The sequence below is a fragment of the Carassius carassius genome, chromosome 16 (genome assembly GCF_963082965.1).
Source record: "Carassius carassius chromosome 16, fCarCar2.1, whole genome shotgun sequence".
Taxonomy (NCBI): Eukaryota; Metazoa; Chordata; class Actinopteri; order Cypriniformes; family Cyprinidae; genus Carassius; species Carassius carassius.
Window position 1 is genome coordinate 25,615,210 of NC_081770.1, and position 72,089 is coordinate 25,687,298.

Consider the following 72,089-nt stretch of genomic DNA (forward strand, 5'->3'; position numbering starts at 1 on the left):
AGTTATGAACTCATATACATATCTAGCAGACATCATTTTGACCCCCTCAGAGACTAAATAGACCTTTCATCTCACTTCTCAATATTCCAGCAGCACAAATCATCACTCGCTGCTTCTTTAATATCACAGTCTTGTTTGAACAGGGCGGCCTTTCACCAACCATCCAGAACTCCATTCATCTGGACCATCAGTGCAGCACAGCATTCATCTGTGAATAAAACTGTCTGAAAATCAGCATTTCTGAGCCCACTTGAAAGCAGGTGAATGACACAGATGTGCAGCTTGGTGTACTGGCATGGCAGCAACTTCATGAGCTTTCTCCTTTAACAATGAGTCAATTCAATTCAAGTTTATTTGTATAGCGCTTTTTACAATACAAATCGTTACAAAGTCAGAGGATGAGGTTGAAGCTTTCATTGTTTCTGCCGCAGTGAGGGTGTTACTACACACTTTAATGCTACCTAGCAGTAAGCTGGAATGGATTTTGTTGGGAAACTGAATACTGAACCATTATTTTTCTGTGTATGTTTCATATCTGTAAATTAATTCAATAAGGTCAGGCGATTACATATGCAGATAGTGTCATACTACCCTGAAGCCACAACAAATTAACCTTGAATCGAAAAGAGTTTTCTAACAAAACAACCGTACCCATAGTAAAACACAAATCTATATTGTTTGGCTATTTCTAGAAATATGGTTAGTTTGTGTCTGTTCTGTCACCATAGCAGATTCACAGTCTCTTTGGTCGTCTGATTCCTTGGCTCATGCTGATTCAGCTCGTTTGGTCATTTTTCGTCATTAAAAAAAATCTCCCATTTTGAATTTTCCTTCTTTTTGTTCATCTGATTTTCACCAGAATTGGCACAGATCATCTTCAGACCATGCTGGCAAAAAGTTATGGAATTCAAGTTCATTCGTCCAACCGTTCTTGAATACCACGTTAATGAATTAGATGAATAGCATGCAAAAATGCATATAAGGCTATATATCCTCATGCAAGCCATTCTTATTTTATAACAGACGAGATATTGAAACATGGAAATGAGAACATTTTTGATGAAAATAAATCAATATACCGCTGCCTTAACAGTTATGTACTGCAAGTATTTGTGCATTTTAATTAGACATATTTTGCATTGGTCCATTTGTTAGTGAACATATTCATACTGAATTGTAAATAGCATTGTTTCATTTTATACTGATATAAACTTTATGACCAAATAAAATGTCTAAATGAAATGGCATCTGTCACCGTTTTTTTTTTCTTCACTTTTTACTGAAATATATTACATCTATTTATTTAGTAGACATCTGTATGCAAAGTAACATTTTCTCATAATGTAATTATCTATTTTTATATCCATCTATAATTTATAAACATCTTAATTGAGACTGGAAGACTACTAGTGATTTTTTTTTTTCTTTTGTTTTTACCATCAAGCATCCTTTGTATGTTTTTTGTAGCTGTTAGCTAATTTGTCTTTCATGGACAAATTTAAGCATGAAGGTCTCAGCTGTGAACTCATTTATTATTATTATTATTATTTAAATTTGTTTCATATTGCTGTCTTCAATAATAATGATAATAATTATAAAATTAATGAAAAATATTTTTGTGATTTGTTTGGTGTGTTTTTTATTTATTTACCTCTAAAAGTAACATTGCATGTAAAATATGCTTAATGTTATGTTATATTTAAAATTGATTTTAATTCAATAAAACAAATAATAATAATTAATAATAACAATTATTATTATTAATAATAATAATAATAATAATAATAATAATAATAATAATAATAATAATAATAATAATAAAAGAAAAACCCTTTCAGGAAGTTCCAAAACCTAAAATGTTGGTGACTTTGGTGACATCTGGTGACTCATGATGGTAAAGAAATATTAAAGTGTCAAAAATATCATTAGGCACTATATGGCTGTAGTACTCAATGTGCTGCGTATAGACTGAAATCTATAAACCCTTGTTATAACGAAGTCGAAAAAGAAAACATTTTCGTGGTCAGACTACAAAGATACCAAAATATGCTAACAGAGAAATCTGAACATGCTATGAGGAAAAGGCAAAGTAGGAAATAGAGTAATTATTTATTTAAAAACATATAATTTCAATTACTCAAAAAAGTAAAATGGCATGAAACAGGGAGAATAAACAATAAACCTAGCAAGTATCATGTTCAAGCCATTCTAGTTTGGAATCATCAACAAATCTTGCAGCAGGACTTGATCTGACTGTGAAGTGTGTGTGTGTGTGTGTGTGTGTGTGTGTGTGTGTGTGTGTGTGTGTGTGTGTGTGTGTGTGTGCGTGTGTGTGTTTTGTAGGCTAACCCATTCATCTATGTGTATGCATGATCTGCATTGTGTTGGATTTATTGAATAATATAAAAAAAGAAGAAAAAAAAGAAGGAAAAATCCTTAATTTTAGTTGAATTTAGCCCAGTCTTTTATTGTGGCAAGCCAAGTATTGTACAGCTCTGATTAAGGAAACTATAAATAAATAAATACATTTGCCCAAATTTGTTCTGAAGGATGTTTGAAGGTTAATTAAAAACATGATCTATTTATTTCACACACTCTTGACCAGGAAATCTGCTCTTGTTGATCATCAGTGGTTTCTCACGTGTATGAATTACTCTGTGTTTTTAATGCTGACTTAAACGTGATGTTTTGTTGAGTTGCATTTAAAAATGTCACAGTAAACATTTCTGGATGTAAAAGCCACAAAATGGTTTCTAATTTCTACTTCTGAGATCACAAAATCTTTTATTTTTTTCTTGATTTTGTTCACTGGTGTTTTTAGGACCCATCAGAGTATGTTTTAAGACTGTGAAATCATGTAAAAAAAAAAAAAACATGAATGCAAAACCAGGGTGTGGGTCTTTAGTCTTGGGACATTTTCTCAAGTGTCTTTGAGGGCCCAGTGAGGGACATGGCCTCTAGGGGTCTTAGCATATCTCAGCACCAGAATATCATCTTATTCATATAAAACCAGTATTTTGGTGCTGAGTGTCAGTAAAGTAACATCACTCCTTACAGTAAATATAAAACATCAAATAATGCCACCAGGTTCACCTCTGAAACTGAATCTATATGTTTAAGAACCAGATGAGAACAGACTCCAAAATAAATCTGAACACATAATAGAAAAGCAGACTACAAAAACACATGCAATACAAAAGACTCAGCTCGTGCTCAAAAGGCATTTATTTCTTGTATGAACAATATGTGAAATAATGTCTTTAACATGATCATAATGTGAAAGAACAGATGTCTACAGTAAGATCCTGCTGAAAAGAGCAGATGAGACCAGCAAGGTCTTTTTGGTTATTTTTATACTGGTATGGTCTTGGTTTAGCTGGTGGACTTGACTTAGTTTCTGTCTATTATCTTTCTCATAATTCTGAATGATGAAGGAAATGTTGGTTAATCCAGTTATACACTAGTTAACATATCTGTTTATCATGAATGACCTGCAGAGAGCAGCAGAGGAGTTTTGATACAAACAGAAAAGACTCAAGTGTCCAAAAATATCACTTGAATATAAGCGTCAATAAATAAAAACATTGAAATTAATGAAAGTGAAAGGGATTCATAGTTTGGAATAATTTTATTGATTATACTGCATTTTAAAAAAATGTCTTTATCTCACACATACAACAATTTTGAGGTTTCTTTTAAAACTGTTTTCACTCACAGTAAGAGATGTTTTCTTGCTTGTATCCACCAGTGAGGTCCACGGTAATAAAAGGTGAATATAACTGCAAAATATTAACGCGTCTTTGGTGCTAGAAGGATATTGCATAATGTCATAAACTAAACATAATTATTTGACAGCTGCTTCACGAAATACATTTTAAATGACAGAAATTATCATGGGTGCAATTTCAAATTAATAAATATTGTCTCATTTTGCCATTTTAGGCTTTGCTTGTCAAAATTCACACAACTCGCTGACGTGGTTTTTAAGCTGTAGTCTGTTATCCTGTAACTGTTATCCAAACGTGTTCAAATCAGAGAAATCAGAGAAATCAAATACATTTTGGGACTGCAATATTTATATATATAAAAAAAAAAAAAAATCTGCATATGCTTCCTTGTTTGTGGTCACCGCATAAAAAATATTAATTCAGGGAATCTGAATAATATTTGAGCAGCACTTTAGATTTAAATAAACCATATGATTAAATACTTTTTAGACCGAACAACAACACTGAGACGAGAGACCAGACCCAAGACTATCAGACAGAGCTTTATTAAAAGAACTGAACCCAATAAAGATTAAAAAAGGTCTTTCCTTGTTTCTTACCTTTAAACTTAAATATGTAATATGTTTAATGTAGAACTCTTTTAATTTTTCTAGAATTATAAATTAAAGAAAATATCAAAACATGTAATGGTTATTTCTTCTTCTTCTTCTTCTTCTTCTTCTTCGAAACACAAAATTGCGTACAGCAAAAATATTTTTAAAATTTCCGAAACAGTAAAGTGAAGTAATAAGTATATTGAATGTTGAACATTCTTGGTTACAAAAAAATCATTTTCCGCAAAATAACTTTTTTTCTCTTTATCAAATAGCAACACTTAAATTATAATATTAAGAATTTGCCATTACTATTATAATGTTACAAAACATACACAAATATTTTAAAGGCTAAATGTAAATGAACCAGATCAAAAAAATTACATCAGAATTGTTTACTAACAGTTAATCTGACAATGATGCTTAATGTGTAGTACATATTATCTGTGTAAACTCCTAAACAGTATCTTATCTCTGGCTGCTAATGGTGGAAATATTATATTGTATTCAGATATCCAAAAAAATAAAAAAAGATTACTCTGGAAATTTGTTACAACTAGCCACAGTTTTTTTTGTGATTTTGATTTTGTAAAACTATTTATTCTTCAGGAACATCCACATCATATCCAAGAACATGTTATATAATCATACGCAGATGCCGTTGACAGATACTTTGCAGACTTTTATAATATTTGATATATTTGATGACTATTTTTATAGAAAAGTCCCCCTCGGTGCACTGAAAGAGCGATGAAGAAACAATTAACAATTCAGCTGCACTTCACCGAAATTAATCAGAATTAGTTTGTTTTATTGATAGAAATAAAAACCTTTATAAAGGAATAGTAATGCTTTTCAGTAATGTTTTTACATTTTAAATGGTTTCACATATTTACCTTATTGTACTTCTAATAGTTTTGGGTCTTGAAGCTGATATGTAACTTTTGTCTGTAGATCTGAATTATAAAAATGTTTTTCCATCTGGTCTGTTTTTCTAACAGCAGAAGCTAAGAAACAAACAGAGAATTCAGATTATATATATATATATATATATATATATATATAAACTGTAATGTAGGGGGATTTACAGTAAAAACCCAAGGACCAGATATTTGGCAATGAAGAGGAGGAGTCAGAGATGAGTTCAATTAATAATAATAATTTTACTTGAAGAAAATAGTTTGCAATTTCATCAGCAGAAGTCAGCTTCAATACTCTCGATGGAGTTCGTAGGCCGCCCCCGTACAACTCAAAATCAACCACAGTTATACCCTGACAGAGGATACTAATTGCGTCAATACATAGTCAACAAAATTCTGATTGGTTCCAAAACCTAGATAAACTCTCCAAAGACGTATATCTGATACGCTGGACACTGGCAGTTGATCGTTTGTCCTGGGACTGTCTGAGCTTCTCCCTGTACAGACAGATACTAACACACATACACAGAGAACTTATCCAAAATTCAAGGCTTTCTAGCACTGGCGAGTGTCTTATCATTACGGTTGGATACACACACATAATATGTGGACATTAATCTTGAGGAAAAGAAATACAGGGTAGAAGAGGATTCTTTAATATCTCATAAGCGCACATAAGGTTACACCTTTCACTCTTGCCATAACTTGATTCATAGTCAAACAAGAAATCATGTAATAATATAATTAATATCAGTATGAAGGATATGGCAACTCGGCATCCACTCCTTCAGTAACAATATATGGAGACACAAATATGCTAAACTATAGTCAAAAGACTAAGTTATGAAAAATCTTCATCATATTGATAATTTCACAGACAGCACTGCTAGTGTTTGTTTAATGTGCTAATTTAATTTCAGAAGAATAACTCACCGATCAGCAGAATGAGCAGAAGTCCATTCATCAGAGCAGATGTGATTAAAATAATCTGATATTGTGTTTGATTCTGATCAGTGAACTCCACTCGTGTCTGATTGTGACACTCAGTTAGTTGAGCTGATTCTGTAAGAAAGAGTTCAGTCTGTTACTGTCAGTCTCTTACTGGAGCACAATGACAATGATACAGGTTTGTAAAACTGAATTAATTATTGATAACTTATTTATCTCTGTGTGGACTGAACCATTGAGAGGCATTATGTTTTTTCTATAAATAACAAATAAAAAATGTAAAAAAAAAATAATTAGACTGATTTTAAGAATTTCTTCAGTAAAAATAAATAAAAAAGTAATTGAACTCACCGGTGAAGTATATTCTGGTGCTGATGCTGAGTTTTGGAGGTTTGTATGTGTTCATACAGTAATAAACTCCTAATTCATCAGCAGTCACATTATTAATAACCAGACCATGTTTAAACTGCACTGAATATTTCTTTCTGAATGATTTATTGAAGTAAAAAGGTGATATTGTAGCTGACATTGGTCGTAGAAAAACATTGTCTTGAGAAGGACTGTAGAATGACTGTTCGAGGATCTGCTGTTTTCAGTAAAATCCAATAAACATCTTTTCCATCAAGATCACAGTTTATGATCACATTTGATCCCAGATCAGTTAATAGATCTGACACTGCATACGGACAACAGATTATTACCACTGTGTGAAGAATGAAAAAAAAAACATTTTATAAAAGTCTGCAAAGAATATATGGTAAAAATATGAATATTATGTAAACTCACAGAGCTGAAGCTGAATGATCTTCATGATGTTTCTTGATCACGTCAGTATAAATTCTGGTTTCCTTCACAAAGTGTGATGAAATCAATGCAGGAGAAGACGACAAAGAAATACACATGAACAAGAGGAAGTCAAGTCTGACAGCATTGTACACTTTTCAACACACAACGATGCATGACCTCAATAATGAAGGGCCTAAATAGAACAACTTTTGTAACCTGTATCATGTTGTCTCCCTCTCATTGTCTGTAGTTTATTTACCCCTACAGAAATTGTTGAATAAAGTCATTATCTTTGTTTTCCTTTGACACAAGAAGTATATTGTAGCTTAAGGGAAAGTTACTTCATTTGTAATGCATTACAATAATGCATTACTCCGCAAAAATAAACTAATTGTGTAACTTAGTTACTTTATATGGAAAGTTATGCATTATGCTACTTTATGTTAGTTTTTGTCACTTCAGCTGGGCTTGCTTATTTCTTTTTAATAACAGAAAACCCAAACGTTGAATTTTTGGAGACTGCAAAGGCCCTTTTCACACCAAGAGTGAAATGAATAAGCCTCAGTCTGAAGAAAATGCCTCTTCCTCTGCACTTACTACCAATATTTCTCAACACAGAGATAGGAAAGATGTCAGTGAATAAATGAGAAAATAACGTAACTTGTGTTACTTATTTGAAAAAAGAAACTCAGATATTTTCTTGTTGCTTACTGTCACAGTCATGGACTTTTAGTTGTGTTCTTCCCTGTTTCAGTACTAGACAATGTTTTGTGCTGTTATATTCTTATTTGCATTTTCTTCTTTATACCAATATTAAATCTATTTAGTGTTCTGTATGTGTCATTTCATATTTGTGCTAAATTTAGAACCTTTACCAGGTCAAATACATTAATGTATTTAAGGTTGATATCTGCTATGTGTCATGATCATGGACTCCATGTTAATTGTTTCATTCCTAGCACCTGTGTTGTCCCAGTCATCCTGCCTTCATAAGCCGTGTCCTTTCAATTCAGTGTTGTTGGGTCTACCAGTTCCATACGTGTGTCTTCCTCCTATTCTCCTGATTGGATTTACTCCTGTGTTTGATTAATGAAGACTATTTTGATTATCCTCAGCTCTGTGTTCATTCCGGCAGCGCAGTGTGACAGAAGACCGAACCAAAATACAGTAAATTGTGTGGCTCTCCTCCCTTTTGTTTCCACACTTATCCTCAGTCCCTTTTCTCTCTGTTGTGTTTATGGATCCCCTCCTTCGCCCTGAGTACCTCCTCCTCCTGCTGGAGCAGGGGGAGAATTCGCTCGGGGCACATACCAGACTATTCTGGATCATGGCAAGCCTCACCAACTACCCGGACAATGTGCTCTGTGTGTAATACAACGTCAGTTTGAACACTGCTTACAGAGCGCCGTCGTCCAAGGACGGTCCCTGAGTGAATTTTGCTGCCCTTCGTGGAGTGGACACACCCGACCCAGAGCCCAGCCCACCATTTCCCTGCAGTACGGAGCATAAGCCCGAGCCCACTGATAATGGAGAGCCAGAGCCCAACTCTGGGAAGTCGTGGCCTAATGGTTAGAGAGTCGGACTCCCAATCGAAAGGTTGTGAGTTCGAGTCCCGGGCCGGCAGGAATTGTGGGTGGGGGGAGTGCATGTACAGTTCTCTCTCCACCTTCAATACCATGACTTAGGTGCCCTTGAGCAAGGCATCGAACCTCCAACTGCTCCCTGGGGCGCCGCAGCATAAACGGCTGCCCACTGCTCCGGGTGTGTGTTCACTGCTCTGTGTGTGTGCATTTCGGATGGGTTAAATGCAGAGCATGAATTCTGAGTATGGGTCACCATACTTGGCTGATTGTCACTCCACTTTCACACTTTCACTTTTTTTTTTTTTTTTTTTCAACCCGTCAGATCAGGTGCGAGAGCTGGCTACAGTGCCCACCATAAGGGAGAGAGCCGTGGACAGTGTGAGCATGGAGTGTAGCTCCACCCCCTGCATCGTGGCTGAGGATGAGCAGAGTGTTTTCCAGTGCCCACTCTTAGAAAATGGTCAGAGTCTCCCTCACCTCCGCCTCTTCACCCCAGACTCCGCCTTGGCCTGTAATCCCAGCGGCTCCAATTCAGCTCCTAGCTCCCTTGCCTCCACCTTCAACCATCAATCCATCAGCTCCACCAGGCTCCCTCTTCCCTCTGGCTCCGCCTTGGTTGGGCGTTGAGCCACCATCGCCTCTGGACTCCTCTTCACTGGCTGCACCTAGCCGCTCCGTCCCACCAGCTCCATCGGGCTCCTTCCTCTCGCCAGCTCCACCTTGGTCCTCAGTCACTCTGGCTCCACCGCAGATCTCTGGATCTCCGCCTTGGTCGCCAGTCCCCTCGGCTCATTAGCTCTCCATCTCCGTCTCCACCTCAGGCTCCTCCTCCACCTGCTCCACCGCTGTCGGTCAGCCCCCTGGAGTTGGCGGCCATTCCTTCTCCATGGCTCCTCCCACCATTGGCTCCACCTTGGGCCACTGTTATGGCTGTGGCCTGGGTCTGGCTGGGCTCCTCCTGCTCCAGGCTCCTACTGTCTATTACAGTCTGATATGGTTGGTTCTACAAGTTTTAATACCCCTGTCCATGCAAAGTAATGTTTGAACTTCATGAAAATATAATATAATCTCAGCAGAAACAGGGGTGGGATGTTTTCACTTGTGTCAATATTTTTTACTACAGCATCCTGGTCCAACAGCGACGCCACTCTTTAATAGTAATATGATAGACAAGGCTTGGACTCCAGAGAACGATCAGAGTTTATTTAGTCACAGAAAACTGTGAAAAACACAATGTGAAACACAATGTGAAAATTTTCAGGGACAGGAAAAGAGTGATTAGGATTCTTGAGATTAGGAAAATCAATTTTCAATCCAACCCAAGGCTGGCAAACATATGAGATTATTTCTACACAGGCTCTAACCTGGTCACCATGATACTGCAGTGAGTGCGAGATAAACCTGATGAATAACGGGGTGATTCTCAATACACAAACTGATGCTTCCTCGTTTGCTCGCTCCTCTGTACTTCAGCCCATGGGCCAGAAAGTGATCAAAGTTTTCCATCTGAAACACATTTCAATTCCATAACTGCACCATGAGAAAAAAAGAATGAGAAAGCTTCTAGAGGAGCTATGACCAAGGATACACAGGTGTACATAGGTGGTGTAGTAGTGACTAATGAAGTGGCCATACTGTGGCCCTGTCCCAAATCGTACCCTAAATCCTTCTGAATCCACACTTTGGTGATGTAATGCAGCTTTGACTGTCGGTTAACAGCATGCTGCAGAGCTCTCAAGCTTGCTTCTAAAGATAAAATGGTCTCTTTATGGATATGTGCACACAATGGTCATTGTAAGTCCACAAAGATCACAAGTTCACATGAAGTGTGTCATTTAGGAAAATGCCTGTGAATTTACCAATGTTCCACCCACGTACAGTACATGTGCACTTTCATACCAGTTTTAAAGTTAAATTGGCATATATATAATTTGAAAGTATAGCAATTAAATGTCTATGGAACACCAGCCAATGAAGCGTTTTATTGGAACTAAAATACTGTTGAAATCATGTTATCATGTCATGTCATTATTTTATTTTATTTTTTCAAATTAAAGTGAGCTTTAATATGGTATTTGGTCTACCTTTGGTGCTTGAGATTTTATTGGTGTTTATGTGTTTCTATGAAAAAACAAAAACGACAGTAATGAAGTTCGAGGTTAGCAATATGCAAAAAGTTAAAATGTTATTTAGGGGTGACCATTATTTTAGGTGGTATAACTTTATTATTTCCAGGGCAATGCATCATACATGACACACAGCCACAATATTATTTTTTTTTAGGCAGGTCTTGCAAAAGTTTTTAATTACAGAAATTGAATAAAGTAATCAAATGTAAAACTGCATTGCATTTTGCACTGTATAAATTAAAGATAGTTTTTTATTAAAGTTCTAAAAGCTTTTTAATCAAGAGCAGTGCGTGATTTCTTTGTTGTTGCTGTTCGATTACAGTTTTTACAGACGCTAGGACACATTTCTCAATACTTAGGTCACTTTTGCAAAACTCTTCACACAGTGAGCACAACAGAAGTCTTATCTGGGCTAAACTGAGGATCAATTATCATTGCTTTGGCACAAAATGCATTCAACGACTAGATCTCTCAAATTTCATGAATTCTTTTCTCACTCATGTCACGGTTCACGAATTCACTGTCTCACCTTTTCTGTGCATGCGGTTGTGTTGGAGGCGTGGTTACTGATTACCTTTCACTCTGATCACCGCCACCTGCTGCACTCATCACCGGGGCTATATTTACCTGTCTCTAACCCAGCCGTGTTGTCAGTTCATTGCAGTGTGTTTGGGGTTCTGGATGTTCATGTGCTTCCTGGCCTACTCTCTCCGTTTCGTATTCCTGGATCCTGCTGGTCCGGTTCGCCCATTGCTTCCATGCGTCACGATCCTGGGCGGTGGTATCCTGAGCCTGCTTTCCTGCCTGCCTGCCTGCCTCAGAGCCCGTCTTCACTCGTCTTTGATTCATCCAGCGACACTGACATTTAAATTTCACGAGTGCCTGAGTATAATAAATCTGTCATTAACCCGCTATTGGATTCTCTGCCTTTCTTTCCACACCCAGATGTAACAGAATGAACTGACCACTGATGGGTCCAGCGAGAATGGCAGAGCTTCAGGAATACCTCACGACCAGCAATCAACATATGGACCATCAGTAGGAACAGGTCTCCGCCACTGATCAGGCAGTACAAGCTCTGGTGATGCAGGTGTCCGAGCTCACTACCCAGATTCAACCGCTATGATTGCCCACTGCACCCACCCCACCGCCTGTTTCCCCCAACCCCATTAGTTTTTTACAGATGCTAGGACACATTTTTCAATACTTCGGTCACTTTTGCAAAACTTCACACAGTTCTCCTAACCAACTTTCAGCTTGGAAAAGCAGTTCATTTCACATTCAAAATGCACTATAACTACCATAACACTTTATTCAGGTCTCAAATCAACTCATTCTTCCAGAACACTAGCAAAGGTTGACAGCCAACAAACACTTTGTCAACCACAAAACAATGACCTAAAAACACCAACAACATGTAGCATTATACAATGTTTTCTTTTGTAAAACAAGGACACCTCTCTGTTTATAATTCACTGCAATATATGTTACTGGAATGAATCAGACATGATGCAGAATTCGTCCATATTTTATGTCGTTTATTTATTTTAATTTTTTTTTGCACTGAGTAATTCCAAAATACAAGAATTTGTATACACACCATCCACTGATACAGATACAATAGTAATGCTAATCTACTCTGTCTTCTCCATTTGGCCACAGGTTCTCATCCACATCACATCTTATGTCATCTAGGGCAATACACCTAGGAAAGAATCTTCTGGCATGCCTGATCCATCCCTGGCAATCTTCTGCTGATATGTCCAGGCATCCAGCATTCATTGCATCCAGGAGTGACATTTGATCATGTGGATGGTGCTCCTAAACCTTCCACCTCCATGAGGAAAAGAATTCCTCTATGGGGTTGAGGAATGGAGAGTAAGGTGGGAGGAAAAGTGACTCCATTCTGGGATGGGCCACAAACCACTCGGTGACTGCACGGGAGTTGTGAAATGCCACATTGTCCCATACAATTATAAATGTTGGCTGATTCCTTCTTTCTGCATCCCTTTCCTCATCTAGCACAACCCTTCCATAGAGATCATGCAGGAACGCAAGGAGACGTTCAGTGTTGTATGGACCAATTAGTGGTCTGTGTAACAGCACTCCATCAGTGGATATTGCTGGGCACATTGTGATGTTGGCACCCCTCTGGCCCGGGACAATCACTGTGGCTCTCTTCCCCATCACATTCCTCCCTCGTCGCCGTGTTTTGGCCAAGTTGAAACCCGCCTCATCCACAAAGATGAAAATGTGGGGTGTTTGCCTGCCTTCAATCTCCATGACTCTCTTTAAAATAAATCCACAAGGCAACATAAGCTGTTACGGTAGTAAATTTGTAAAAAATTGTCTTTGGGTGTGTTTGGTTCAAAAACAGTTCTGTATTTTACTGTATTGTGATCTTACCTGGACATATTGGTTCCTGAGTTGCTTGACATGTTCAGAGTTCCTCTCAAAAGGCACAGTGTACAACTGTTTCATCCTGACCTGATGTTTTTTCAGGACTCTAGAAATTGTTGTTATGCTTACAGTACACTGTGAATATTTGCAAAAGTAACGTTGTCTGCCAAGACTCTGTCTCGAATCTCAGTGAGTTTTATCCCATTGTTTCGGATGACCATATCAACAATGGCAGTTTCCTGCACATCAGTGAGCATCCTTCCTCTCCCACCTGTGTGAGGTAACCATTGAGTCCTAAGCAGAAATGCAAAAACAACTACACACAAGTTTACAGTATTTACTTCTGTAATGTGCAACTCCGTCAAATGCCCTTGCAGAATACAAGTTACCTGTTGGTTTGCCGGAAAACTCGAACAATAGATGCCACTGTAGAGTGTTGCAGATTTGGCTGCACTCTCTGACCAGCCTCTCTCATTGAGATACCATGATTTACTACATGATCAATTACAGTAGCTCTGATCTCATCTGAGACTACAGCTCTTGATCTTCCTCTTATTCTTCTTCCACCACGCATAGGTATTCCTTGCCCCCTCCCAGCCACTCTTCTTCCTCTTTCAGCCACTTCTCTATTTCTGGCTGGGTCCATGTTTACATCACAATACAAAACTATTCAGCAGTTGTCTCCTTTTGTAATGAAATTGAAAGAGTAACACCTGTGTAGATGTTCATCTACAATGAGAATCAGCTGTGGCTGGTCCAATTGTCCAATTGTTTTATAGCATTTAATCTTAAGATTTAAAATATATTTCATTAAAATATTACTGTAGAAATGTAGCAAATTGCTGTCTTATTCAGTTCTGTATTATGTTATTGTTTTGAACATAAGTTTAACAGTTTTGAAAAAAGTATGTAAGCATGTGCAAATTGGCCTGTACGTACAAAGAGTTTTGGCAGTTGTTGTGTCTTAGTGAGAAAAGAATTCATGAAATTTGAGATATGTAGTCATTAAATGCATTTTGTGCCAAAGCAATGATAATTGATCCTCAGTTTAGCCCACATAGACTTCTGTTGTGCTCACTGTGTGAAGAGTTTTGCAAAAGTGACCTAAGTATTGGGAAATGTGTCCTAGCGTCTGTAAAAAAAACTGTAACATCACCAGCATCATGGCAGAGAGATACGTGGGTGAGCCAGAGCTGTGTCAAGCTTTTCTGACTAGATGCTCATTACTTTTCCCTTTAACCTTTTCCACTGAGAGATCCAGAGTGGCATTGGTGTTAAACCTGCTGTCTGGGCGTGCGGCTCTTTGGGGAACGGCGGTGAGGGAGAATAACGATCCTTGTTGTTCCTCGTTCCAGGCACTCCAGGAGGAAATGAGACTGGTGTTCGATCATGTGGTGTCATGCTGTGAGGCGGCCCACAGACACTCTGATCTTCACCAAGGCAAGCTTTCAGTTTCTGACTACATGATACAATCCAACTCAACTGCTGTCTTCCAAGCACTAGTCAATGACGTGTTGAGAGACATGGTAGATCAGTTCATTTATGTCTACCTGGATGACATACTGATATTTTCTTCTCTCCAGGAACATGTTCAGCAAGTCAGACTAGTGCTCCAGAGGCTGCGAGCAAATGGGCTTTTTGTCAAGGCGTTTTTCACGCACAGTACGTTCGATTTTTGGGGTACATTGTGTCGTCCGAGGGAGTGCGCATGGACACCGACAAGGTTAAGCCTGTGGTGGATTGGCCAAGCCCAGATTCCCGCAAGGCCCTGCAGAGGTTTCTGGGGTTCGCCAATTTTTACAGACATTTCATTCGTGATTTCAGCCAACTAGCTGCGCCTCTGACAGCGTTAACCTCCCCCAGGATGACGTTAAGGTGGTCTGGTGTAGCCGAAGAGATCGAATTGAAGGTCATGACAGCCTTAGAAGGGGTAACGCCTCCACCCGTCGGTCCACCGGGTTGATTATTTGTGCCTGAGGGAGTTCGGTCCAACATTATTAGATGGGGCCGTGGTTCCAATGTAGCTTGTCATCCAGGACTTAATAAAACCAAGTTTTTGGTTAAGCAATGGGTCTGGTGGCCTAGTATGGCTCGCAACATCAGGGAGTTTCATTTCATTCCCTTGCCCAAATTACCTTCTGTCAAGGAGACTGCGGTGGCTGTCGTAGATCACGTCTTTTATTTACATGGCCTTCCGATGGATGTGGTCTCCGACAGGGGGCCCCAATTTGTATCCAATCTGTAACCTTTTCCACTGAGGGATCCAGAGTGGCATTGGTGTTAAACCTGCTGTCTGGGCGTGCGGCTCTTTGGGGAACGGTGAGGGAGAATAACGATCCTTGTTGTTCCTCGTTCCAGGCACTCCAGGAGGAAATGAGACTGGTGTTCGATCATGTGGTGTCATGCTGTGAGGCGGCCCACAGACACTCTGATCTTCACCAAGGCAAGCTTTCAGTTTCTGACTACATGATACAATCCAACTCAACTGCTGTCTTCCAAGCACTAGTCAATGACGTGTTGAGAGACATGGTAGATCAGTTCATTTATGTCTACCTGGATGACATACTGATATTTTATTCTCTCCAGGAACATGTTCAGCAAGTCAGACTAGTGTTCCAGAGGCTGCGAGCAAATGGGCTTTTTGTCAAGGCGTTTTTCACGCACAGTACGTTCGATTTTTGGGGTACATTGTGTCGTCCGAGGGAGTGCGCATGGACACCGACAAGGTTAATGCTGTGGTGGATTGGCCAAGCCCAGATTCCCGCAAGGCCCTGCAGAGGTTTCTGGGGTTCGCCAATTTTTACAGACATTTCATTCGTGATTTCAGCCAACTAGCTGCGCCTCTGACAGCGTTAACCTCCCCCAGGATGACGTTAAGGTGGTCTGGTGTAGCCGAAGAGATCGAATCGAAGGTCATGACAGCCTTAGAAGGGGTAACGCCTCCACCCGTCGGTCCACCGGGTTGATTATTTGTGCCTGAGGGAGTTCGGTCCAACATTATTAGATGGGGCCGTGGTTCCAATGTAGCTTGTCATCCAGGACTTAATAAAACCAAGTTTTTGGTTAAGCAATGGGTCTGGTGGCCTAGTATGGCTCGCAACATCAGGGAGTTTCATTTCATTCCCTTGCCCAAATTACCTTCTGTCAAGGAGACTGCGGTGGCTGTCGTAGATCACGTCTTTTATTTACATGGCCTTCCGATGGATGTGGTCTCCAACAGGGGGCCCCAATTTGTATCCAATCTGTAACCTTTTCCACTGAGGGATCCAGAGTGGCATTGGTGTTAAACCTGCTGTCTGGGCGTGCGGCTCTTTGGGGAACGGTGAGGGAGAATAACGATCCTTGTTGTTCCTCGTTCCAGGCACTCCAGGAGGAAATGAGACTGGTGTTCGATCATGTGGTGTCATGCTGTGAGGCGGCCCACAGACACTCTGATCTTCACCAAGGCAAGCTTTCAGTTTCTGACTACATGATACAATTCCGCACCCTGGCGGCCAAGTGCCACTAAAAAAAAGGAAGGCTCAGTGAGACAGATTCCCGCATGGGCTGACTGTGTCCAACGTGAAATATATGCCTTGGATCTTCCCAAAAGCTTGAACGGATTGATTGAGTTAGCATTAAGGGTCGACTCGAGGTTGGAACAGCACTCTCAAGTAGAGCAGCGCTCCCAAGCCAGAAGACAACTCGAGCATTTGGGTTCCCTCGCTGAAAACACGGTCAGCTCATCCAGCGATCCTGAACCCATGCAGGTGGGTAGAGCTCGGCTTTCCCGGGAGGTGTGGGAGCATCGACGATCTGAGGGACTATGTCTTTACTGCGGTGTGGCAGGGCATTAACTCAATCGCTGTCTGCTAAAAGACCAAGCCCGGCAGTTGGGAAGAGGCTACTGTCGGGTGGAGCAGCATTGGGGAAATCCTCGTCCGTGACTCTCCTTCCGGGAAGATTGCAATGGGAAACCGGGTCACACAACTGCCAAGCCCTGGTGGATTCCGGAGCGGATGGCAATTTTATAGACCTCTCCATGGCCCATCACCTCCGCATCCCCATCACGTCACTCCACAAACCCATTGCAGTTCATGCTCTCAATGGTCAGACATTACCCACCATCACGCACCCCACGGATACCATCACGTTGACGGTAGCGGGTAACCACACAGAAACTCTGGAATTCCTCCTCACTGACACTCCCCTCAGCCCCATTGTTCTTGGGCACCCCTGGCTCATCAAACACAACCCCAGGGTGGACTGGGGCCAAGGCTCCGTTTCCACCTGAAGTAATCAGTGCCATGCCTTTTGTCTTGTGTCTGCTCATTCATCTGTGTCTAGTTCTGTGTTTCAGGAGGAGACAGTGGATTTGTCTAACGTGCCCAAGGAGTACCTCGATCTGAAGGAAGTGTTCAGTAAGGCCTGGGTTGCTTCTCTTCCTCCCCATCGTCCCTATGACTGTCCTATAGACCTTATGCCAGGTACGTCTCCGCCTAAGGGCAAGTTATACTCACTTTCCACTCCCGAGAGGGAGGCCATGGAGATATATATTTCTGATTCGCTGGCTTCCGAGTTCATCCCCCCTTCCTCTTCTCCAGCGGGGACGGGGTTCTTTTTTGTGGTTAAGAAAGATGGATCTCTGCGACCTTGCATGATTACCGAGGGCTGAACAACATCACGGTGAAGAATACCTATCCTTTGCCGTTGATGTCTTCAGCCTTCGAGAGGCTGCAGGGAGCATCAATATGCACAAAACTGGACTTGCGTAATGCTTATCATTTGGTCCGCATAAGGAAGGGGGATGAATGGAAGACAGCATTTAATACCCCCCGGGGCCATCTTGAATATTTGGTCATGCCTTTCAGGCTGTCCAACTCAACTGCTGTCTTCCAAGCACTAGTCAATGACGTGTTGAGAGACATGGTAGATCAGTTCATTTACCTTCTGTCAAGGAGACTGCGGTGGCTGTCGTAGATCACGTCTTTTATTTACATGGCCTTCCGATGGATGTGGTCTCCGACAGGGGGCCCCAATTTGTATCCAAATTTTGGCAAGAATTTTGTAAATTACTGGGGGCTACGGTTAGTCTTTCCTCGGGTTTCCATCCCCAGAGCAATGGCCAAACCGAGCGGGCCAACCAGGATCTTGAGAGAGTGTTGCGATGTTTAGTCTCTAAGAAGCCTTCCTCCTGGAGTCAGCAAATTTATTGGGATGAGTACGCACATAACTTGTTGCCAGTGTTGGCTACGGGCCTATCTCCGTTTAAGTGTAGTCTAGATTACTAGCCACCAATTTTTCCCAGTCTGGAATCCGAGGGCGCAGTCCCCTCCACTCACGCCTTTTGTCCAGAGGTGTCGTCACACATGGAGCAGAGCCCTCGAGACTCTGCTCCAGGTGGGAAGACGAAGTTCACGAGTGCCTGAGTACAATAAATCTCTGTCATTAACTCGCTATTGGATTCTCTGCCTTTCTTTCCGCACCCAGACGTAACAACTCAGACACAACAACTGTAAAAACTCTTTGTACGTACAGGCAAATTTGCACATGCTTACTGTTTTCAAAACTGTTCATCTTATGCTATAAATAATAACATAATACAAAATTGAATAAAACAGCAATTTGCTACATTTCTACAGTAATATTTTAATGAAATATATTTTAAATCTTAAAATTAAATGCTATAATAACAATTGGACAATTAGTAGATTAGCATTACTATTGTATCAGTTGATGGTGTGGATACAAAGTCTTCTATTTTGGAATAACTCCGTGCAAAACAATTAAAATAAATAAACAACATAAAATACTGACGAATTCTGCATCATGTCTGATTCATTTTTCCAGTAACATATATTGCAGTGAATTATAAACCGAGATGTGTCCTTGTTTTACACAAGAAAACATTGTATAATGCTACATGTTGTTAGTGTTTTTTAGGTCATTGTTTTTTGGGTGACAAAGTGTGTTTGTCGGCTGTCTACCTTTTGCTAGTGTTCTGGAAGAATGAGTTGATTTAAGCCCTGAAGAGAGTGTTTTGGTAGTTGTAGAGCATTTTGAATGTGAAATGAACTGCTTTGCCAAGCTGAAAGCTGGTTAGGAGAACTGTGAGTTCTTGCAAGAGTTTCGAGAATTCAAGAGTTTTGCAAGAGTTTCGAGAATTCAAGAGTTTTGCAAAAGTGACCTAAGTATTGAGAAATGTGTCCTAGTGTCTGTAAAAAAACTGTAATATAAAGACTGTTACTTTAAGAGAATGCACTGATCCAGCAGGCCTATGTTCAGCCGGCTATGTCTACTGTAGGATACTTACCAAAATGGGCATTTTTTTCATAATTTTAGTGTGAATTTGTCCATTTAAACACAATACTTCAGAGAGAGCGTTTGCGCGCTTCAGGTGAGCACATGCACAATTCAGGGATTCCAGAATGCGCATCCATCAACAGAAACATATTAGATGAGCCCTGTTTGTTTTACATGCTCTATATATACATGCTCTTTTACATGCTCATTATATATATATATATATATATATATATATATATATATATATATATATATAATTCCTTAATTAATGGAAACACATTTATAATTATTATGTTGATCTATACGCCTACTTTTGTTCAAAATGACATCACACGTTTTATTTCACTTAAAACAGTGGTTCTTAACCTTTTTTTCCAGCGGGCCGCACTATGGTCTATGTACAAGTCTCGCAGGCCGCACGCATATAATTTAGATATTACGTCACCAATACAAACCAACCTGATTTATAATATTATAGCCTAAATATTATATCTAATCTATGACATAAAAATAAAAAAAACTGAGGTTCGTCATCAGTTAGGTGTGCTATTTGATTGCAATCTTTCCTTAGAAAGCCACGTTTCTAGCATTTGTAAAACTGCATTTTTGCATCTCAAAAATATATCTAAATTACGGCTATGCTCTCAATGTCAAATGCAGAAATGATAATCCATGCATTTATGACCTCAAGGTTAGATTATTGTAATGCTTTATTGGGTGGTTGTTCTGCACGCTTAGTAAACAAACTACAGCTAGTCCAAAATGCAGCAGCAAGAGTTCTTACTAGAACCAGGAAGTATGACCATATTAGCCCGGTCCTGTCAACACTGCACTGGCTCCCTATCAAACATCGTATAGATTTTAAAATATTGCTTCTTACTTATAAGCCCTGATGGTTTAGCACCTCAGTATTTGAATGAGCTCCTTTTACATTATAATCCTCTACGTCCGCTACGTTCTCAAAATTCAGGCAATTTGATAATACCTAGAATATCAAAATCAACTGCGGGCGACAGATCCATTTCCTATTTGGCACCTAAACTCTGGAATAACCTACCTAACATTGTTCGGGAGGCAGACACACTCTTGCAGTTTAAATCTAGATTAAACACCCATCTCTTTAACCTGGCTTACACGTAACATACTAATATGCTTTTAATATCCAAATCCGTTAAAGGATTTTTAGGCTGCATTAATTAGGTAAACCGGGAACACTTCCCATAACACCCTATGTACTTGCTACATCATTAGAAGAATGTCATTTACACTAATATTAGTCTGTTTCTCTCTTATTCCGAGGTCACCGTAGCCACCAGATCCAGTCTGTATCCAGATCAGAGGGTCACTGCAGTCACCCGGATCCCGTACGTATCCAGACCAGATGGTGAATCAGCACCTAGAAAGGACCTCTACATCCCTGAAAGACAGCGGAGACCAGGACAACTAGAGCCCCAGATACAGATCCCCTGTAAAGACCTTGTCTCAGAGGAGCACCAGGACAAGACCACAGGAAACAGATGATTCTTCTGCACAATCTGACTTTGCTGCAGACTGGAATTTAACTGCTGGTTTCGTCTGGTCAGAGGAGAACTGGCCCCCCAACTGAGCCTGGTTTCTCCCAAGGTTTTTTTCTCCATTCTGTCACCGATGGAGTTTCGGTTCCTTGCCACCGTTGCCTCTGGCTTGCTTAGTTGGGGTCACTTCATCTACAGCAATATCATTGACTTGATTGCAAATAAATGCACAGACACTATTTAAACTGAACACAGATGACATCACTGAATTCAATGATGAACTGCCTTTAACTGTCATTTTGCATTATTGACACACTGTTTTCCTAATGAATGTTGTTCAGTTGCTTTGCCACGATGTATTTTGTTTAAAGCGCTATATAAATAAAGGTGACTTGACTTGACTTAACATTCATTGAAATAAATAAATAATTTTACTCCCCATAAATAAAACACCTGATGCTGTTGGGAGCTGGCCAATTTTGTGAGATTCAGGTCGAAAGGAGTAACAGCACAATGAAGTTGCGATTGTAAAGCCTGTGTTATACTTTCCGCATGAGCAATCCGGATGCGTACAAGGCCAGCGTGGACGTGGACTTCTTCCATTTATACTTTCCAAAGCTACGCTGATGGTCCGCTCTGCAACGAACATATTAACAAACAATTGCCCAAAATTATTGCACATCTGACTGTCTTTATATTCTTTTATTGACGGATTGCACAGGTTCGAGTAGCAATGATCTTCTTCACACTGCCTGCACATGTGCAGTTGTGCTGTTGAAGCCTACTGACCACGCGCGGTCATTTAAAATGGGAGGCACGCGTTCGTCTTCTCAGAGCCTCTACCCACACTCGCAAGCATGACTTGACGTGCAACATTGCAGAAAATGTGCGTTCACAAATGTAGCCTATGTTGAAATATGGAAAGCACTTTCAAATTTAATAATATGAGGTTCTCTCCAGAGATGTTTTCCCACATTTCTTCAATTAAGGATTGCTACGTAGTATATGGTGTTTCTATTTGCCTGAACTTCTTCAAGTGAGTTGCGGGGCAAACCGAAAATCCAGCACTTCTCCTTCACTACTGATACTGCGAGTATTCTTGTTTGTACGTGTTCATTCGCTGGCATTTTTCACATTTATTTTTTTCTCCCTTAAAGGTGCCATGTGCAAAAATTGAGGTAAAAATATAAAAAAAATGACCTACACGCATCAAAAGTATGAGAAATAAGGGCGATGATGTCATTAAAAAAATGTCAAGTTATAGTCCTGCAGAGATATCAACCTTAATTAGCATTAGCATTACTAGCCCCGGCCCGACAGGTGTCGTAATACCAGTTTCGGCCATGGGAGGCGGTATGCAGGCAACATAACCACCAGCCAACCTGCAATACACGAATAACTCGCACGGCTTGTGGGCGTACCTGAACCTGATGTCAATCGTGTGGAAAGTACAGCCCACTACTTTATTTCAGTTCAGGGAAGAGAGCGGAAGGATGACTTAAGCCCTTGGCAAGAGACCACCACCCGCTACAGGGAAACAACCGCGCCGCGCAAATCAAATCCGATAAGAAAAGGAGCCGAACCAGAGTAAACATCGGCACTGCTTTAAATCGCTGGAGACAACTGATGGACCTGAAAGAAATGAGGTTCGACACCGAACTTGCAACATTTCTTTTGGATTGGTAAGTTAGATGCTGTTAGTATTTCGCTAGAAGTTTGTTTTATATGTTTGTGTATTTTTTTTGGGATGTTATAACATAGAAATGTATCGAAGGCTGTTCTATAAACGTGCTAATGTTAGCGCTGGCTAACCGTAGCTGCGTGTGATAATTAGCTAGCTATAACTTACCAATTTTTTTATATCATAACTAACCTGCTCTGTCTAGTCTGTTGGTCTCCGTGTCCTCTTTGCTTCGTGGTTTTTCTGTACGTGAGAAAATCGATGTGTGGCGTGAAAGCGTGTGAAAAGAGTCAATTGCGTGTGTCTCACGGTGAATGCTTGAGAGTTGGCAGCTCTGGTTACGTTGGTTGGCGCTAGCTTGGTCAACATCAGCTGTCTGATGTTGACAGAATGCTGTCTGTCAAATTAATTTAATTCAAATAATGTGTATATACAACTCAGTGTAATATGAACAAAACGAATATGAACATATTCACTGGTAAAGGTGAAGGGGAGTAGCTTGAAGATGTCATGTTTCAAGTCATGTTTCACTTTGATTGGAACATATAGCTACGTTCGCTTCGAACTGGAATCATGGCTGAATATCCTGTGATGTCCACTTCGCAGGGCACTTATGTTCGAATAGAACAAATGTCTGAAGCGCTAAGAGAAACGTTCAAAATGTGCAGAGCAGGGGGCCGCGAGGACTGCAATTGAGAACCGCTGTCTTACAGGATTCAGCTATACTCTAGGGTTGTTGTGAGGGTAGGGGCGGAGCATAGAGACTATGCCGTTTCTCGTTTGTTACTCTAGAGTAGACCAATTCACTTTATTGAGGCATACTGCCCCCATCTGGTATGGAATGTGGAGTATGACTGGATTTTTTTGCCAGATATGACAGATGGCACCTTTAAAAACTAATTTGTCCATTCTGATGCTCAATTTTACCTTAATTAATGGCTGTAGATGACTACTTGAATTGAATTCTCCCAAAGTGCGCGCTTGTATGTGTTCTTTAATGCGTAACGTTATGTGAGTAGGTCTGCTCATGTCTGACAATAATATATGAAAAACAAAATAATTTCACATAAAAACATTAGGATATAGCTAATATTTCATTAGTAGCCTTGATTTCTTAATGTAAAAAATAAAATTAATTGTAAAACTGAAGGTTTTTTTTTTTTTTTTTTTTTAATTCAGCATATGCTGGGCTGCAATTGAATTCATGATGGGCCGCAGGTTGAGAACCACTGACTTAAAGTATATAGGTCTTAAAGGTACAATTTGTAAGATATTTGCAGTAAAATATCCAAAAACCACTAGGCTAGTGTTATATATTTTGTCCAGCTGATTCCTAACAATATCTCTAATGTCTTCAACTACTTGTATATCATGAGAAAATTCAGATTGTTATTATTTTGGTAGCGCACCCTCTAGTGGCAGGTCCTACAACCTGTACCTTTAAGTTATTCTATTGTTGAAAACTAAAAAAAAAGACAACAAAAAAAAAACTTGTGGTTACAATTTAGGGTGCCCCTTGCTTTCAATCAACTCACCTTGCAGACGGCAGCCTACTCTATCTTCAAAAGGTCTCCTGGGGGTCCCTAATGCTTAACAATCCTGCTCTAATTTAAACTAAAGTATTCAGTCCACAGGGTATGCACGTAAAACCAGGTATCCATGTGCAATCAGTGCTTCGGTCATTATGTGTTGTATTCATAACATGGTGTCTTACTGACAGCTGTCTCGTTAAAAGGTGATAATTTACAATGCAGCTTAATTTCAGCCATGGGTATTGAGAGTGGAAGACAGCGCTGTTCATTAACTCCCTCCCCCACCTACAACTCCTGCCATCACCGAGACTTGAACATGCATCCTTCGGGTTACAATTCAACTCTCTAACCATTAGGCCACAGCCGCCCCATTAATATATAATGTTAATAACAATATGGTAAAAAAAAAAATATAATAATAATAATAAAAAATAAAAAAATAACAATCCACAACAAGACTTCACTTCAAACCTCACATGTAAAATAAAAATGCACCATGTTTATATATCTGCTCTGCAGGTAAGTTAAAGCACATAAAACACATTTATATAATATGCAATGGCACTATGAACTATCATGAATGACCTGCAGAGGGCAGTAGAGGAACTCTGGAGTCTAGAAGTCTAAAAGACTACCAGATGAAATCAAAATATCATGTTAACTGTCATTACAGAAGCTACAAAAGATATCATAAAATCTAATACAAATTAGAGATTTAATTGTTCATCTAATAATTTAATTTATCCATAAACCATAATGAACCATAAACCATAATTTTAACATATCCAGTGTTCATCTAATCCAATAAAAGAACTGCTGTGAGTGTGAGTTAGTGATTATGTGTGGTTAAGGTGTCATTTACAGCTCGGTGGTGTTTCCAGTCAGAAAGAGATGTTTGCTGGGTGACAGCTTAGAGGAAATAAATCTGGGTTACAGAAGGAAGATCATACAGCTTTAAAACTGTGAGTTTCTCACACCAGATTTGAAACAATTTGATTGGTTCAGTCATAAGTTGCATTTTCTTTTATGTCTTAATAAGTGTGTATTCTTTTACATTTTCATGTGATTTCAAGCCACAGGGAGTCCAAAAAACATACTCTTGACTTTTAGGTTGACGAGGTGGTGAACTCACCAGCTTCTCCTGTGTTAATGTTACAGTTTACAGCAGCAGACAGATGTGCTCAATATTCAAAGAGCAACTTTAAACAAATAGCCATTGAACTGTGAGAACAGTCTCTTCTACAGACAACAACGGATGAAGAAGCTTACAGAAAAGTCAGTGGACCCTCAGACACTTCAGACTATTAATTACGCATAATATGAAACTTTTAAATATCATTATATTTATGCTTTGAAAACATTTTGCCGTGAATAAACTAACTTTGTGAAGTGAACCAGGATTTTGTTGGCTGCCATGTGGGGTTATATATATATATATATATATATATATATATATATTATTTGTTCAAAAACTAAAAACACAAAATGACTAATAAACATGTACTGTAATTATACAAACACTATAATCAAAAATCAAATTGAATATTTCCCAACAGGAAACCACTGCATCAGAAAGTAGAATTTCTAAGTCTGAATCGACTGTTTTTAATTGAATATAATTAAAAAAAAAAATGTTTGTGTTCCACCTTTGGAAATTTGTCTTAATAGAACCTTTCAGTCGTTAACGGGTGTTAGTTCAGATCTTCAGATTTACGTTTGAGTATAAAGTGTAGGAGCTTTACATGCATTAACACATTCGGCAAGCATTCAATTTAGACTGAATGTGTAAGTCTAGTAAACAAACAGAGCAGACATAATGCAATGATGTTGTTTCCATTTGAGGTTAGGACAGCTGTGAGAACTGAGATACATAAATGTAAAAAGGTATTGAAAAAACACTGCACTCGGTTCATGGTTAAACCTCCAGTCTAGACAAAGGTGAGCGACCCTGTTTGTCATTGTCTGTCAAGTGCCAAATGCACCAGAACAGGTTTACGGTTTTGGTTTAGTACCTCAGTTAAAATGAAGCCAGCTGTTTAATGCATCATGGCACGTGTGTGTTTGTGTGTGTGTGTGTGTGTATATAAATATATATAATTTATTTACATGCTTAATGTGTATCTGTGTTCATACAATCATAAAATCCTAATTCATCAATAATGATATTATGTAATATGAGGCTGAACAAGATGCTCTTAATTATTCATACATCTCTGACAAACACAAACATGCACAAAAAAAAACACATACAAACAAATTGTATTTATTTATTGAATATAAAGCAGAAACTTTTACGAGACAACAGGCCGAACCCAAATACAAGCAGCATACTGCATCAGATCTTCACTAGTAAGATTAACACATGAAATTTAAATGAAGGGTGGAATTCTTTTCAGCATGAGGATGTTATCATAAAAGACAGACCCTTTTTATACTACAGTATTAATTTATTAAAAACGATTGTTTTGTATTAAAAGCAGTCATATCAATATTATTTTCCTGACCATCAGTTTTAAAGAAAGAGTACATTTACAATACAGACAGAACGCAAAATCCATTTTAAAAACCCAGGCAGATAACATTTCATTTAGCTGATGCTGTTTACTTTTATTATGCATATTATTTGTACAGCGAATATAAAGGTATTTTAAATTTAGTCAATTTTAAGTATTTTTTATTTTAATTTTACTTTTTCTCTGAACTTTGCCACGCTTTTCTTGCCGTTTAAAAACCCCTGGTTAATGAGAATAAAACTACTTTATTATCAGAGCTGCAGAACAGTTCGTGGTTATAGGTTTATTCCAGAACTTCAAGAAACACTGAGCTAAATAAGTAGTTCATTATACTCATGTGTTCATGACTTTGGCAGCTGAAGAGCAGCATATGTGCTGTTGATTTGACTGGAACGAATATTTCTACGCAGCTTGGAAAAATCCACCTCAGCGTACTGAAAGAACAATGGAGAAAATCATATAAACTATACAGCAGCTCTGCATGTACTAAATTTAATGCTTCATCAACCAAACTTATACTGTTGGAGTAAAAGGTCAGCAGGAATTATTATCAACTATATTGAATTTTTACCTGTAATTGGTCCCGATGTTGTTCTGTAACTTGAGTCTGTTGTATATCAGTGTTAAGATGTTGTGTTCGTTCTGGAGACCTTCTGTTCCCAACAACAAAAACCTTTACTAGTCCTAAAAACAGAATAGCAAATTCAGATTCAATGTTTACTAAAGGTTGTATTATTCCTTTTAAATTACGAAGACAATAAAAGTAAACTAAAATGCCAAATTAAAAGTTAAAAGCTTAAATAAAAAAAAAATAATAATAAAAACTTCAGCCTGTATGGAGAAGAGCATGATTTTGATAACTCACCGATTACTACAATGACCAGAAGCCCATTCATCAGAGCCGATATTATGATGATAATCTGCCATTGTTTCTGATTCAGACACTCAGTTATTTGAACTGACTCTGTTAAAATAAAAATGTCAAGTTTGTTACTGTCAATCCTTTAGAGATACTACATTTTAACTACATATTAACTACAATTTAACTACAATTTGAGTTGATGAAAATATATTTGATATTTTTTAACTGTGTGAAGTGAACAATTATTTTTATAGGAGTTCTAAAAACTGAAGTAGTGAATTACAATTGTACATATAAATAAAATGAAATAATTGATATTGGTCATCGTAATGGGTTAGTAAATGAACTCATCGTTGAAGTATATTCTGGTGCTGTTGCTGAGTTTTGGAGGTGTTTCTGTGTTCATACAGTAATAAACTCCTAATTCATCAGCAGTCACATTATTAATAACCAGACCATGTTTAAACTGCACTGAATATTTCTTTCTGAATGTTTTATTATGGTAAAAAGGTGACTTTGTTGGTGTTGAGAATGATCGTAGAATGACTGTTGGAGGATCTGCTGTTTTCAATAAAATCCAATAAACTTCATTTTCATCAAGATCACAGTTTATGATCACATTTGATCCCAGATCAGTTAATAGATCTGATACTGCATACTGACAAAAGATTAATACATCTATAAAATAATAATAATAAAAAAAAGCATCATAAATAAGATTAGCAACTTAAAACCAATATGAACCTTTAACAAAACAATTTATGTCAAAGAATAATTAAATGTATTCATGTACAGTATAAACTCACAGAGCTGAAGCTGAATGATCTTCATGTTCTTGCTTGATGAAACTGTGTGGTTCCTCCACACAACTTAAGACGAATCTACTGCAGATCTGAAGCAAACAGCAGAGGAAGTCAAGTTTGCTCTTGACCACATTGTACAGATGGTTTCCCAACACCTAACACTCCACCATCATCTTCACTTCATTAATCAAGTTAAATATGAGAGTAAATTGTAAGATAATTACAACATTAACAAACACATTTGTCACATAAAACAAACTCTTAAGACAGCTCATAATAGGTTGAACGAGGTGCTAAAATTGTATGAAATTTAAGATTAATACATTTTTATTGAAATCTTTTATAGTTTTTTTTGTTTGTTTTTGTTTTTTGCTTTCTATTAATCATGAATAAGTTTACATTTGAATTTATCCAGTTTTATCTCATCAACTCATACAAAACTTTAATGAATTTTCATGAGACAGTTGCTCTGCTTAGTAACAGTGAAAGAGAGAAGAGTTCAGAAGTTCTGATAAGATTTAGCTGGTGAACATGGTTCTCTGTGCTTCTGTTGGTGGAGGACATAGCGCCACCATTTTGCTGCTTCAAGAGGTGAAGTGTAAACTCTCTGAGCTATAGATCAAACAATGATATACAAAGAAAACATATGACTATAAACATAAGCAAGCACAATACAGTTTTAAAAATATAGAATGATGTACAATGTAAAATGAGATGATTTATAATATAATATATAATTATTTATTATATTTTAAATGTTATATAGATATAGATATTTGAAATCATTACACAAATGTATCAGAAACATCAATCATGCATTTTTATGACAGTACATTAGTAATTAAACATTTTTTTTGCAACATATGAATTTTCATAATAAACATAAGAGAATAAAAATATGTAGACATTATTGGTTATTCATTGTAAGACATGAGATTGTAGATTAAAACTGGCAAAATATATATATATTTTTTTACCTTTGAAGAACAGAATTCTTACAATAGCTGAATATTATTTCTATATTTTTCACTATAACAATAAGATGTCTGATGTCTGTCAGGCTTCTGAACTGAGCTCTGATAACAACTTAGGTTGTCCTTATCCACTTTAGTCCGGATGACATTGCATCCCAGTTTTCCAAAAAGAACTTCAAATTTTGATTTGTCTGACCACAGAACAGTTTTCCACTTTGCCACAGTCCATTTTAAATTAGCCTTGGCCCAGAGAAAACGCCTGCTTTTGGATCATGTTTAAATATGGCTTCTTTTTTTGACCTATAGAGTTTTAGCTGGCAACGGCGAATGGTACGGTGTATTGTGTTCACCGACAATGTTTCCTGGAAGTATTCCTGAGCCCATGTTGTGATTTCCATTACAGTAACATTCCTGTATGTGATGCAGTGCCGTCTAAGGGCCCCGAAGATCATGGGCATCCAATATGGTTTTCCGGCCTTGACCCTTACGCACAGAGATTGTTCCAGATTCTCTGAATCTTTGGATGATATTGTGCACTGTAGATGATGATAACTTCAAACTCTTTGTGCAATTTTTCTCTGAGAAACTCCTTTTTGATATTGCTCCATTATTTTCGCCGCAGCATTTGGGGAATTGGTGATCCTCTGCCCATCTTGACTTCTGAGAGACACTGCCACTCTGAGAGGCTCTTTTTATACCCAATCATGTTACCAATTGACCTAATAAGTTGCAAATTGGTCCTCCAGCTGTTCCTTATATGTACATTTAATTTTTACGGCCTCTTATTACTACCTGTCCCAACTTTTTTGGAATGTTTAGCTCTCATGAAATCCAAAATGAGCCAATATTTGGCATGACATTTCAAAATGTCTCACTTTCAACATTTGATATCTTATCTATATTCTATTGTGAATAAAATTTTATGAGTTTTGTAAATTATTCCATTGATTTTTTACTCACAATTTGTACAGTGTCCCAACTTTTTTGGAATCGATTTTATATTATTGCAAATGCTTTTATCTGTCTACCAACAAAGTAAATGTCAAAACCTACATATAGATGAAGACGATAAACACTTTTGGTACACCTATCCCCGCCTATAAGAGGTAGAGTTATTATACAAATAATTTAATGCTTAATAAATAAAACATTGACATTTACATGTACATATATAGCCTCTTGAGGGCAGCAGAGGACAACTTTAACATTTAAAGAACGTTTTACTTTAACTTGATTTGGTCTCAAATATATATGTGGGATAATTTAAGGTATTCTATTATAAATATAGATATAATTTAATAATTTAAATATAACTAATATTGACACATATTATTAATGTCTTAAAAATATATAGCCTGGGTTGACGGGGTAAAAAAGGTACCAACATGCTCACTGATAATCTAAAAGTCAAATTTAAAGTTTACTTATTTGATAGAGATTTTATTGAAGAGCTTACTATATGTTCTCCACACTTCCAAAGACCAGGCTGTGTCAGGTAGATTCATTGATTCACATTTTAACATATGGCCAATGGTGCAGTAAACAGGGAATTACATATACCAAGTGTTTATATGTGTTAGTGGAAACGTGTTATTCGCCTTTAATGAGCCTATAGGCACAATTGCCTTTACATGTCTCATACAGCTTTCATGAGAACAGCAAAATAAAAAAAATTAAAACAAGTCATCAAACTCCAGAACTTTTGGTTAAATTTATAGCTTGATGGTACATTTAATAAATTACAAAACAAGTGTATATTTGGAAGTCCAATGTTTTGGAAGTTGGGCTAAATGAATAAACACTGTTACTCCATTCCTGAATTTTAGTAAAATTAATACCAGCAAGAAGTAATAGATTAAAAAATAAAATAAATAAAATAAAAATTTCCTTGGCTGAAAGGCCTGGCGCCAGATGCTCTGGCACGTCTGGCCACCGCAGTGCTGGAGGACTTGACAGCGTCTACACGATCAGGGGACTCTCTGTAGAATTAACTCTGTAGAACAGGGAAGTCGTGGGCTTTAGGGAAGTCGTGGCCTAGTGGTTAGAGAGTTTGACTCCTAACCCTAGGGTTGTGGGTTCGAATCTCGGGCCGGCAATACCATGACTTAGGTGCCCTTGAGCAAGGCACTGAACCCCCAACTGCTCCCCAGGCGCTGCAGCATAAATGGCTGGCCACTGCTCCTGCTGTGTGTGTGCACTTTGGATGGGTTAAATGCAGAGCACAAATTCTGAGTATGGGTCACCATACTTGACTGAATGTCATGTCACTTTCACAACTAGGTGTCCAGGACACCACAAGCTGACTCTGAACTGGGCCTCTCAGTGCCACTATCCGTTTGAGGTGAGAACACAGGAGGAAACCAGTTTCACTCAGGCTGTAGAACCTAGCAAACGAGTAGCCCAGCAAAAAGCTTTATGAATATCTGCTGGCAAAACACCACGAGCCAGTGCCCAGGATGAAGCAACACCTATGGTGGAGTGCTTCGTAGACCAAGGTGATAGCATCCACTATCAAGTGGGCCATCCTCTGCTTGGAGTCAGCTTTCCCCTTCTACAAGTCCACTGTAACAGAGCTATTCTGCAGTGTGCGTACAGGACAGAGCAAAACTAGGGCTGGGTCTGCCTCGTCCGGCATCAGCAACTGGTCCCTGAAGTGGGTGGTAGAAACCTTGGGCACATAGCCAAGATCTCAGTGTTGCACTAGAATTAACCGTCCCAAACTCAAGGCACGATTCGTTGACCAAAAATGCCTGCGTGTCCCCCACCCTCTTGGCCGAGTCCAATGCAGTCAGGAGTAGAGATTACAAAAACAGTAACTTCAACTCTACTGACTGCAAAGGCTTGAAGGGGGTAGTATGTAGGGCTCTTATCACCAATATCAAATCCCAAGAGGGCAGGGAGGGAGGCCTAGGAGGATTTAACCCCTCTGGCCCCCCTAAGAAATCTGAAGACCAGATCATACTATCCCACTCCCCTCTATGGGGTAGTGATGGGCCGAAATAGCAGCAACATAACCTTAAGGGTGGAGGGGGATAGCCTATGCTCCAACCCTTGCTGCAAGAAGGAAAGCATTGCTCTGATCCAATGTCTCCGGGGGTCCTCCTGGTGGGAGGAACACCATTCAACTAACATGAATCAGCCAGGTAGGGGCGGTCGCAAGGAGACTGAGTTCTGGGAACCAGGTCCTATTGGGCCAATATGGAACCACTAACAAGACCTGCTCCTTGTCCTCCCTGATATTGCACAGTGTCTGGGCAAGCATGCTCACTGTGGAGACACATATTTGTGCAGGCCCTGGGGCCAGGTGTGTGCCAGTGCATCCGTGCCAAGCATTGTCTCAGTTAAGGAGTAGAAACACTGGCAATGGGTGGCAATGTGGGGACACCAGGTGAACTAAATCTCGTAGCCGAGTCTGATTGTCCGCTTGAGCCACTGAGACAGACTGGGGAGTGCTAACCAGGCTCCGAGAGACAGTTTCCAGAAGAACCAACAGAGACACTAACTGTGCGTTCACACTGCCACCGTCGAGAGCATCAAAGTGGCCGGAAGTCATTCATTTACAATGTGAGCCAGCGTCGAGCAGTGGTGAACAGTGGCGAGCAGCGGCGTGGCGCAGCTTGGCCGTTGAGAGCATCGAGGAGAGTTGAAATCAGGACAACTTTATGGTATGACGCAGTTCGGCGGCAACCAATCGAAACACAGAAGTACACCGCTTGAGAGGATTCCAGAGAATGCAGCTCCGACCACATTAGTTCCCAAGCACAATGGAGGACAGGTTGATTACTGCAGTGGTGGGGGTTGCAATAATCTATGATGTGTCCCTGTTTGCATACAGGGACATAAAAAAACTAAATAAGAATGATATTTGTATCGTAAAAAGCACTATACAAATAAACTTGAATTGAATTGAATTACCCTCATTGTGGTTAGTCTGCACAAGATCAACAAGATTGTTTGCTTTGCTGCCACTTTAAATACAAGATTCAATCTATGTCAGAGCACTCACGAATCCTTCTGCAGCATTGTGAGCAGGGTGGCCAGAGCGATTTTTGATGCTCTAGACGGCGGCGGTGTGAACGCACAGTAACGTACACACGGTGGGGCAGCATGGTGGAACACAGAGACTTGGCCCAATGCCTGAGAGGGCCTGGCCTGTGACGGCAGACGGTGGAGTCTGGGTGTAAAGTGTAAGATCCACTGATTCCTTTGTGTGTGGGTGAAAACACAGGGTCCCTTGACACAAGGCTTAAGACTTGTGACAGTCTGGCATGTGACAACATGAAGCAGGGACTCAAATTCTACAGCCGTTACCTGGTTCCACAAATGGGCAGGAGGGGTGCTCTTGGGCAAACCACTGCTGCCTGCTGGCAAGAGATGAGGAGGGAAATGACCCTGTGAGGCACAGTTCATAACGTTCTTTATCTAGAGACTCATAGACTGAGGAAACCGCTCTTTTATTGTTTAAGTTTTGGGTACCGCTGATTGCTGGGCCAGTGGAGGAACAAAAACAAAATTAAACTAAATATTTTCCACCCAGACTTCCTCCACTGGAGAGAGTGGTGCAGTCACCATCTGCCAATGAGCAGATTTCTCCATCTCCAGGTCGCCTTTCTCAGGGCCTCTTGCACTCGCTTGCAACCAGATTTGCCGGGGGCCTGGACAACTGCCGCATCCCCACAAGCTCTGTAAGAACTACCAGGTTAGCCTGACGAATACCTACAGGCCCGTGATGGGAAACACAGGTCACCCCACAAAGTGGGAATGGCTGTTGGACACAATTTGGGTGAGGTCGAGGGTGGTGAGACTTGTTTCGGGCAGTAAAGGTGCCTTCCATGATCTTGTGAGGTCCTCATGCACTTCAGGGAAAAGTGCTGAATCACGCAGGGGAACTGGCCACCGCACACTCTAAGTAAGGCTGTCTGTATGGAAGATTATCTTTTTTCTCCATGAGACCGCTACCACCGCTGCAATGCCATAACGCCTGCACTCGCTCTTGCAATCACTCGAAGAGGAGAGCAGTAGTGATACACCACCCCTTGGCTCCAAAACAAAAAGATGAAAAAACACGGTTATCAGTGGCAGCTGGATGCAAAAAGCGCATTCTATTATGTGCATTGGCTCGTTTAGTTTACACTCAAAGTGGATTGGTCTCTGTGGCAACATCCCAATTCGTTGGTCATCACTAAAGTGATGTCGAGAGTGACTGACTGAAAAGGAACAAGCAGATGATAAATACACCCAATCACCTATTTATATTTCAAATTGTCATGTATTTATTATGTAAGATTTTGTAAAAATAGTAAAAACTGTACATTCAATAGTTTGGTTTAGTAGTTTGGTGCTAATTTAAGCTTTTTTTATTTGTTCCCCTTATAAGCATAATGGTGTCTTATCATATTTGTTGACCTCTTTTCAGTCAGTTGTCACATCTGATGCATACAGCACACAAAATTGGATACACTTCAGGAGCTTGCAGTCATCACAGGATTGGTGGAAATATACAAGTTTTTTAGGGCGATTCGTGTTTCCCATTCTTTAACATTCTGCTTCGAAACAAAGATGCCGTGATGCCAAACCCTCTCATGAAAGAAGAAAGGCTGTCATGTTTACAACTGTGATAATGAGTGCTTATTAGGATCAACTAAACACTTGATTTTCAAAAGTATGTGAAATATATAAGTATAATAAATATTTCCAAGATATTTACAAACTGTTCTGTTATTTTGGGGACATTTCAACACCCACAAATATGATTCGACACAAAATGAAAAGTGATTGGTTGCTTTACCTGTGTAGTGAATTTGCGTTTGCCCCACTAGGCAGGTGAAATAGTGTAGTGATGGGTACTAACGTCACCAATCACAGTATGATTTTTGGATCATGTGCCACTTAAGGCGAGGTTTAAGTAGATCACATAACAAAGATGGGTGGAATCTTTCAATTGTAGAACCTCTTACTGAATTATCAACACGGAAGACACAAGTGTAATAAATTATATTGTATTAATAAAAGATAGACAAGAGTAATCAACAACTACTAAACGATTACCATGAATAAAAAAGGAAAAAAAGTGCATAAAATGCAAGTGATTATGTTGGATGTTGCTATAGCAGAGTTAAGTTATCTTGTGAAATTATAAACTGAGACTAAGGTGAAAATGAATATTTTTTTTTTTCAACTGATACGAGCTTTATCACATCTAATGTAAATTATAAAATCATATAGTGAAAATATTCAAAAATGCCAAGATCTCTGGAAGAGGTTTGTATAAGTCAAAATCAGCCACAGCTACATATAAAGAGAAGATTGAGGATAATTTTACTTCTAATAACTCAACATGCATGTGACAGGGTATGCATCATATAACCAACTTCAGGGCAACAGAGATCCTCTGACAGCAAGCAGTGTCACACTGGCTGAGGAACTGAATTCTTTGCCTGATTAGTGATAGAGAATCAGACAATGCAGCTTTACCACAGCTGGACTCTGTGGACCAGTCACTCACTTTTCAGACTCATCAGGTTAAGAAAGTCTTGAGATCAATGAATGCCAAGAAGGCGGCTGGATCGGATGAAATCCCAGGCAGGGTCCTCCAGGATTGTGCACATCAGCTTGCAGATGTTTTTACAGATATCTTTAATCTTTCACTGGCACATACTGTTGTACCAGCCTGCATTAAAACTGCCCTATGATTCCAGTGCCACAGATTGTGAGATTGAGTTTGCATACCTCTTTATCTCTGACTCTTAGTACTGGAGCACAATAGAGATGTGTGTTGAGCCCTCTGCTCTACTCCCTCAGCACACATGATTGTACATTATTGTACACTAATACTAATACAATAATTAAGTTTGCAGATGATGCAATAGTTGTAGGGCACATCTCAAATGGCAAGTTTGGTTGAGTGGAGCACAGACAACAATTTGTTTCTTAATATCAATAAGACAAAGGAGCTAGTCAGAGACCTTGAGAGGAACTTCAGTCCTTGGAAATAAAGAGAGGAGGTATAGAGAGAGCTAAGTTTTACCAATCGGACGCGTCTGACAGAAACGGTTCTTGAATCGAGAACGAGTCAATCTTTTGTCCGTTATCTGGCTCGGCTCGGTGTTCATCTTCAGTTCTCTCTTCACATCAGTTCAGTCAGTGTACTGTTTGAGTAAATGAATTACTCCGGGATATTGGTTTGTTTTAACTCAGAGGGAGTGTCAGCCACATTAAAAAAGTTGATAGATTAAGTCATTTGTGGATTAATGCTTATTGGAGACGCGAATCATTTCAAACGATTCAGTTCGATTTAGTGAACTGGTTCAAGAAGATCCAGTTACATCGAATGATTCGTTCGCGAACTGGATATCACAAACTGCTTTGTTTTGAACTCTCTCTCACAACAGACACGGAAGAGAAGACAATGCTGAATAAAGTCGCAGTTTTTGCTATTTTTGGACCAAAATGTATTTTTGATGCTTCCAAATATTCTAACTGACCCTCTGATGTCACATGGACTACTTTGATGATGTTTTTCTTACCTTTCTGGACATGGACAGTAGACCGTACACACAGCTTCAACAGAAGGACTGAGAGCTCTCGGACTAAATCTAAAATATCTTAAACTGTGTCCCGAAGATGAACGGAGGTCTCACGGGTTTGGAACGACATGAGGGTGAGTTATTAATAACAAAATTTAGATTTTTTGATGAACCAACCATTTAAGGCTCTTTATGGCTCCTGGATACCCCAACCATATCACAGCAGCAAAAATTGATAGAGAAATGTATTTGTGCTTTTTTGACTTGTGTCAGAGTTTATCTTCAGTGTCCTGTTGTCGAGTATCACAACAGTAACTCTTTGTAAATATGTGTCTATGTATTTAACAACCAGTCTGATCACTCTGAGAACAGGCTTCAATGCCATTATGCCATTATGTATATATATATAAATATAAATATATATATATATATATATAATTTGTAGAATATACAGGTAATTTTAAAAGTTAATTTTGAACAGTATCTCTAGTGAGTATTTACCCAGTTTAGATGTGGAGCAATTATCATTTACAGCCTCTTGGAGGCAGCAGAGTAAACTGCATTAGAGCCCTGCACGGGCCTCAAATCTAGCCCCAAGCCCGGCCCTGGCCCGAGACGCTCAGGCCCTAGCCCGACCCGTGTCCGACAGCTCATCAGAATTATCAGCCCGAGTAAGACGCGATCCCGTGTTTTTATTTATTTATTTATTTTATTACACAGCAGAAGCCTGCCCTATTTGCAACAATTAAAAAGGGGTCAGTTTTGTGTTATGTTTCTTTTCTTTATCAAGGTAATTTAGAAAAATGTTTGGAGCATTTTTTTTAAAATGAAGATTCACGTTAATCAGCCGAGCCAACAGCGAGTAGCCTAAAACATATTAAGCCTCTCAAATTAACGCTAATACTTTACTTGGCTACAATAAAATCCATAGATATAAAACACTTCAAGCATATCACACAGACAGTTAGTTTAATATATGTTTATTTATGAAAACGAAATGAGAAATAGCCTACAATCTAAACAAATTAAATTAATTATAAACAAACTTGCAGGTTATCTTACCTCAAAAATGCACCACAGAACGAACATATCCATTCTTTTTCCATTATTTTCCAACAGTTAAACGAAAATAAAGTCCAGTCAAATGAAAAGTTAGAACAGTCTCTTACAGAGCATCGTGGAGAAAAAGAATAGCATCCAGAGTGTAAGGTTTTAACCCACTCCTCTCTTCCATCACTCTTCCCGCTGCGCTGAAGACACGTTCGCTGCTGCTGCTGGCGGGACACTAAACACAGAGCGAGCCAGTCTTGACAGTTGCGGTAGCAGGGTCTCGTGCTGTTTCCACCATAGCAGCATATCTCGTCCATCACCTTCCATGTTGTGATTGAGGCACATGTATTGCTGTACTTCATCGTCGTCATCCTCGTACTGCCATGGCTGGACTGGCCATTGGGCATACCGGGCATTTGCCCGGTGGGCCGACGTGCTTTTTGGGCCGATATCTCACTCATAATTTTTATTTTTTTTTAAACGGCCCATAAAATTTGTATATCGGCGGCCCATTCGTTTTGTTTTGTTTTGCTTAATTGGCGGCGCTGGGATTGTGCCGGTGTAATGCATTGGTCAAAGTCAGTGTTAGTTTTTTTTTCTGACAGACCAGCCCATGAAACACGTAGATCAGCGGCCCATTGGCTCTTTTCTTGATTGACACTGGGCTGGCCCAATCACAACTTTAAACGAGTGAGCGAGCGGCAGCAGTGTCAGTGTGTATCTGTAAAAAAAGACGCAAGGAATGTGCAGATAAATAGCGTGAAAAAATAGAACCAGGCCCTTAAAGCAGACACTGTAAACTGTGTCTAAATATATGTTTTCTGACATTCATCAGCTCCTGTGGCAGATGATGATAGTGAGGACGGAGAATCAGGAGAGAGATGAGAAAGTGTTGACACCCTGCGGTAAGCATAACTACTTTCAAAACACTTAGGCCATGTCATGAGTGTAGATTATTTCCACATCTGCATAGTTGACGATTACCGCAATTCACTAGAAATTTAATAAGAGGCGTTTGTAAACCATGTTTTCCGCCAAAATAAAAGCTTGATGCAGTTTGCGTCAAAATAAAAGATCATGTGCTTATCTCTTTCAAGTATAGAAATTGGTACAACTAAATAAGAAAGTTTCCTTTATTTTTTTGTGCATTTGTTGAGACTGTCATGTCAGTATGTCAGTATAATTATAACGGGTTGAATTATCAGATTATGAAAGGTATTAGGTTATGAAATGTCTATGTTTGTTTCCCTATCGTCAACGTCAACTTCTCTTTTTTTTTTTTTTATTAATGTCTAAAAATATAAATAGAAGGATAACCCAAAAAAGGCCCGAGGCCCGGCCCGCATGTGAGCTATAACGTGAAAATTGGCCCAGAGTGACTTCCGGTGGCGCGCACTGGAAGATGGCTGCACAGCACTAGGCTCCTGACTAAAACCTCCTAATTGAACTTGTTTCTTCACGCTGAGGAAAATATCACATGTTATCAGAGCTGTACAAGTTCACCACAGAAATCGGCAGCGGGCTGCAAACGAATCAAAACACTCGAGGACGACGTAGCCTTAATTGTTAACTATGCAATCGAAGCACAACAGGAGGCCATGCGCGAAATGGTTTCCCGCATGTTGACAGAGGCAATACAATCGGCCCTTAAGCCATTCAAGGACTTTATCGACGAAAACAACGCTGCTCTTCATTCGATGAAAGAGGAAATGGATTCCTTGAGTAAAAATGTGGCGTCAATTACAACCAAAGTGGATAATATTCAAGGCAGTTTACGCAGCACTAAAAAGAACGCGAACCTCTGCCTATCTCAGCTTGAACAGATGCAACGAAAATGCAATGACCTCGAAGATCGGTCACCGGATTGAATCACCGGAGAGTGCTGAAAAATATCTCGAGGGTCTTGAAGTCGACGCGTCAGTATCCACTGTTCGTAGATCCTTAAACTTCCCGCTACCGGAGGAAATGGAGGGGTAGACCTGACCATAAGGTGACATTGTTTGAGTTTTTTGCTGAATAACAATACATGGACCAATTCTCTATCGGCTTATTCGGACTTTAGTTCACCAAAGTGAAATGGTAAATTATTTTATTTACAAATATTTGCATTATGTCAAACTATTTTCAGTTTTCAAAACGCATTTTTCAATTTTCAAATTGTGCTGGTTGTAGATAGTTAATTATGAAGGTCTGGTTCTACTCAGAAAATGCGGACTAAATTACAATCCTTAGCTTAGTTAAATCTGGTTGCTGTAATTCTAGTTTATTTTATTTTAACCTCCCCATCTGTCAAACTCATAGGGGGCTAAGAAGGTTAATAGTGTTCAGACATTGCCTCGCGATCGCCACAGACGTTTGCTAAAAAGGGAAGGGAGGAGAGGGAGGGGACGATTAGGCACGTAAAGCACTCGGGACCTTTTCTGTTTTTGGTTTTGCTCATTACGGTTGGAACTTTAATGGTACACTCAATAACTTGCCCTAACCATTACATGCTAATTTGTGAATGTCTGGTTACTACAGACCATGGTTAAAATAAACACGCTATCTTTAAACGTCAGGGGGTTAAACTCTCCGATTAAACGTACATGAGTGTTAGATCTTTTACACAGGAAAAAGGTTGATGTAGCGTTTCTTCAGGAAGTGAAGTGACATTCAGCCAAGTATGGTGACCCATACTCAGAATTTGTGCTCTGCATTTAACCCATCCGAAGTGCACACACACAGAGCAGTGAACACACACACACACACTGTGAGCACACACCCGGAGCAGTGGGCAGCCATTTAAACCCACCTGACTGCCATGGATGCTAAAAGAATGCAAAATAGGTGTTATATTCCCATAGTATCATCTAGCTGTAAATCTAAGAAGAAGGGAGCGACAATTTTATTTAAACGTAATTCTAACTTTACTATTGAGCACACAGGTTCCGATGAAAATGGTAGAATTGCTTATTGCTGTACGTTAATAGAAGGAAAGAGGTTAGCATTTGTTAATATTTATGCTCCGAACTCTTATGACGCCTCCTTCTTTCCAAATGTTTCCAAAATCATACTATCTCTCAAAGGCTATTCATTGATCATTGGATCTGATATGAATGCTCTGCTCGACACAGTTTTGGATCGTTCCAATCCTTCAGTTTCAGTAGCACAAACTCAGTCTTCTACAGCACTGAGATCGCTCATTAAAGATATAGATGTGTGTGATGCTTGGCGTATTCATAATCCAACAGCCAAAGAATACACCTATTTCTCCCCAAGTCATAAATCATTTTCAAGAATTGATTATATTTTACTCTCATCTTCGTTACTTGCAGGGCTTATCAATATTGAATTTCTACCACAAAGCGTTTCCGATCATAATGCTGTACTAGCACATCTTCAGATTAATACATCTTGTAAACCATCCCGATGGAGATTTAATATTTTTTTACTGCAAAATGAAGACTTTCTTTCTCAACTGAAAGCAGAACTGATTGAATTTATCAATATAAACAAGGACTCTGTTGATAATCAGGAAATGCTATGGGCTTCCATCAAAGGGTTTTTAAGGAACAATGCTATCTCCTTTTCGGCTAAGCTTAAAAAAATTAATCTTGAACAAATATCAATGTTAGAGAAAAGATGTGGGGAATTAGAAAAGGAATTAAGCAATCAGAAAATTTTTTTCCAATGATACACAACAAAAATTACATTTAGAGAGGGTCGCACTTAATGATCTTTTGCGAAGAAGAGCAGAGTATTTAATGCACATTACAAAACATAAATATTATATAGATGGAAGCAGACCGAGCAGACTCCTTGCGCTTACTCTTAAAAAACATGAACGACGTTTTAACATCCAAGCTATCCTGAGCTCAACAAATGTTCTCACCTCACATCCCACCGAGATAAACAAAAAGTTCCTGTCATTTTTTTTGAAAAATTATATTCTTCAGAAACGCAACCCAGTAATGATCAGTTAAATTTTTTTTTTGATCAGTTGAGTTTAAACATACTTTCAAAGGAGGAAGCTGACAGTCTTGAATCTGAAATCACCATAGAAGAATTACACTGTGCATTATTAAGTTCAAATAAAGGAAAGTCGATGGCTTACCAGTGGATTTATATCTAGCGCTTTGGGATCAACTTGGTCATATCTGGTTAGATACTATAAATGAGTCCATATTCAAAGGTCGTTTTCATAAAGATCTCAATACAGCTCTAATCACGGTTATGCCCAAACCTGGCAAAGATCATTCAGACTGTTCTAATTATAGGCCCATCTCCTTGATTAATGATGACGTTAAACTATATGCTAAAGTTATTGCCAGGCGTCTACAGTCAGTGATTCATAAACTAATTGACTCCGATCAATCAGGATTTATAACAGGTCGTTTGGCTTCCGACAATGTTCGTCGAGTTTTACATATCATTGCTGAATCCGAGAAGTTAGAAACACCCAGCGGCCTCCTGTTTATTGACGCTGAAAAAGCCTTTGATCGGCTGGAATGGAGCTATCTATGGTATACATTGAAGAAGTTCAATTTTGGTGATCATTTTATTCGAATGATTCAAACTCTATATGCAAATCCCATGGCCAGGGTTTCTACTGGTGGACTCATTTCAGATTCTTTTACTATTTGCCGAGGCACAAGACAGGGGTGTCCGCTTTCTCCTTTTATGTTCAACTTATCGTTAGAACCTTTGGCACAGTATATTAGACAATGTAAACGTATTACCCCAATTCAGTTAGGCTCATCAACCCATTCTATTTCTTTATATGCTGACTATACTCTGCTATTTTTATCTGATTTACAACGCTCACTTCCTAACGTCCTTCAAATTATAGACGAATTTGGTATATTATCGGGGTTTAAAATTAATCATCCTAAAACTATTTTAATGCCTCTCAATTCAGACGGTTTTAATTTTCCTATTCCAGGTAATATTCAGATTTCAACACAAGTCAAATATTTAGGGATTCAGTTGAGACCTACTTTGCCCCTTATTTCCAAAGTTAACTATACGTCAATTTATGGGGGAGTTGAGTCAGATATTCAAAGATGGATGTGTCTGCCTTCATCTCCATCCGCTCGAATGTCAACAGTAAAAATGAATATTTTGCCCCGCATCAATTTTATTAGCTCTATGCTTCCTCTCCCCCCACCAGTGAATTATTGGAAAAAGTTGGACTCTTTACTGATAAAATGTATATGGAATGGAAAGCGTCCTCGTATTAAGTGAAAAGTAAAATAAAAGGTGGAATGGGCAACCCTAATTTTAAATGGTATCACTGGTCTTTTATTCTGCTCTCAGTTTTGAAATGGTTTGATTCGAGCTCACAGTCTTCATGAAAACAACTAGAAAAAGATCGTATTTCACCAATTCGTTTGCAAGATTTTTTATTTTCAGGCCTTTCGCACAAGAAATGCTCACTGTATTATGGTCCTCTAATTTCCTACACTCTTCAAATATTCAAAAAGATTGAAGCCTGTTTTGCATCTAAAACTTTATGGCGCACTCATACCCCAAATTTGGCACAACCTGAACTTACTGTCTGGCGGTCAACCTTTCGTTCAGCCTTCCTGGTCTACAAAAGGCATTTTAACATTAAACGACATAAAAGGGGAAGATTCAATTTTGGATTTTCGTGACTTAATAGGAAGATTTAATATCTCGTCTAACACTTTATTTTTATATTTCAAATTACATGCCGTGCTAAAGGCCCATAATGTACCTTGGGGTGCAAATCTTCATACTCACCCAGTGGTGAACTGGATCTCAAACGTTTCAAGCACAGGAATTGTGTCATATTTTTATTTCTTCTTTCAAAATCTTAATACAGATAATTTTTCTAAAGCTAGAGCTTGGATAATAGATCTGAAAGTTTCTAACAGGACAATTGAATGGGATACAGTGTGGGATAATACATTCCATGCATCCACAAACCCAAATCACCAATTCATTCATCTTAAAGTTATTCACAGGGCATATCTAACCACACGCATACGATATGTAATGGGTCTATCACCCCACCCATTTTGTAATTTCTGTGGACCGGGTTGTGTGGACACTTTGGTACATATGCTGTGGGACTGTCCAGATGTGCAAAAATTCTGGGATAGGGTGCTTGATGTTTTGTACAAGGCGTCTGGGATTTGTATCCCCAAAGATCCTGTTATTTTATTGTTGAATGACAATTCTCAATTTCCTCTGTGTGAGAAGGTACGGAAATTCTGGTTAGCCGCCATGACCGCCACAAAAAAGTTTCTTGTTCAACGATGGAAACCTCCCCATGACCTGTCTATTAAACATTGGCTTCACTCCTTACTGGAAATATTATACCTGGAGCTGTCATCTGCACGGACCAATCACGCTAATCCTAGGACTGTTTTGATGTGGGAGAACTGGATATCTACAGTCAAGACTTTTCTGGCTAATTAATCTGCAGCTACGTATGGGTGTTATCATTAGCATTATTTTATTTGTTTTTCTCTGTATGAATTTTATTTTATCCCTTGTTATTCAGATACTGCTCAATGTCCCGAAGTGCAATGGGGTGGGGCGGGATGAGGGCTTTATAGGTAAATTAGTAGTCGTATAAGTTTTCTTTACTTTATTGCAAATATTTTGTAAACTTTTTTCAAAATAAATAAAAACACTAAATTACAAAAAAAAAAAATAAAAAAAAATAAAAAAAAATTTGGCCCAGAGCCCGGCCCTAGGGGCATAAATAAGTCGGGGCCGTCGGGCTCGGGCTGAAATGCAGGGCTTTAAACTGCATCTCATCCACAAAATATGTTTTACTTTGGTTTGGCCACATAGACATGCAGCTTAACTGTTATTTGAAAATATGAATTAATAATATATAAAGTTTCAATGACCATAAAAAAACCAAGCTTGCAAGAATCTTAAACTGTCTAAAAATTAAAGCAAAAGCTGGAGTTGAGGAAGTGCATTCTTTAAGGGCTGCAAAAGGCCCCCAATCATATATTTGCTATGAGGACATTATTGTGTTGTTGACACACAGGGCTGGGCTCCTCTTACTTGTGGCAGTATATGGAAAACATCCTGGTGAAGAAAGTACACATGCACACGAATGCATGCACACACACCCAGACACACACACACACACACACACACATACACGCACAATATCAATATATAATCAAATACTGTCCTAATATCAGTCTATATAATACAAAATACAGACAATGCTGAATTACATTCGATTCATAAGGATCTGTTTTTGCATTCAGAGTATATTTTACTAATAATACATCAAACTGAAGGCAAATATTAATGTTGTCATAATATGATAATGAACAAGAATAGATAAAGGTAAAACAATAAAAATAAAAAGAGTTCAGAAGAATCAAACTGAATGAAAACAAACAAGCAACATAACCACACGTTTGCTTAAAAGTAAGGTTTGAAAGGACAAGTCGCTAAAATCAGACTTTAAGAAGAAGATTGTTCTTCTAATTCCTCTGCATGAATGAGGGTGTAACTGGAATATCTGCATTCTTTTCATTCTTACATTGACGATAATCAAACCAATGTCATGACAGTGTGATAATAACTGTGGAACACACTACACTATTTATATTTATATACACATACACTTATTTATCTAACACACATACTTAGCGTACACTTAAATTTTTCGCACATAATATACCTGTACATAAATAACTGCTCATTGTAATATACCTGCCATACATTGTCAATTTGTATATTGTCCTTCCTTACCTACCTATTTGTATTTTTTTTTTTTTTTTTATTCCTTATTGTGTTTTTTGTTCTGTCACTGTCATTATGTTGCACTGCGGAGCTTCTATCACAAAAACAAATTCCTCGTATGTGTGAACACACCTGGCAATAAAGCTCATTTTGATTGTGATTCTCAGAGTATATATGAGACAGATCTTGCTGAATTCAGAAAAGATATAAAAACAAACAAAAAACTCTTGTTGTCAGCTGTTTGTTTTCATTGATGAAAACCATTTGAAAGGCAAGTTCATGTAAAAGTGACTGTATGTCACAAATGAGGGTATGTTTAACTGGAAGCTCTGTATTCTTGTGTTTTTTTTTTTTTTTTTTTACAGTACATACATTATTATAGACACAATGACAACAGGAATGTCTGGGAGACATAATTCAGAAAACGTTACACTGTTAAGAGCCAGAATGTACAGAGATACTTTAACTGATAACTGTCTGAGTGTGTAATACTATTATTTATAGTTTGATAATCTTAGAGGGAGTTTAGATTGACTGAATCTCAAAGGAAGCTTCCGTCATTTGTTTCTCACTAAACACATGATCTCTCTCACCCTCCCATCTCACAACTAACCGCTGAAGTCTCTCCTCCCATCAGACTGAGTATATCACAGTGTCTCTTCGCAGCACTCCTTCAGTCTGTCAGGAAGAAGAAGAGAGAGGAACTACGAGGAAGATCTTTCTCCACTGAGCCCAGATACAGAAACATAAAATGAAATACAATTAACAGCTTCAGTGCAGGTATAGACTATCTATAGTATAGCTGTGTGAGTTGATCTGAAAGGCATTTCATGGAAAATCCAGGTTTTGAGTTCTCTGTCTTTTGGTTTGTCTGCAGCTCAATGAGGATGTTACTGGAAGCTCTGCGATCTTGTCCTGCTCTTTCAGTAAAAAAATAAAAAAATAAACCGACAAACCATGATAATATATTAATACTCAATGATGACAGGAATATATAAAACATCATTAAGAGAAATGATTCACTTGAGGACCAAAAATACAACATTTCTCAGAGGAGTTTACGAAAGGAAGCTTCACTTTCACACTCATGTAAGTTACTGATTCAATTTACTCATTATTTTGTTTAATCCTTTTCATTTCACTAATATGAAAACATAAGCAGTGTTGAGACAGTTACTTTAGAAATGTAATAGGTTGGAAATTACAAGTTCTCTATCTAAAATGTAATAAATAGTGTAACTATTTCAATTATTTTATTAAAGTAATATAGCCGATTGCATTTAATATTTTTTTTATTAACTCTCTAAACTGTTAATCTTTTCACACATGTAAATCAAGCACGGTTAACCTTACAATAGCTCTCAACACTGATTAGCCTTTTGTCTCTTTCGAAAACTTTAATCATTTTAAAGCACAGCCACCACAAAATCAGAAATACTTTGAGATTATTCTGAGGTTAAATACAGATTTAAAACCATAACAAGAAATATTTTAGTGAAATCAAATCATTACACGGTTATGACAGGAAACACTGGCAAAAAAAAAAAAAAAAAAATATATATATATATATATAAATTTATATTTATATAATATATTATTTTATTATTATTATATTATTTGAATATTTTTGAGCAGTCACTGCAATTTATCAAAGAAATAGATTAAATCTGTATATGTTAAGTGTAAAAAAAAAAGAAGAATCGAAAAATCAGATGTAACCCCTTTGTAATTGTAAACATTTTCATAAGTAACTGTAATTACACATTTGGTTCTCAGTAACCGTAACTGATTACAATTACATATATTTTATAATTAAATTACATAATTTAGTTACTTAACTGTTCACTCCCCAATACTGCATATATTGATTATATTTATCCATCCAAGATCTAATGGAGCCAGAGATTGAATATGTTGGTCAGAAGAGAGAAAACTGTCCTCAGCTGTTGTTTTAGAAACCCTCAAACAGCAGCATTAACTGTTTTTATGAAGTTTAAATCCTAAGTAATATAACACAGAGTATAGTGCATAAAATAAATGTACATAAAAAATAAAAATAATATAAACGATTTGCTATATATACAATGCTAATAACTGTGGAAACACATCATTACCGTCTATGAAAAGGATCCATAATTATACAGTGAAATTGGCACAGTTGAAGTCCGATAAATGAAGATGAGAAACAAAACGAATCCTCTGAGGAACTGAAGTCGAGAAATGACAGAGATATGATTGGAGACACAGTGACGGACAGCAGAGACTTGTTCAGTATTACTGATGGTGAAGACTGAGTCAAAGATCAAGAGTTGGGTATGTCACACCCAGGGGCTGGCTATGCTTTAACTAAGCCACACCCCTTCTCAACTTCCACCTCGAGGAGGTCCCCAAACCCGACCCAATGGCCAAGCAACACGAGAACAAGTAAGTGATAAAACAATCTTTATTTAAATATTTAAAAATAGCTTAGGGAATAGGGAAAGGGCAATTAAAACTAAACTCTGACTCGGCCCTCCAGATGGGCTATGGCCGGGAAGAGGTCAGGGAGCAAGGGGGCCACGGGGATCCGGGGCGTGGGGCTCGGGCCCCGGCCTGAGTCTTAGGTATCCGTAGCGCCCTCCTTCTTCCTCCTCTTCGCTGAATACAGCTCACGGTAAGTACTGGTTCACTCAGTTCGTTCTCGAGGTGCCCACTCTCTTTCTCTTCCTCCACAGGCAACGGCTCTTCGCTGATTACAGCTCACAGTAAGTACTGATTCACCCAGTTCGTTCCTTGGGTGCTCACGCTCTTTCTCTTTCTCCACAGGCAACGGCTGGGACACACAGGCACAGTTAGTTCAGCTTGGTTTTGCTCTCACCTCTTCGCTGATTACAGCTCACAGTAAGTACTGGTTCACACAGTTCGTTCCTTGGGTGCTCACTCGCTTTCTCTTTCTCCACAGGCAGCGGCTGGGACACACAGGCACAGTTAGTTCAGCTTGGTTTTGCTCTCACCTCTTCGCTGATTACAGCTCACAGTAAGTACTGGTTCACACAGTTCGTTCCTTGGGTGCTCACTCGCTTTCTCTTTCTCCACAGGCAGCGGCGTAAGTACAGGTTCCCTCAGTCTCTCCTCGTGTTACCCACTCTCTCTCCTTTTCTCTCCACAGGTATCAACTTGGGCACAATAGCACAGTTAGTTTGCTTTGAATGGCTCTCACCTCTGGGCTGGACACAGCGTACTGTAAGTACAGGGTTCGCTCTATTCCTCCTCGTGTTATTCACTCTCTCTCTCCTTTCCTCTCCACAGGTATCAACTTGGGCACAATAGCACAGTTAGTTTGCTTTGAATGGCTCTCACCTCTGGGCTGGACACAGCGTACTGTAAGTACAGGGTTCGCTCTATTCCTCCTCGTGTTATTCACTCTCTCTCCTTTTCTCTCCACAGGTATCAACTTGGGCACAATAGCACAGTTAGTTTGCTTTGAATGGCTCTCACCTCTGGGCTGGACACAGCGTACTGTAAGTACAGGGTTCGCTCTATTCCTCCTCGTGTTATTCCCTCTCTCTCCTTTTCTCTCCACAGATATCAACTTGGGCACAATAGCACCGTTAGTTTGCTTTGAATGGCTCTCACCTCTGGGCTGAACACAGCGCACTGTAAGTACAGGTTTCCTCTGTTTCTCCTTGTGTTACTCACTCTCTTTCCTTTCCTCTCCACAGGTATCAACTTAGACACAAAACACAGTTACTCTGCTTTGGATGGCTTTCACCTCTGGGCTGGACACAGCGTACCGTGCTATCTCCGGAGATCTGAAGCACGCTCACAACATATACTGTACTGAACTAGGCCAGGACCAGCAATCTCCTTGTCCTCCCACGCCGAAGTGCGTGAAGGCGGGGGTTTATCTGACAGGACACACGGCAATACACAGCAGCCCACAGCAATATACAACACCACGTCAAAATTATAGGTTTTCACAGCACGAAGACTCACCCACCACACTCAGTGTACGGAAAGGACACCCGTCTTCCTTCACTTCGCTTGGTTCGGATCTGGCGATGGAATATGCGGCCTAGCTAGTGATGTCGTCGTTGCGACTACTTCAATAAGTATACCTTCGGCTCTCCCACCACACTATATTAGGGGTAGGGCCACCCTCCTCCTCCTGGAGAGATCTACACAACGCCAGGTCAATATACAGGGCACTTTCGACTGGCTCTTAGTACTCACATCAATGCCACTTCCAATCCCCTTTTTCACGTCGTCTCAGTTCGCCGTATAATCTGTTCACTTCTCAACCTTTAAGGTTCGCGATGTCTTCACAATCATACAATTCCAGCCTGAGGGAGAGAGAGAGTTAGACAGCTACCAGCAGCGTACCAAGACGGGCACAACCCAGTGCTTCACACACACCAAAGAGAGCCTCCCAGACTGTGAAATAACTTGGCCTTAAGTACTGCCTTGTCCAGCGTATCCTCCAATCACCAACCGCTGTCCCTAACTAGGCACAGGTGCATCGAATTCCCTGATTTTCCTTCTTACGGCGCTACCGGAAGTTCCGGTGTTCTGTTTTTCCGGTCCGGGCGGAAACACTTCCGGGCGGAACCAAACTTCCCGAATTTTGGTTCCGCCCCTAAAGATCGTCACCTTGTGACATCCTCCCCCGCCAATCCGTTCTAGTCCCTAGAACGTCCTCGGGCTGTCCACTCCCCATAGCGGGCAGGGGGTCGGCCTCGGTTCTCTCGCTGGGATCGTCTCACTGGTGAATCGGGCTCAGCTTGTTCAGGGGCTGCTTCTGGTTCTCTCGGGGCGATCGGGGGTGGTGCCACCACGGGTCTCCCTGGTACCACAGCCCAACCTTCAATCCAGGGGGCCGCTGGTACAGGTTCCGTGGGGACTTCTTCCACGGCTTCAGGGTAGTTAGGGCATGGGCGAATCATGTTCCGGTGCACCACACGGTCGGGGCCTGACTTCCCTTCTGGCCGGATGGTATAGACCGGCTGCCCCGGCCTCTGCTGCCGGCAGACTACATAAGGGGTGGCCTCCCAACGGTCACTCAGTTTCCCCTTCCCCTGCCGCCGATTATCTCTCACCAACACCCTCTCTCCTGGCAGTAGAGGGGCTTCTCTAGCAGTCCGATCATACAACCGCTTACTTTTCTCTCCTGCCGTCTGTATCCTTTTCGACACCTGCTCGTAGGCGAAATGCAAGCGCTGGTGATGGCGCCCCACCCACTCCGTTACACTTGCTTCCTCTTGGTCGGCTATCACTCCTAGGACCAGGTCAGTAGGCATTCGTATGTGTCTGCCAAACATCAGGTAAGTGGGAGCGTAACCCGTAGTACTATGTATACTGTTGTTATAGGCCTGTAGGAGGTTTGGCAAGGCACTCACCCAATCGTCCTGCCGTTGTTGGTCCAAGGTCCCCAGCAGCCCCAATAGGGTCTGATTGAATCTCTCACAGCCGCCGTTCCCCTGAGGATGATACGAAGTGGTGTGAGTTTTCGTGCAACCGTACAACTGGCATAGTTCTCTAATTACCCTGGACTCAAAGTTGGCTCCTTGATCGGAGTGCAGAAACTCCGGGCATCCGAACGTCTGGAAGACGGCCCGCCATAAAACTGTAGCGGTGGTGGTTGCAGTCTGGTCGAGGGTGGGGATAGCCCAAGCGTACTTTGTGAACAAATCCGTTATTACCAAGATGTTCTGGTAGCGATCTCGTGGTCGGCCCAGTGTCAAGAAGTCCATAGCCATGATATGAAGGGGGGCCTTCGCATGGATGGGTACCATTGGCGCTCGGACCTCCCGTCTGGACTTAAACAATATGCATCTCGGGCAAGCTTGAATTAGGGCGTGCACCGATGCCTCTAGCCCGGGCCAAAAGAAGAATCTCCTAAGCAGGGACACGGTCCTCTCCTGTCCCTGATGCCCCAACTGGTTGTGGTACGCCGAAACTAAAGCCGTTACCTCATCTGCGGGTACCACGATCTGGCGTACTTCTTCGCCCAACTTCGGGTCACTGACCCTTCTGCACAAAACGCCATCTCTCAGCTCCAGCCTGTCCCATTGCCCCAGCAGCCTCCTCCCAGTATCCGTCTGGGCTAACCTCTCCGCTGGCGTCAGCCGTCGGCCCTGTTCCAGCCATTCTCTTACCAGCCGCACATCTTGATCCCTGGCCTGTCCCTCCCTCCACCGACGGGGATCCCATCCCCAGTTCTCAGGCACGGCCTCTTGTCTGCTGCCTGGTGCCTCTACTGCTCCTACCATATAGCCCTCCTCCGGGCTGGCCCCTCCGGGGCTTTCCGCTTCGGGCAGCCTTGAGAGGACGTCCGCGTTCATGTGTTCACGCCCTGGTCGGTACTGTAGTTGATAGTCAAAGTTGGCCAGTTGGGCCACCCACCGCTGCTCCACGGCTCCCAGCTTCGCCGTCTGTAAGTGTACTAATGGGTTATTGTCTGTAATGATCGTCACCTTGGCACCCCAGAGGTAGTCTTTAAATTTCTCACTTAGGGCCCACTTCAACGCCAGCAGCTCCAATTTGAAAGAACTATAGTTCGCATCGTTCCTCTCGGCTGGGTGGAGGCTCCGGCTGGCGTACGCGATGACCCTCTCAACTCCGTCCTGCCGTTGAGCCAACACCGCTCCCAGCCCGAGATTGCTGGCATCTGTATACAAAAGGAATGGTTTTGTGAAATCTGCGTATGCCAAGATAGGGGCCTGTAGCAGCTCCTGCTTCAATGTCTGGAACGCCGACTCACAATTTGCATCCCAGTCTACGTTGGGCGACCCCCGGCCCCGGTTACGACCTGTGCCAACCAGCAACTGATTAAGGGGTTTAGCAATTTTTGAAAAGTCCTTTATGAAACGCCTATAGTATCCCACAAATCCTAAAAAGGATCGCACTTGCCTCACTGTCCTCGGGGCCTTCCAGTCCTTCACGGCCGATACCTTTCCAGGATCTACGGACACTCCAGCCGCACTGACCACGTGGCCCAGAAAGTTGACTTCTCTCCGTAGTAAGTGACACTTATTGGGCTGTAGTTTCAATCCGTACTTCTCCATGGCCCGAAAGACTTCCTCGAGGTGCCTCAGGTGTGAATCAAAATCTGGGGAGTAGACAATCACATCATCCAGGTAAACTAATACTGACTCCATTAACTGACCTCCCAAGCACCGCTGCATCAGCCGCTGGAAGGTGGCCGGAGCGTTACAGAGCCCGAAAGGCATCCGGTCCCATTCAAATAGTCCAAACGGGGTTGTAAAGGCAGTCTTCTCCCGGTCTGCTTCGGCCACCTGCACCTGCCAGTAGCCACTGGCCAAATCTAGGGTAGAGTACCATGCCGACTGCGTGAGGCTGGCAAGCGAATCTTCGATCCGTGGCAAAGGGAAAGCGTCTTTCTTAGTCACGAGGTTCAGCTTACGGTAGTCCACGCAGAATCTCCAAGCCCCCGTCTTCTTTTGCACCAGCACTATGGGGGCCGCCCACGGGCTGCTGCTTTCCCTAACAACTCCTTGCTTCAGCATGCCTTGCAGGAGTGTACGTACCTCGGTATACAAAGTGGGCGGAATTGGGCGATACCTCTCCCGGCTGGGCCCTGCATCCCCGGTAGGTATATGATGTTGTACCACCTGGGTGCATCCGTAGTCTTCATCGTGGGTGGCGAACACATGCTGCCATCTCCGAAGGAGGGCCTGTAACTTCTGTGTCTGTGCCTGCTCTAAATCCTCCCCTTGTAACGACTCACCCGCCAGGTGGCTCGGCACACTCCTCTCCATACCACCCCATGGGGTGTCTACTTGTGTCAGGGCCACCTCGATGACAGTGGGGCACACCTGACGAAAACTAATATCCCTCTCTTCCCTTACTTGGTGGGATGTAACCGTTGTCAGACGGGCTAATCGTTGGTGCCGATGTAGTTGCACCGCGTATGGATGTACATTCCGTATCCTCACGGGGACTCTCCCCCGCCGGACCGTCGATAGTCCTCGTGCCACTTCCACTTGTGGACAATCCACATGGGGCTCCACCAGCACCCACTCTTCTGGGCCCGCTCTTCGGGGCGGTACTCGCGCCCACACAACAGCCTCACTTTTTGCGGGGACAGACAAAGCAAAACGACACATCACTCTTCCTACCTCTTCCTGTTCCCTGCGGACTTGGCTCATTTGCACCCTTCGACAGTCAGCTACCACACACTCCCACTTGGGCCTCTCTGCAGGTGGTATCTTCGATACGGGCCTAGCCCGAAATAGCTCTTCCCAGCAATCAGCGAGGACATTCATGCCCAACAGGGCTCGATGTGCACCCAGACAATGGTCTTGCACGATAATCACACCTTTCTGGGGGACCATCACTCCGTGAACCTCTAGGTCCGTCAATCGGTAGCCAATATATGGGATGTCGAGGCCGTTTGCGCCCTTCAGAGTAAGCCAGGGGGCCTCCGCCCCTGGTGCCCCTTGTTTCCCAAACACTTCTTCGGATAAACTCTCAGCAAACAACGTCACTTGGGAGCCTGTGTCTACCAGGCATTGAATCTCCTTGCCGCACACTCTCACCTTCGCCACGGGGCTACGCCCAATCATCTGGCTCCTAGAGCCATATCCTCTTCCAGGGTCTTCTCGAGGGGTCCCGGCCACACGACCCACAGTGGCCGGCCGACCTAAAAACCCCCTTCTGACGCCCTGCGGGGCCCACACTGGCGGCTATAGTGACCTGGTTTGCCACAGCGGTTGCAGATGGGTCGCCCTTGCTCGTCCCATTCGAAACGGGGCCGGTTAAAGTGGTTCGGGCGCCTGAACGGCTCTCGGCCTCCCTCTGAGTACACTCGGTCTCGGGGCGCCGGCCGTGGTTCCTCCCGCGCCCGTCCTTGGCGCAATTCTCCTACGAGGGCTTTAGACAGTTCAGACATCTGATCGCGGACATCTTTCAAAAGTTCAGCCTTCAGTGCTTGCTTCCAGTCAGGGCCTCCGGGTTGTGCTGGTGCTACTTCACTGACAACCGCACACACTGGGGAACCACTCACCTCAGTCTCATCACCTTCCAGGGCCAGTGCCTCTTTCTTCAGATCTTCGAACGTAAGACCCGGGTCCCTTCGAAACTGGATACGTAGGCTCTGTCTCACCGGACCCTCCTTCAACCCCAGAAGAAACTGGTCCCGCAATAGAGTCTCTCCATCTCCCAACCCGTGGTCCCGACGGGTCTGTAGTCGGGCGAATTGCTCTCGCAACCTCAGGGCGAAAGCTCTAATCGGTTGGCGGGGGCCCTGCTTACAATTGAAGAACTGGGAGCGAAGGGCAGCTACGGGGGTGTGGTCACCATACTGTTCAGTGAGGAACTGGAACACGGTTTGGGCGTTGGCTCTAACGGCTTCGGGGGCGGCATGCACCTCTCGCCGCGCTTCTCCATCCAGGGAGTTTAACACAAACTGAAGCCGCTGGGCTGCACTAAGGCCCTGTAGGTCGGCCAAGTACTCTAGTTGAGCCTTCCATTCAGACAATCGTACCTCGGATTCTGTCCCCCCATATTTTTGAATCCAGGGGCTCCCCATAAAAACGGGCATGGCACGGGGTTGGGCTGAAAGCCCCGCGTTGTCGGTCATTGGATGACCTTGGTTACTCAACTCGAGGTGGAAACCCTGCCGACTACGCCAAATCTGTCACACCCAGGGGCTGGCTATGCTTTAACTAAGCCACACCCCTTCTCAACTTCCACCTCGAGGAGGTCCCCAAACCCGACCCAATGGCCAAGCAACACGAGAACAAGTAAGTGATAAAACAATCTTTATTTAAATATTTAAAAATAGCTTAGGGAATAGGGAAAGGGCAATTAAAACTAAACTCTGACTCGGCCCTCCAGATGGGCTATGGCCGGGAAGAGGTCAGGGAGCAAGGGGGCCACGGGGATCCGGGGCGTGGGGCTCGGGCCCCGGCCTGAGTCTTAGGTATCCGTAGCGCCCTCCTTCTTCCTCCTCTTCGCTGAATACAGCTCACGGTAAGTACTGGTTCACTCAGTTCGTTCTCGAGGTGCCCACTCTCTTTCTCTTCCTCCACAGGCAACGGCTCTTCGCTGATTACAGCTCACAGTAAGTACTGATTCACCCAGTTCGTTCCTTGGGTGCTCACGCTCTTTCTCTTTCTCCACAGGCAACGGCTGGGACACACAGGCACAGTTAGTTCAGCTTGGTTTTGCTCTCACCTCTTCGCTGATTACAGCTCACAGTAAGTACTGGTTCACACAGTTCGTTCCTTGGGTGCTCACTCGCTTTCTCTTTCTCCACAGGCAGCGGCTGGGACACACAGGCACAGTTAGTTCAGCTTGGTTTTGCTCTCACCTCTTCGCTGATTACAGCTCACAGTAAGTACTGGTTCACACAGTTCGTTCCTTGGGTGCTCACTCGCTTTCTCTTTCTCCACAGGCAGCGGCGTAAGTACAGGTTCCCTCAGTCTCTCCTCGTGTTACCCACTCTCTCTCCTTTTCTCTCCACAGGTATCAACTTGGGCACAATAGCACAGTTAGTTTGCTTTGAATGGCTCTCACCTCTGGGCTGGACACAGCGTACTGTAAGTACAGGGTTCGCTCTATTCCTCCTCGTGTTATTCACTCTCTCTCTCCTTTCCTCTCCACAGGTATCAACTTGGGCACAATAGCACAGTTAGTTTGCTTTGAATGGCTCTCACCTCTGGGCTGGACACAGCGTACTGTAAGTACAGGGTTCGCTCTATTCCTCCTCGTGTTATTCACTCTCTCTCCTTTTCTCTCCACAGGTATCAACTTGGGCACAATAGCACAGTTAGTTTGCTTTGAATGGCTCTCACCTCTGGGCTGGACACAGCGTACTGTAAGTACAGGGTTCGCTCTATTCCTCCTCGTGTTATTCCCTCTCTCTCCTTTTCTCTCCACAGATATCAACTTGGGCACAATAGCACCGTTAGTTTGCTTTGAATGGCTCTCACCTCTGGGCTGAACACAGCGCACTGTAAGTACAGGTTTCCTCTGTTTCTCCTTGTGTTACTCACTCTCTTTCCTTTCCTCTCCACAGGTATCAACTTAGACACAAAACACAGTTACTCTGCTTTGGATGGCTTTCACCTCTGGGCTGGACACAGCGTACCGTGCTATCTCCGGAGATCTGAAGCACGCTCACAACATATACTGTACTGAACTAGGCCAGGACCAGCAATCTCCTTGTCCTCCCACGCCGAAGTGCGTGAAGGCGGGGGTTTATCTGACAGGACACACGGCAATACACAGCAGCCCACAGCAATATACAACACCACGTCAAAATTATAGGTTTTCACAGCACGAAGACTCACCCACCACACTCAGTGTACGGAAAGGACACCCGTCTTCCTTCACTTCGCTTGGTTCGGATCTGGCGATGGAATATGCGGCCTAGCTAGTGATGTCGTCGTTGCGACTACTTCAATAAGTATACCTTCGGCTCTCCCACCACACTATATTAGGGGTAGGGCCACCCTCCTCCTCCTGGAGAGATCTACACAACGCCAGGTCAATATACAGGGCACTTTCGACTGGCTCTTAGTACTCACATCAATGCCACTTCCAATCCCCTTTTTCACGTCGTCTCAGTTCGCCGTATAATCTGTTCACTTCTCAACCTTTAAGGTTCGCGATGTCTTCACAATCATACAATTCCAGCCTGAGGGAGAGAGAGAGTTAGACAGCTACCAGCAGCGTACCAAGACGGGCACAACCCAGTGCTTCACACACACCAAAGAGAGCCTCCCAGACTGTGAAATAACTTGGCCTTAAGTACTGCCTTGTCCAGCGTATCCTCCAATCACCAACCGCTGTCCCTAACTAGGCACAGGTGCATCGAATTCCCTGATTTTCCTTCTTACGGCGCTACCGGAAGTTCCGGTGTTCTGTTTTTCCGGTCCGGGCGGAAACACTTCCGGGCGGAACCAAACTTCCCGAATTTTGGTTCCGCCCCTAAAGATCGTCACCTTGTGACAGGTACATGCGATGTACTGTTGATTTACCGATTTACATGCGATGTACTGTAGTGTTGATTTCACTTACGTCTGATGTCATTACGTAGCACACGTGACATACTGATGTGGAAGCGTGTTCGATACTTTGTTATTTGAAGAAGAAAAAAAAAGAGAATTTAATCTTGATTTAAGACATATGCAATATATTAAAATAAAACATATAGATAATATTAGGGCACCATGATGAACAGGTATGTTTGCGTTCTGAACGCTATGTGGACAAACACATCTTCCTCTATTTTTGTTTGTTTCCGTTGTGTTGTGGTTTAACGAAACTAGAATTAAAAGGGAACCTTTTAGTTTAAATTAAAACCTTTAGCACCATTAACACATTAGAAATGAAGTGGTTGATTAATGATTATCAGGTTTATCTATGTGGGAATAGCTAACATTTATATTTAGTAATTTCTCATTAGCATTAGCAGTTAGCATTGTCTCTGGAGTGTTATCTTTGTATTAGCTCATCGCGTTTGCGTTATGTGTAAATAAAACCCAGTCGAGTCTTTTACAGGATCTTGTTTCTGTTTGTTCCTACAGTTGCAGCTTCATCTGTGTATTTGCAGTGCTGATAAATAAAGGTAAGCCTCTGAACAACATTTTTTTTTCACTTACTTTCACTTTACAGGAGCAGTAAGTGATTTCTGAGAAAAATTGCTGATACTTGCACAGTAATTGCCTCTCAAACACAGCCCTCCCTTCGCTATACTGCCCCTAAATTCAACAAACATCGTTTTACTACAAAGCTGCTTTGAAACGATGTGTAATGTGGATGTTATAGGCTACAAATAAATAACTTGACTTGAATGAACCAAGGTGAAGATTCCTTACTATTAGAGACGCCAAACAAGGTCCCAGAGGAGCGCAGTCGTATACATGTTCTGTTCTACAAATGTCATGCTTATTCATATTCTCTCTCCTCCCCATCATGAATATAAACACCCGTTATTGCTGATTATTATTATTAGTATTATTATTACTATTATTATTTTTGAGACTCACAGCAGACAGATAGCAAATATTCTCAAAAATGTTTTGTTTTGGTGTTGATTGTATTTATCAGTGGTATTTCTCAGAATCACTGACTGCACTTACTACAAATGAATGCCACAGGCTTTCTTTTCTAAAGTCTCTCTCGTTTCAGTGTCTCTGCAGGTCACAGTAGAGGGTTTCATCAGTGGTTCTGTTGTCCTGCCGTGTTCTTCAGCTGAACATGATCTTAAACTTCAAGAGGTTGATGTGAGCTGGAGGCACAATGGCAGCAAAAATGTTTGTGATTTTATTCCACACAGTAATTCAATAGAAGAACAGGACCCACGATACAAGAACAGAACCAAAACTTTCCCTGAAGGGTATGTGAGAGGAAACTTCTCCATCAAACTCTCTGGCCTCTCTCACGCTGATGCAGGAAGATACATCTGTCTCATCACACCCTCAGATGAACAGGAGACCGTAGAGCTGATCATCAACGGTGAGTGAAACTGTCTGTTTTTAATCTAAATGAAGCTCTATGTATTGAAATTTATTAGGTAGGTGTATGATTGATGTTCCAGTCTTAATGGGGTCATATGATGTGATTTAAATTGTTCTTTTCTCTTTGGAGTGTTACAAGCTCTTGGTGCATAAAGAAGTTAAGAGTAAACCACTCCACCTAAAACGGATTGTTCTATACTCAATACCACGACTGAGGTGCTCTTGAGCAAGGCACTGAACCCCCAACTGCTCCCCGGGTGCCGCAGCATAAATGATGCCCACTGCTCCGGGTGTGTGATCACTGCTGTGTGTGTGCACTTTGGATGGGTTAAATGCAGAGGACGAATTCTGAGTATGGGTCATCATACTTGGCTGAATGTCACGTCACTTTCACTTTCAAAAGAGAACCATTGATGGGATGTGCAGCAGCAGAGCAGCTGGACTGAGTCTCGTGCTGCTGGCATGGGAGACATCACTGTATGATAAGGGACATAACATTTCCTTCACACGCTTAAGGTATTCGGCCAATCACAATGCACTGGATAGATGGCCAATCAGAGCACATCTCGCTTTTTCAGAACGATGAGCTTTGTAAAAATCCACGCATTTTAGTAAGGCAAGGCATAGAGGATAATGTGTGGAAAATGGGTTTTCTGAATCTTAAACCGCATAAACCCATTTAAATTACACGAAATACACAAAATAATGTTCCTTTTAGCAGCATCATATGACCCTTTTAAAACTGCTGTAGAAAAAATAATAGTGATCTGTTCAATAATAATAGTGATCTTCATCAAACTGTAGTAATATTGTTTTCTCTCAGACTTTTTTGTTGCAGAACCAACAACAGAAAAAGGAAACAAAACCACTGATCAAGAAAACCAAGAAGAAACCAGACCAGACAGTGTCGAGAAATCATGGCTTTGGATCCTGGTTGTCACTCTATTAATACTGGTTATACTAATCATTGTAATTATCTTCAGAAAAAAGATCCCAAGCTGCCGTATGTCAGGTGAACACGGCATGGGTTCAGACGCTCGTGAGGATGTGATTCCTGGATCATGTTATAAATCAGTAAGTGCTGATGATTGTGATGAAAGAGCTAAAGCAGGTGAATGACACAGATGTGCAGCTTGGTGTACTGGCAGCAACTTCATGAGCTTTCTCCTTTAACAGTGAGTCAGAGGATGAGGTTGAAGCTTTCATTGTTTCTGCCGCAGTGAGGGTGTTCATACACACTTTAATGCTACCTAGCAGTCTGGAGTGACTGTCATATATGATTTCAGGCAAATTTCTGATTTAAAAAATATATATATATTGTAAGCTCACAAGGTACTCTGCTCACTAAGTCACTATGGAGAGGCTATAATAATTGTTTTAAAGTCTGCTGGGATGGATTTTGTTGGGAAACAGAATACTGAACCATTATTTTTCTGTGTGTGTTTCATATCTGTAAATTAAGTCAATAAGGTCAAGCGATTACATATGCAGATAGTGTCATACTACCCTGAAGCAACAAATTAACCTTGAATCGAAAAGAGTTTTCTAACAACAAAACCGCACCCATAGTAAAACACAAATCTATATTGTTTGGCTTCCTAGAAATATGCTTCATTTGCATAAAATCTAATTTTACAAGGTTCACTAATCAATGTTTATTTTGGTAATATTGCCAGTGCTATGCTTACTCTTGTTGAGTACTTTTACACTGGTACTTTCATTCATTATTTATTTATAGATTAATTTTTTTTTATGTTAATATGTCATAAGTGTCATTCGCACTGATAAAGGATCACCTGTAGGCTCTTTCCCCACATTAAAAAATATATAATGCTTTGGTAAATCATAATTATGAGATAAAAAAAGTAAGATATAATTATAAGGTAAAATGTAATTTATAGTAAACATTGACATAAAAATAGAAATTGAGCTATAAGAATGGACAAAGTCCTATTACTGAAAAAACTGCACTGTCATTGTTTAATATTTTTGTCAATTTTGACTTGTACATCATACGTTTGATCTTTTTATGTCATGATTTCAACTTTGTCATTATTGTGATGTTATAGCTTGTCATTTTTTTTTTTTTTTTTTACGTATTGTGTAAATGTGCGTCTGTAGCTCAGCGATGGCGCTCAAACCATTAGACATAATAACAAAGCCAAAGCACAACACACATAATTAACAAAACTTAATGTTCCTCCGCAAGTGCTATGCTGGAAATTCGTATCAAAGGTTACATATTGCAGCTTTATTAACTAGTTTTATATTTTGTACTGTTTTATTTATTTTTATCACTTACGTAAAGTGCTTTTGAATACCAGTGTATATGAAATGTGCTATATCAATACATTTGACTTGCCTCTCCACTTTGGAAAGTTGCTTTCAGCTGAATTTTTACAGCTTTCTGATGCAAAATACACTTGTGCTGTTTTAGCCTTGCCTTATGCACACAATTCTTATTGTATACAGATGAGATCTTGAAACATGGAAATGAGAACATTTTTGCCTGAAGTGAATGAAAATTATCCTGTCAATATATCACTGCCTTAACGATTCTGTACTGCAAGTGTTTGTGCTTTTTATTTAGACATATTTTGCATTGGACCATATGTTAGTGAACATAATATTCATACTGAAATACTTTATAAATTAATTTTAAATAAATAAAAAAAAAAAAAAAATTTGTTAATATCAACTTCAATATTCTCAGGTATTTACATACTATAGCGTTGTTTCATTTTTTACTGATGTAAACTTTAAGACTAAATAAAATGTTTAAATGAAATGGCATCTGTCAGTATTTTGTATCTTTTTTTTCTGTTACACTTTTTAATAAAATATATTACATTTATTTATTTAGTATTTACTGCATGCAAAGCAACGTTTCTCATAAATGTCTCCAAACAATTCCATTGAGTTTACTTCTTGTTCATATGACTGCCACATGGTTTCTGGTCAACCATGTGGATAAGCTGAAACAATTGTTGTTTATTGTTTTTTAAACAAATGTTTATTGTTTATTCTTAACAATCACATTACAATGTGGATGTTATTATATTTAAAAAGAACTGATCATGACAACAGCTTTATTGATATTTCATTTGAGGAAGCCAGTATTGTCTACTGTTTCTAGGTTTACTGCCATCCTCATAGAACTTCCTTTTAAGGATGTCACAGGTTTTCAAAAAGATTGAGGTCAGAGAATGATGGTGACCTCACCATGATTTTTTTCTATTTCTTTTTAGGCCTATAGCAACCAGGGAGTCAATAAATATTTTTTGCAGCATTTGATGGTACATTGACCTTCGTGAAAATCATTGTCTTTTTGAAGGCAAAATTAAAATGGTCAGTTATGAAAATATCTAGTATATCTAATATCTAGATCATTTTGACCCCCTCAGAGACTAAATAGACTTTCATCTCACTTCTCAATATTGAAGCAATATTGAAGGACCTGAAATGCACTTTTATCCACAGCTGTCAACTTCTGGTGGATCCTGCATCAAGAGGTTCTTGTGACTCCAGACACCTGCAGCTTCAAAAACCTGTTTGCTGCTCAACAGTAGCTTATATGTAGCTGCCCTTTCAACACCATTAACCAACATTTTCGATTATGTCAGACCAAGTTCTTCTGTGTTGTGTCATCACAAATCGATGAATGAATATTCAATTATTATTATTTTTTTGTGTGTGTGTAAAACAGTAGTTGTTTTCATGCCTATTTGCAATACATTGCACTTGCTTGTCTAGACATTTGTCTGTCCACGAAAACAGTTTTAGAGCTGAGTGTACAGTAACTCCATGCCTTAGTGAATGTGAAACATCAAACATCAGCTGACATGCCATAGCAAACTAAATGACTTGTGTCTATGTATTTGAGAACCAGTCTGAGCACTATGAGAACAAGCTTCAGTGTCATTACATACTTATAATACAGAAACACAATACAACAATGATATAATGCATGCAGTACAAATGTTTTGATTTTTGCATGCAATGTATTTCTTGGAAGAATAATGCAGGTAAAATAATATGGTCGGTGATTTTCTTAGCGAAGAAAATAGTATTAGGCATATTTTCTCTTACATGTTTTCTGGTTTAAAAAAGAAAAATGAAAAAAAAAAATATATATATATATAATAATAATAATAATTGTAGACCATAATACACATACAATACAACAGACTTGCATTCATGATACTTCTTGGATGAATATGTCGACCTGAAGGCAAGTATTGTCATAACATGATAACAATGAATAAGAATAGATAAAAGACCAAAAAGCATTCAGAAGAATCCAACTGAAAAAAAAGCAACAGACAAACACTTGTTTGCTTAACAGTAAGGTTTGAAAGGAGCATTAATGAAAAGGCTGCATGTTTGGGACTTCTGTTTCTGTTTTTCTCTGCATGAATGAGAATATAACTGGAATCTCTGCATTCTTTTCATGTTCTTACACTGACGACAATCAAAACCAATGACATGACAGTGTGTTCACATCATACCAGCCCACTCCCTCCCTACCTCCCTCACTAACTCACTCACTCACTCAGTCACTCGTTCCCTCACTCGCTCGCTCACTCACTCACTCACTCGCTCGCTCACTCGCTCAATCACTCACTCACTCAGTCGATCAGTCACTCTGTCACTCACTAATTCAGCCACTCACTCACTCACTCACTCACTTACTCAGTCACTCACTCACCCACTCACTCACTCAGTCACTCACTCATTTGCTCACTCACTCACTCAGTCGATCAGTCACTCTGTAACTCACTCATTCACTCACTCAGTCGCTCAGTCACTCTGTCACTCATTAATTCAGTCACTCAGTCACTCCGTCACTCACTCACTTACTCAGTCACTCACTCACCCACTCACTCACTCACTCACTCACCCAGTCACTTAATCACTCACTCTCTCACTCACTCACTCGCACGCTCAATCAGTCACTCACTCAGTCACTCAGTTGCTCACTCACTCACTCAGTCAATCACTCACATATTCAGTTTCTCAATAACTCAGTTGCTCACTCAGTCACTCACTCACTTATTCAGTTGCTCACTCACTCACCCAGTCACTCAGTCAGTCACTCACTTACTCACTTGCTCAGTCCCTCAAATGCTCACTCACTCAATCGCTCACTTACTCAGTCACTCACTCACTCAGCCACTCACTCACGCACTCAGTCACATTTACTCACTCAGCCACTCAGTCAGTCAGTCAGTCAGTCAGTCAGTCAGTCACTTAGTCACTCACTCTCTCTCTCACTCACTCACTTGCTTGCTCACTCACTCACTCACTCACTGACCAGCTCAGTCATTCACTCGCTCGCTCTCTCACTCACTCACTCACTCACTCACTTGCTCACTCACTCAGTCACTCAGTCACTCAGTCACTCACTCACTCACTCACTCACTCACTTAGTCAGTCACTTACTCACTCAGTCACTTATTCACTCACTCACTCGCTCACTCAGTTGCTCACTCACTCACTCACTCACTCAGTTCCTCACTCACTCAGTTGCTCGCTCACTCACTCACTCACTTAGTCACTCACTCACTCACTCACTCAGTTTCTCACCCACTCACTCACTCACTCAGTCACTCACTCTTTCAGTCACTCACTTGCTTACTCACTCGCTCACTCACTCACTCACTCACTTGCTCAGTCAATCAGTTGCTCACTTACTCACTCGCTCACTCAGTCAGTCGCTCACTCAATCAGTCACACACTCGCTCATTCACTCGCTCGCTCACTCACTCACTCAGTCAGTCACTCACTTGCTCAGTCACTCAGCTGCTCACTCACTCACTTGCTCACTCACTCACTCAGTCACTCACTCACTCAGTCACTCACTCACTCTCACACATTCGCTTATTCACTTACTCACTCATTTTGCTCAGTCGCTCACTCAATCAGTCACACACTCGCTCATTCACTCGCTCGCTCACTCACTCACTCAGTCAGTCACTCACTTGCTCAGTCACTCAGCTGCTCACTCACTCACTCAGTCAGTCACTCACTCAGTCACTCAGTTGCTCACTCAGTCACTCACTCAGTCAGTCAGTCAATCAGTCACTCTCTCCCTCCCTCCCTCCCTCCCTCCCTCACTCACTCACTCACTCACTCACTCACTCACTCACTCACTCACTCAGTCAGTCACTCACTTGCTCAGTCACTCAGCTGCTCACTCACTCACTTGCTCACTCACTCACTCAGTCACTCACTCACTCAGTCACTCACTCTCACACATTCGCTTATTCACTTACTCACTCATTTTGCTCGCTCACTCACTCACTCACTCACTCATTCAGTCACTCAGCCACTCACTCAGTCAGTCACTCACTCACTCAGTCACTAAATCACTCACTCACTTGCTCGCTCGCTCACTCACTCACTCAGTCACTCCTTTACTCCGTCACTCACTCACTCAGTCACTCCGTCACTCACTCACTCACTCACTCAGTCACTCTCTCACACACTCGCTCACTCACTCGCTCAGTCACTCACTCACTCAGTAACTCACTCACTCACTCAGTCACTCACTTGCTCGCTCGCTCACTCACTCACTCAGTCACTCCTTTACTCCGTCACTCACTCACTCAGTCACTCCGTCACTCACTCACTCACTCACTCACTCAGTCACTCTCTCACACACTCGCTCACTCACTCGCTCAGTCACTCACTCACTCACTCACTCAGTCACTCTCTCACACACTCGCTCACTCACTCGCTCAGTCACTCACTCACTCACTCACTCAGTAACTCACTCACTCACTCACTCACTCACTCATCTGCCCCCAGCAGATCTAATAACAACACCAGATTTAGATAAATAGTTTTGTATATTTATTATAGAATATATGTCTGGTTTTTATTATTTTTTTATTTCTAGCATTTTCTTTAAGCAAGATAATACTAATCTAAAAAAATATATAAAAATTCACTCACTCACTTGCTCACTCACTCAGTCACTCACTAACTCTCACACATTCGCTTACTCACTCACCTACTCAGCCACTCACTCAGTGAGTCACTCACTCACTCAGTCACTTAATCACTCACTCACTCACTCGCTCACTCACTCACTCGCTCACTCAGTCACTCGCTCACTCACTCACTCACTCACTCGCTCGCTAACTCACTCACTCAGTCACTCCTTTACTCACTCACTCAGTCACTCGCTCACTCACTCGCTCACTCACTCGCTCAGTCACTCACTCACTCGCTCAGTCACTCACTCACTCACTCACTCACTCACTCACTCAGTAACTCACTCACTCACTCACTCAGTCACTCACTCATCTGCCTCCAGCAGATCTAATAACAACACCAGATCTAGATAAATAGTTTTGTATATTTATTATAGAAATTTCTGTTTTTTATTATTTGTCTGTTGATGAATTAAGGATAAATAACAACAAGAATGACTGACATTTCTAGCATTTTCTTTAAGCAAGATAATACTAATCTAAAAAAATATATAAAAATTAACTTTCCATATTCATATACAGGTTCATCTCAATAAATTAGAATGTCGTGGAAAAGTTAATTTATTTCAGTAATTCAACACAAATTGGGAAACTCAGGTTTTAAATAAATTCAAAACACACAGAAGTATTTTTTTTTAATGAAGTATTCTAATTTGTTGAGATGAATTGGTGGGTTTTTGTTAAATCGGAGCCAAAATTATCACAATTAAAAGAACCAAAGACTTAAACTACTTAAACTAAACTATAGTCTGTGTACTGAATTTATTTAATACACGAGTTTCACAATTTGAGATGAATTACTGAAATAAATGAACTTTTCCAAAACATTCTAATTTACAGATGCAGATTATAACTCATCCGTTTAAATTATATTAAGACTTAAAATTCTGCATAATTAAGGGCGTGGCCAATTGAGTGACAGGTGAATTGCCACTGCTGACACTGCCGTCGTGTTACAGCAACTAGCTCCCACCTTTTTGCCCATTTTTGATTGTCCGGGAGAGTCGCGCGGTGATGCGATGCCAAGATGGCGACGGCCCGCTCTACACACTTTAGGCTTCAAAAACACACTTCAGGAGTCTACGGGTGACGTCACGGACACTACGTCCATGTTTTTATACAGTCTATGGTCCGGACCCAGTGTTCCTCCCTCTCACCACCAGTGGGCGCCACTTCCATTCTCCCGGACTCATTACCTTCACTCCGCACAGCTGTGTCACCCACTCACACACTTACACTCACACCTGGTCACTAGTTCGATACACCTGTCACACACTCACACACAGCTGGTCCCCATTTGTTCACGAGTATATATTCTCCACACTCCCACCTCTCTGCCTGCCTGGATTATTGTAATGTCAATTGTAATTACGTATGTTACTCGTGCTTGCATTTCGGCTTGTTCCCTGTGATTCATTTCTGTTTTGTTTTTGCCGTGTTGGCCTTTTTGTTTCGTTCTTATTAAAGTGAATCTTCCCTGCATCTGGACCTTGATCTTGTTCTTTCCACGGCGCCGTCTCTACCGTGCCGTGAGAATTAATAGTAAACTTTTTTTTTTTTTTTTTTTTACTTTTTTATATCATGTCTTCAATTAAATAATTAAAGCAACATATTTTATGTGAAATATTCTTAATTTTATGTTATATTTAATATGTATTTTAATTTGGTTAAAAAAAGAAAAAGAAAAAGAAAGAAAACTGGAAAAAATAAAAACCTTTACAGTAAGCTCAAACAGCCAAAACCTTAAATTTTGGTGACTTTGGTGACATCTGGTCACTCATGATGGTATAGAAATATGAAAAGTCAAAAATGTCATTAGCCATATGGCTGTAGTACTCAATGCGCTGCATATAGACTGAAATCTATAAACCCTTGTTATAACGAACTTAAGTTTTAGACAGTCAAAACTATAGAATAAAAAACAAAAAAAAACAATAACATTTGTGTTCATTGTGTTCATTCAAAGATGCTAAAATATGCTTACAAAGAAAACCTGACCTTTTCTCAGAGGAAAAGACAATGTAGGAGACAGAGTAGTCACTTATTAAAAAAAACAAACACTTTCAATAACTCAGAAAAGTAAAATGGAATAAATTGTTGGCAAGAATTAAAAAAATTATACAATTAGCATGTTCCAGACATTTTAGTTTGGAATCATCAACAAATCTTTCAGTAGGGCTTTGGTCTGACTTTGAAGTGTGTGTGTGTGTGTGTGTGTGTGTCAGAAATTGTCATATTGAGAATGACAATGACACCCATTCATTTAAATGTAGGTGTATGTATGATCTGCATTGTGTTGGATAAACAGAATTTTATTGGACAAATAAAAAGGAAGGAAATTATTTATTTCTTTTCAACCAATTTCAGTCCATTTTCTGTGGCTTTTCAAGTCCCAAATGAAATGAATGTCTTGTACTGCTCAGATTAAGGAAACTATTAAAAAAAAAAAAGTTTGTTAAATAATTAAATTTGTTCCGAAGGATGCTTGTAAGTTAATTCAAAAGCATCACATTTATTTCTTACATCCTTGAAATCTGCTCTTGTTGATCTTCAGTGGTTTCTCACGTGTATGAACTACTCTGTGTTTTTAATGCTGACTTAAACGTGATGTTTTGTTGAGTTGCATTTAAAAATGTCACAGTAAACATTTCTGGATGCAATAGCCACAAAATGGTTTCTAATTTCCACTTCTGAGATCACAAAATCTTTTATTTCCTTCTTGATTTTTTTCACACTTTTGCTTTAGGGAGCCATCAGAATAATGTTTTATGACTTAAAACAGAACTTCAAGAAATCATGAATAAAAGAAGAAAAAAAAACATGAATGCAAAACCTGGGTGTGGGTCTTTTTCTTGGGACATTTTCTCAAGTGTCTTTGAGGGCCCAGTGAGGGACATGGCCTCTAGGGGTCTAAGCATATCTCAGCACCAGAATATCATCTTATTAACATAAAACCAGTATTTTGGTGCTGAGTGTCACTACAGTAACATCACTACTTACAGTAAATATAAAACATCAAATAATGCCACCAGGTTCACCTGAAACTGAATCTATATGTTTAAGAACCAGATGAGAACAGACTCCAAAATAGATCTGAACACATAATAGAAAAGCAGACTACAAAAACACATGCAATACAAAAGACTCAACTCGAAAAGGCATTTATTTCTTGTATGAACAATATGTGAAATAATTTGATTAATGATCATAATATGAAATAATAGATGTCTACAGTAGAATCCTGCTGAAAAGAGCTGGCTCGGTTCCCCGATAACGCTCACTCTTATCGCGCTAAGAAGACTCGAAAGATATCTGTCCCAAGTGAAGGTGCTGAACTATTTGGCATCGATCGCAGAGGAATCGATTTTCCACTTCACACTAATTGTGCATTACAGCGTTAAGAAAGACAACACGTTCGATGCAAATAAAACGTCCTCAAATTATTCCAGTGACATTTATTTGAACATAGTTTAAGTTATCAGTAAAATATAGACTATAAATTAAATTATCAAATTGTCATTAATATGTTCACACGATATGTTGTGACGGTTAGACGAACCGGGTATCCCTCGCTAATCATCCACCCTCCTTATCCCGTTGTGACGCTTCTTGACATGGGTTTAACGACTTAATAAAAATTATGTAATACACTTTTATATTAATGGTAAGGTACTTTACAATCAGAATTGATTGTCAAGCAGCTGCAGTTTCTTCTGTTTAATGCGGTATTGATTGTCATTGGTTAATGTTTTCAATAAAAAGCAACCTATCTACAATGAACAGAGAGAGAGAGAGAGAGTTAGATACAGAATTTGCTGGGGAAGCAACGTAAAAAAAGAGCACCAAGCTTCTCGTCAGAGGAACTTGAAGTTTTGCTGGACCTTGCCACCAGGTCGGAGATCACACCCCTGTGGTCCACTATAACCTGCACGTTTATGGCCGTGTATCCCTTTTGCGATGTGTACGCCTGATCAAGCACTGATGGATTGGTGATAGGGATGAGTGTGCCATCCACCAGGCCCAAGACTCTGGGGATGCCAGCAATGGCATGACAGCCCTGCTGCACCTCCAGGACTTTCTGATGTGTTGCCGGCAGCCAGATGTAATCCCCGGCATGGCGCAGAAGGGCGTTGGTGGCAGTGTGGATGCATCTCCACACAGAGGTCTTGCTTAGGCCCTAGCCTCTCCCACGACATTGATGAAGCTCCCTGTAGCAAAAAAAAAACGTAGTGCCTCAAGCAGCTTGACTTCAGGGCCTATATCAAAATTCCTCCACGTTAGCCTGGAAGCGCAGGTCTGTGAAGGTCCAGCAGCTCCATAATGAGCGGTCTTGGGAGGCAATTTCTTTTTATATAGCCATGTCAGGCAAAATGTCAAAAGGGCTTAAGTTTTGCCAAATAAAAAAAAAATTGTCTTTTCAGCATGTCTATACAAGGACATGTTGGATCGCTGCCATAGTTGGTCACTTACTGGACACCACCATGCTTATCCATTTATAGATCTTAGCCATTTAGAGCCAAATTGTTTGCCAGATTTTAATTATCAAAAGTGATTGCCAATTTGCTTTAAAGACATTACGAAATAGCCTAGGCTAATTATCACAATATTAGTTCTGCTACCACATAAAGTCAACTTCATTAATAGTCCTGTATCCATAGCGAAAATATTTTATTAAAATGTCCATAAGATAAAATCATTGTTGAGCCGCACTATCCACAATATTGTCAACATACCATAGTTTGACTTGTACTGCACTGAGCTGATTTCTAAAGACTAACGTCTTGAGCTCAAACAACGCTAAGGGAGAGCTTACGAATGGTCCAGACCAACCTTATGAAAGTGTGACTTACAGAAGATATACTTATTTTCATAATGGTATACCTTATTGTACTTCTAATAGTTTTGCATCTTGAAGCTGATATGTAACTTTTGTCTGTAGATCTGAATTATAAACATGTTTTTTTATACGTTCTGTTTTTCTAACATTTACATTTAACCATTTAGCAGACACTTTTATCCAAAGCGACTTACAAATGAGAACAATAGAAGCAGTCAGGTCAGCAAGAGAACAACTACAGTATACAAGTGCCATGACAAGTCTCAGTTAGTCTAGTACAGAACGCATAGCCAGTTTTTTTTTTTTTTTTTTTATAAATGGAAAGACAAGAAAAGGAAAAGTGCTAGTATTAGTTGGTTAAGTGCTGTCGAAAAAGATGAGTCTTTAGATGTTTCTTGAAAATGAGTAAAGACTCAGCTGTACAAATTGAGATTGGGAGGTCATTCCACCAGCTGGGCACAGTCCAGGAAAAGGTCCGTGAGAGTGATTTTGAACTTCTTTGGGATGGCACCACAAGGCGTCGTTCACTTGCTGAGCGTAAACTTCTGGAGGGCACGTAAGATTTAACCAGTGAGTTTAGGTAAGTTGGTGCCGTGCCAGTAGTCGTCTTGTAGGCAAGCATCAGTACCTTGAATCTGATGCAAGCGGCTACTGGTAGCCAGTGTAACCTGATGAGTAGAGGAGTAACGTGAGCTTTTTTTGGCTCATTGAAGACTAATTGAAGACAATCTTTGCTGCTGCATTCTGCATTCTGGATCTAACAGCAGAAGCTAAGAAACAAACAAAGAATTCAGATTCCATATATATATATATATATATATATATATATATAAACTATGGTCAAAAGACTAAGTAATTAAAAATATCTTCACCTCGTTACTGCAGAAGAGCATCATATTGATATTTTCACAGACAGCACTGCTAGTGTTTGTTTAATGTGCTAATTTAATTTCAGAAGAATAACTCACCGATCAGCAGAATGAGCAGAAGACCATTCATCAGAGCAGATATGATTAAAATAATCTGATATTGTGTTTGATTCTGATCAGTGAACTCCACTCGTGTCTGATTGTGACACTCAGTTAGTTGAGCTGATTCTGTAAGAAAGAGTTCAGTCTGTTACTGTCAGTCTCTTACTGGAGCACAATGACAATGATACAGGTTTGTAAAACTGAATTAGTTATTGATAACTTATTTATCTCTGTGTAAATACATTTAAAATGCATTATGCTTTTCTAT

At 40.5% G+C, this 72,089-nt stretch overlaps 1 long non-coding RNA gene across 1 annotated transcript; it reads right to left on the minus strand.

The window, feature by feature from the left end:
• Positions 1–304: 304 nt before the first annotated feature.
• Positions 305–60,429, minus strand: LOC132160025 (uncharacterized). The gene is made up of 2 exons (XR_009437935.1): positions 60,266–60,429; positions 305–461 (listed from the first exon to the last, which is right to left on the minus strand). It is a non-coding gene; the product is annotated as an uncharacterized LOC132160025 (long non-coding RNA).
• Between the last annotated feature and the right edge of the window lie 11,660 nt (positions 60,430–72,089).